At 47.2% G+C, this 71,892-nt stretch overlaps 1 protein-coding gene, 2 long non-coding RNA genes and 2 pseudogenes across 4 annotated transcripts in view; all 5 read left to right on the forward strand.

The window, feature by feature from the left end:
- The window catches only part of LOC146425579 (endogenous retrovirus group K member 9 Gag polyprotein-like), a 1,098-nt gene extending 590 nt beyond the window's left edge, over positions 1 to 508 (forward strand). Inside the window, exon 1 of the mRNA XM_085041483.1 lies at positions 1 to 508. This exon is cut by the window's left edge and continues 590 nt beyond it. Within this exon, the coding sequence (XP_084897609.1) occupies positions 1 to 508 (508 nt within the window).
- Positions 509 to 9,050: 8,542 nt separating this feature from the next.
- LOC146425580 (uncharacterized) lies at positions 9,051 to 10,823 on the forward strand. Its single transcript, XR_014846617.1, has 2 exons — positions 9,051 to 9,602; positions 10,484 to 10,823. It is a non-coding gene; the product is annotated as an uncharacterized LOC146425580 (long non-coding RNA).
- A 5,821-nt stretch (positions 10,824 to 16,644) lies between these two features.
- On the forward strand, positions 16,645 to 39,313 carry LOC146425581 (uncharacterized). Of its 2 annotated transcripts, none has more exons than XR_014846514.1 (3): positions 16,645 to 16,776; positions 17,865 to 17,969; positions 38,935 to 39,313. It is a non-coding gene; the product is annotated as an uncharacterized LOC146425581 (long non-coding RNA). The 2 variants fall into 2 exon arrangements; XR_014846515.1 differs by lacking the exon at positions 38,935 to 39,313 and adding an exon at positions 18,781 to 18,810.
- Positions 39,314 to 52,385: 13,072 nt separating this feature from the next.
- On the forward strand, positions 52,386 to 53,886 carry LOC146425582 (uncharacterized; annotated as a pseudogene).
- Positions 53,887 to 61,204: 7,318 nt separating this feature from the next.
- LOC146425583 (uncharacterized) lies at positions 61,205 to 63,232 on the forward strand (annotated as a pseudogene).
- Positions 63,233 to 71,892: the final 8,660 nt, after the last annotated feature.

The raw sequence follows: 71,892 nt of genomic DNA on the forward strand, positions 1-71,892 counted from the left end.
TGGAACAGTCAGAAATCTTATCATGACCATGCCAGAGAATTGGTCCATAGAGGACCTTTTAGAGAAAGCTTCACAGTTCCTTATAGGCAGTCAAGCTAGGTTAATCAATGCTATTAAGGAGCTGGGGGAGGGATTAAAAGCGCAGGCAGAATCCTCTCAAAATCAAGTCCTAGCCGCACTCACACCCCTACGGCAGCCAAGGCCACCTCCAGCATCTCAAAAAACAAAGCTCCATTGTTTTCGCTGTGGACAGCAAGGGCACTTACGGCAAAACTGTCCTGCTGGAGCAGTGTGGTGTTCTCAGTGCCAGTCTGCGTCACACAGCTCTGCAGCTTGTCGGAGATCCCAGGGAAACGGGAATCGGAGCGCGAAAGGGACTGTGACACAAAAAATTGCACCCGCCCAATTTCAGCCGCCTTGCAACCAACCACTCCAGCCTTCTTACAGCCAGTTACCTGTTAACCAGCCACCGTCGGGAGCCTTGCGATGGACCTGGCAACCGCAGTAGACGTTACCTTGGTGGATACCTCCCCCAAGCGGATACCTACTGGAATTACAGGACTAATTGTAATCAGAGGACAACCTGTTGGTGCACTTTTGATCAGGCGTTCATCTGCAACCATGAAAGGACTGGACATTTTAACTGGATTAATCGATGCTGATTTTCAGGGCACAATTGACATTATGGCTCGGACATTTCATCCACCTATTCATATTCCTGCTGGATCTAAAATTGCTCAAGTCGTCCCTATACCACAGTTACTTCAAAGTCCATCTGATCGGCCTCATCGAGGAACAGGAGGTTTTGGCTCCACAGGCCCTGCGGTTATGCTAACAGTGGATTTGAGGCAACGTCCACAAAAACAGATATCTTGGGAATATTCTGGCCAACAGATACAATTATCAGCACTTTTGGATACTGGAGCTGATGTCACGGTACTGGATGAAAACAAATGGCCTGCTCACTGACCAGCATATGCATCTGGAGCTACTGTTTCTGGTGTAGGAGGTATCACCATGGCTCGTCGGTCACCACATTTAAAAATTACCATCGATGACAAAGTTGTGGACTGTGTGGTACAGTTGTTACCACTTCCCCCAGGAGTAAATGCTTTAGTAGGCCGTGATGTTTTGGCCCAAATAGGAGCCTTACAACCAGGGCTCCCCAATCCCAGCATGCTACCAGATGAATGGTTTCTACTTGTGGACTTAAAGGACTGTTTTTTCACCATTGAACTACATCCAGATGACATGCAGCGTTTTGCTTTTATGCTGCCCTCAATTAACCGTGAGGCACCTGCACAACGTTTTGAATGGACTGTATTACCACAGGGAATGCGGAACTCACCGACACTTTGTCAACTCTATGTGGATGCTGCTCTCAGGCCTCTTCGGATGGCCTGGCCAGAAGTAATCATCTATCACTACATGGATGATATATTACTGGCACAGAGCGCACCTTTTACCGCAGATCAGTTACATACCCTGACTAATCACTTGCGTGCTCAGGGCCTTACAATCGCCCCTGAAAAGGTACAGAACACATCACCATGGCGATATTTGGGATGGACAATAACAGACCATCAGGTTCGTCTTTAAAAACTGCAGATTTACACAAACATCCAAACCCTACATGATGCTCAGAAACTGATGGGTGACTTACAATGGCTTCGTCCTGTCATTGGTATTCCTAATGAACTGTTAAATGTCCTGCGGCCTCTACTGAAAGGCACTGAGCCAGCTACAAAAGTCACCCTCTCTACAGCACAGCAGGCGGCGATCCAGACTATCTCAGAACGTGTTGTACAAAATCATACATCGTGTCGTCTACTTGATGTGCCACTAAATATCACTGTGCTAACTGGCCCTCAATACCTTTTGGGTGCCATCACTCAGCATAAAAAGAAAACGGGGGAAAATACCCCCACCACAAATGAGAATTACAATGTTTTGGTGCTGGAATGGTTAGCACCACCCCTTCAACCACGAAAAATGATTCAGGAAAACATAATTACAATGGCAAATCTTATCAAACGTGGCCGCCAAAGGATAAGGGAGATCCAAGGAACATCGCCAGGGGAAATACAAGTACCACTGAAGCTGGATGACCTGAACTGGTACTTACAAAATTCTATGGATCTTCAGGCAGCGTTGCTGGAAGAGGGAACCCTCATCAGTATCCGACCTCTCCAGCCTTCTACGCTGGCATGGATGTCTAATCACCGATGGCTAATAAAGCCATTGCGGTCATCCTCTCCGCTTTCAGGAGCAGTGACTGTTTATACAGATGCTGGCAAATGCTCCCGTAAAGCTGCTGCGACGTGGATGGAGGAGAAGCAATGGCGACACAAAATTATTCCTGCAACATCGGAGGACTCTTTACAAACCTTGGAACTATCAGCAGTGGTCTGGGTCTTTACCAACTGGATAGACCAACCTGTTAACATCGTCACAGATTCTCTCTATGTCGCAGACATTGCTAACAGAATTGAGGAAGAAATGGTTAAGGATGTACAAAAACGCCGACTAGCGGAACTATTGATGGTGCTTAAATGCACCATTGGCCAAAGGACTGACCCATATGCCGTGTTGCATATAAGAAGTCATCAGTGGTCAGAGGGCCTTGGAGAAGGCAATGCCAGAGCGGACTGATTGGTAGTGGTGGCGGAAGCTCCAGTATCTTCCTTTGAGAGGGCCCGCCATGCACATATGAACTTTCATCAAAATGCAAGGGGTCTCCATAAGGGTTTTGGAATTCCACTGGCAGAAGCCAGGGCCATAGTGCGGGCCTGCCCTATTTGTAGTTTTCATAACCAGGGTGTTGGTTTGGGTATGGGAGTGAACCCCAAGGGGTTACAAGCTAATGAGTTATGGCAGATGGATGTAACACATTTTCCTGAATTCGGTAGATTAAAATATGTCCATGTTTGCATTGACACATACAGCCACATGATATGGGCAACATTACAGCCCGGCGAAAGAGCCCGGGATGTTATAAGGCACCTTACTAGTTGCTTTGCCGTATTGGGCAAACCCAAAGCTATCAAAACAGACAATGGACCAGCTTATTGTAGTGCCTTGGTGAAAAAATACATGCAACTTTGGGATATAAAACATACTACAGGAATTCCTCACTCCCCAACGGGGCAGGCAATGGTAGAACGAGCAAATGCAACAATAAAGGGTTACCCGGCAAAACATAAGGAGGTCTCAGATAGTAGAGAAAGGCTTTCTAAAACCCTGTTTGTACTAAATCATCTGTGTATATTTGGAGATCAGGATTTACCACCTATCTTAATTCATCACAAGGGAGCGGCACAGCCACCGGTACCACGCATGAAGGTCCTATATAAGGACCCCAAAACAGGCATCTGGGAGGGTCCAGTAGAGGTCATATATTCTGGCAGAGGTTATTTTTGTGTATCTTCCTCCACAAGCCCCCTTTGGGTTCCTAGCCGCTGGGTGAAGCCTGCACTTGATCAACCTAGCACGGCTACAGGTGCCCCCGATACCGCCGATCGATGAAACACCACGACTGATCCGGCTTCTACATTGTGCTCTTGATCCTATCTTGCGGCGAGCTGGGGTTCCAGTCGAGCGTTGGCAGACTTTATTAGAATTAGGAGATATTATAAATAGATTAGTCTCTGTACCCCCTTACCTGAATAGATACCCTTGTAGAAATTGTGCTAAGCTGTGGTGTCAGGCATGGTTACTTATTAAGTGTGGTATTTGTAAGAAACGGTGGTGGGTCCATCAAGAAGTGTATAATACTTGTTGTTTGGCTTGCATTAATACACGCATAACTCGAATTGACTTTGCACATAACAGGCTGCAACAAGCTTTAGCCGCATTTACAGGGCTGCCTGATTGGCAAGGTTTGCAATTATTTGAATCTGAAGAGCAAAAAGTTATAGCCTGGTTACGTTGGGAGGCCCAAGATGCAGTGAATTGGGCAACATCAAACTCTGGGTCTCAAATTTTGAGAGCAGTGTGCACCGATCGGGCTTTGGAAAGGATCCCAAAGTATTGGGTTATCAGAGAACATGAATGGGAACGCACTAAAAGGCGTTTTGCTCCTGTGCATACTGTGCATGTTAGGGGTTTGTGTTGGTTTGAAAACAAACCAGTGGGAGATCACAAGTCAAGATTGAAATAAAAAATAAGTGAAATAATACAAGGAAAAAGCACTGACAAAGTCAGATACAACCTAATACCTTGTTAGGGTGGTAGTAGGAGTCCAGCTGAAGTAGTCCAGTTGAAGTGGTGATCCTGTGAAGGTCTAGTCTCCAGCTGAAGATCCAGTGGTAGCTCTCGTCCTCTGGGAACCCAGTAGACAGGGCTAGCTCAGGCAGTTCCAGGGCCAGGTTATATCCAGGTGGGAACACCTGGCTCCTCCCTCCTGGGCAGAGCATCCCACAATGGGATGAGATAAGTCCATGAGTCACACGGTGGGTCCCTGATGGCCCATTGCCTGTCATGTGGGGTGGGTCACGTTGACGGCGCCACTTGAAGTTGTAGGGGTCCGGCGGGGTCCGGCCGCCTCAGTCCCAATGAGCTCCGGGGCTTCGGGAGACCTCGGGGGCCTCACCTGGGCCCAAGCTCTCAGCCCTCCTGGCTGTTCAGCTCTGTCCCAGAGGCGGCTGCGGTCAGCCTCAGTGTTCCCAGGCTCGCTCCTTGGAGCGGCAGGGACCACGCGGCGGAGGCGGGTGCCTGCCGGGCAGGAACGCCGTGGAGTCGCTGGTCGCTTCCCGTGATAAAGAAAGGGCGACGAGCTGAGAGTCAGCAGTGTGCAGTTTATTAAAGGAGAAGCGGCGCGGGGGAGGCACACTGGGGGCTCTCGGGTGGGGCGGTCCACGCAGCTGCCGGGCGCAGAACCCGGCAGGGCTGGGGTCGCGGCCACACCACGCCGAGAGAACAAAGGGAGGGGGTTTTTAGGGGGAAATACGGGGTTTCCCGGGGAGGAACAACAGGGGCGGAGCCAACAGGGCTCCGGGACAACATGAGGGACAAGCGGGGGAGCAAATGAAATATAAGTAGGGAGGGCATTACAAGCAACTCATGGGGGAAGCCCGGCAACAGAACATTCTAGTGAGGGCAAGCAGCGGGGGCGGTGCTAGGGGCGGGGAAGCGGACTTTAAACCAATAAGCTTAGGAAAAACTTTCCAGGGGAGGGAGAGAGCGGTTTACGGCCCGGCCTCCTCCGAGTCCCAGGCGATGGCATCCTCGGCAGCGTCCCCGTGGATTACGCCGACCGCCGGCCTCGGGGACTCGGGATCTGCAGCATCGGGCCGCCGCACCCCCACAACTAAGGTCTCTCCTGGAAGTAGTTCTCCAAAATAGAAGGGGCTTAGAAATTTTACTGGCCCAAGAAGGGGGATTGTGTGTAGCATTAAATGAAGAATGCTGTGTTTATGCTGACCACACAGGGGTAGTGAGAGATGCTATGCCTGAACTCCGTAAAGGATTAGAAAAACGCAAAAGAGAAAAACACCCGGAATTGGTATGAAAGCTGGTTCAATACATCCCCGTGGCTTACAACCTTGTTATCTACCCTAGCGGGACCTCTGGTTGTACTAATATTGACACTTACATTTGGACCATGTATATTCAATCGACTTTTAAGTATAGTTAAGGGAAGATTGGAAGCAGCACACCTAATGCTAGTTAAGGCTAAACTAGAGATAATACCCGATCAGCAAGAATATGATATGGCCGAAGGACTGATCCTTAGCACAGAGGCCTTAAAGCGATTTAGCGAACAAAATAGTATTAAAGAAAGGGGGGATTGTGATAGATAAGGATTGATTCTCTAAATCGCAACAGGAAAACAGGGCCCCCACGGGCCAAAGACCTCCTGCTGGCATAAGCAGAACTTAAGCATCCTGTTTACACAAGGCTTATACAAAACTTGCAAGGTTTAGGAGGAAGGGCAGGCTTCGAACGTGACTACGACCTTTCGGAAGGCAGCGGCGGACCCTCTAGCAACAGCAACAGACTACGCAGACACAGCCTTATCTCCAGCAAATGACATGTAACCCGGAAAAAGGGACTGCATAAAACCTCGGCACACACAAACCTCTGCGCGGTGTGTCTTAGGCAGAGCGAAGGAGCCTGCCTAGCCCGCCCAGCGCTGCTTTGACCTGTATCTGTTTGCTTGAATAAATTACAAAATTACTGAATTGGAATTGTCTCTGATTGACTTATTGAGACCCAATTTATGACACTTTCCACTCACCCCTGGAATAATCAAAGATCTTTTTGACAATTTTCCCCCATTAGGGATAAAATTCAAAGTGGATCGAGAGGCCCCTGTGTCTACCAGGAAACACACCTCCTCTCGATCCGGGCCCACCTTAAAAGTTATCGAGAGCTCCAGGGTGGTGGGTCCCTGGTATGATGGGAGCTCCTGATACCCCTAACTGTCGGAGTGCAACGTGTTAGCTGCGAAGTCCAGCAGCTGCAGAAGCCTTTTGTTATCAGTTAATGTGAGACAATTAAGAGAAGTTAAGCTGAATCTGCCCCTAGCAGGGGCAGAAGACTGAGAGTGAGGCAAGACTGTTTACCTTAATCATGGGTGATTAGCAGGAGGGATTGGGAATGATAAAGGTGATCAGTGACCCCTTAAGAAAGTAAAACATGTAACCCTGGAAACCAAGTTCTTGGAACGGCTAAAGTTATACTTTATAACAGTATAAAAGATGATGTTTTCTGTACAATAAAGGGGACTTTGCATGAACCAGGCTGAGACCCCAAATCAAACGCCGACACCTAACAATCCATCTCCATCATCCTCTGGACTTCCTCCTCCTGAGGATCCAGCTGTTTCTGCGGACATTCCCGTTTCCAGTGTCCCTCGGCCCTGCAGATAGCACACTGTTTCCTTCCCAACCGCTGTTTTGGTCGACTTTCCCCTGCAGAGGAGGGAATGCCTTTGCCACATCCTGGTGGCCGACCCCATCCCCTCTGTCCCTGGGGCCCCTTGGGCCCTGCAGTTTATTCCTCCAGGGCTGTAATAACTCTGCCGTCACCTTTGCCTTTTCCTCATCCCTTCTTACATACACTTGCTGTATCTTTCTAACCAGTTCATCCAGGGGCTTATTCTGCCCTTCCTCTAGCCCCCCTGCTACTGCCTGTGGGTGCTCATTCTCCCACAGCTCAAAACCATTTGTTTCTGGGAGAAACGAAGCCCACTCTTCTGCTGGAATTTAAAAAATTTAATAAGGGACAATAGAGGAAAAAGGCAATAAAGCAAAAGTAACAGCACTGGGTGCGTACCCATAGCCAGAGGCACACACGCTAACAATGGCAACACTCCTCATACCCTTTCTATTGCATCAGCCAAATTACATATTCATAAATGATTATACATATTTAAACAATTCCCTGAACTAGTTTGCATGTTCCAGGAACTTTTTAGCATGGCCCCTCCTCTGATCCACCTTTTCAGAGCATGAGCAGTCGTCTTGTTTGTGGTCTTGAGGGTCGTGTGCCACACCCACAACGGCCCCCTGTTCCGTGGTTTCAGCTGGTAACAGTTGATGATAGTCAAAGTGTCAGTAGCAGGGGTCCCCGTCATGCCCGTTCCTCAAATGTTATCCAAACAAGCAGGCGGTTTAGTTATTTCAGTTATTGCAAGTTAACCACAAGTACTCTAAAACAACATCAGCTATTTCACAACTATGTCTGAGTTATTTCAATTATTGCAAGTGTGATAAATACATAATAATATAGTGCTGGCTTTTCATAGATATTCATTGTGTGTATGGTTTTATTCTTTTTACAGAAGTAGTCTTGTCATAAAGATAGAGGTATATAACCAATGTTTTAATTTCTGTTATGAACTAGATTTCGATATAGTAGTAAAAAACTAACAAAAGTAGTTTAAAAGACTTTCCTTTACTAACCACACTACCTGCTTGACTGGATAACACCCAAAAAGAAGACCTGCCACTGATACCTGACTATCAGCCTATAACCAGATGCAAGGACTATGGACCCAAGCCCAAACTGGGAGACGATAACCAAGACTAGAAGAAACCACAGCCGAAAAAGCGCATGCTCTAAAAAGGCGGGACCAAGGAGGAGCCATGCAAAACAGTTCTTGGAACACGCAAAATAGTTTTGAGAAAAGTTTGAATATGCATGAATGCTTATGAATAGGCATGAGGCTGACGCAATACAAAGAGTATTTAAGACGACTCCCTCAATGGCAGGTGTGCTTCTTGGCTTAGGGCCAAGCACCCAGCGCTGTTTCTTTGCTTTATTGTTTGGTGTCCCCTATTGTCTTTTATTAAACTTTTAAATTTCAACAGGAGAGTGAAGCTTGTTTTTCACAGCAAGTTAGCCACAAAAATAAAATCATCAGCTATTATTTCATAACAAAGCTACTTTGCAAAAGTCAACATTATATTATAATGCACAACACATAGCATCCACTTTAATATCTGCAAAAGCCAACACTATAATATGTGTTTATCACAGTTTCTCCAGTGACCCAAACAAAATCCTTAAAAGAAAATCCTAATTTTCCATGTACAATCCGCATTTCCCATATATTCCTTCCTCCTCCTCCTTGTGCTCACCCTCCTCGCCATACACCGGATACCAGAGCTAGGCCCCGTCCTGCTGCAGTGTCCAAATGCCCCGCCCCGGCACTCCCAGTGGGCACGGGCGGCCGGGGCGTCTCGCAGCCTCATGGAAGACGGGGGGCCACTGCTGCCCCTGCCCGGTGGGGCGACAGCGTCAGGGACCGCCCGGCGCTGAGCCCACAGCTGTCCCACAGCCCTGCCCCGGTGATTTAGGGTAAAATAGAAATTACTAATGTAAAAGAACTAGAAGCTGGATAATAGCAATAATAATATTTTTTAACTGATTTAGAGAGCCAGAGATTGGATAATGATTTACTAAGATATGCCTGCTGCAATCCATTTATTATCCACTTAATGAATTTGTGCCTACCTGGTATCGGGGAGGATGGAGAGAAGAGAGACAAATAATTGAGAGAAACCACCAAGTGTAACCGACCATCCCGCCCTTGGACCCCAGGACCGGTACAAGTTGGCTCTCAGGCTTGGATGTGGACCAAGAACCAAGGGAGCATGCGCAAGGGAACAGGGTGAACAGTTCATCGTGATGAAGAGTATGGATCATGTAGTAATCAATCATTTGGGACCCTTGCCCACAATTAATCTGGGACACTGCGCTTGCGCGGGCATATTTAAATGAACTTTGAACTCATTATAATACGAAGCGGGGATAGATAATGAATATGTATAGGGGCTTTGTCTAACTTTATGCATATGTAATCTGTAACCTAATATAAATGAAGTGAAGTGCTGCTGAGGGTGTGCATGCCTTTGGAGGGGCTACCCCCCATGCACCCCAGCTGGAATAAACACATACCTACTTCATAACTATCTGAGTTGTGGAGTCAATTCCGTGCTTCATTTGGCACCCCAGGTGGACAAGATTTGCCTGGCATCAGGATCGACTGAGGGGCTGACATCCTAGGCGCGCCCCGGGATTTTCCTGGAGGACCTCCGCTCCTTGGCCGCTCACTGTGGGGGCAAACAATGACCACCTTATACAGCGGAGAAACGGTATGTGTTTTGGCTATAGGGAAGCCTGTAAGTCGTATACGCATGGCTAGGGCTGCTGGTAAGACACAGAGAGACGTCCTGTGCACAGTGTTGTCCCTGAGTGGTGAGCTTGCAAGCGACTGGTTAGGGCTGGCTAAGGGAAATCGGCGAAGTAATTCGTTGTCCTTGCTGGCAGGGGGGGATTCGCTGTCCGGTAGAGCGACCGCGAGCGATTCTGGTGGTGAATCAAGTGGATCCCTAAGGAAACTAGTTTGAAAGAGAACTAGTTTGAAGTATTGTTAACACCGGTGTTGTGTATGTGTGTGGGGTGCAGATTAGCCTGCACGAGCAAATGAGAAATTGATTGATGAAGTGTGAGGCAAGTGGTCTAATAGAAGTGAATATTTGGGTATGGTTGTGAATTATTAGCTTTGGTGTATGAGTGTGGGATTTTTTGGAATTTTTGTTGTACTTTGCTGTTGTGGTCGTAAAAGCGCTTGTTCTGTTGTATTAACGTGTTTATTGTTGTGTTAAGGTGAGTGAGTGTATGCAGTTGTTTGAAATTGTTGCGGTAAGTGAATAAAGAGAAGCTTTTACTGCGGCCAGTTAGAGACACTGGTTTTTTTTTCAGTGACTCCATCAAAAGAACATAGCTGTGCCACAGTATGATTAGTGGGTTTGCAGGCTTGCGGAGTTAAGAGATACTATCTGTTATTGACCTGTCAGAGAGTAACTGCGCAGGTTGTAAAGAGAATAAGTTGGTGCATTATAAAAGTTTTGTGTGGACAAAATTACCAAGTTTTTTTTAGCAGTGGAATTTTAGACATAGGAGCATATAAAGAGTGGTTGCCGTTTTATTTCTTTTTTTCTTCTTTCCCCTTCCTCTCTCTCTCTCATACCAGCTTGGCTTTGAGTGAAATTAATGAGATGCTTGTCTGATGCCAAAAAAAAACCTTTCTGTTTTGAATGTAAAAATAATTACTGTAAGATTTGGGCATTGTGTGAGTGTGCTGTGACAGAGTGGTCAGAAGCAGCTGTTATTGCCTTAGTGTGTGGAAAGACTCATTTAGTTTCTGAAACCTGGTTAGTGCAAGAGGAAAATTGGAAAAAAAAAAAAGAGAAAAAAGCAGAAAAAAACCAAAAAAAATCCAGTAAGTCAGTGTGAAAAGAGGTTTGCCTAGAAAAGAGATTGAACCAAGAGAAGGATATAGATAAGATGGGAACTGGGCAAAGCAAAGAAGTTCCTAAAACAACTCCACTTGGCTGTGTTTTAGCACATTAGAAGAAAATTACAGGGAGTAGAAGTATAAAAGATAAAAGAACTCTTATTAAAATTTTAACTTAGTAGTGGCCTTTGTACAGGCTAGATGACAGAATTAGATGGCCTCCACATGGGTTTTTAGAATATAACACACTGTTATAGTTAATGCTGTTTAAAAAAAAAAAAAAAAAAAAAAGAAAATAGAACAACCAGCAAAGAAGATGAGGCCGAGAAGGAGTCATCGCACACATGAAAGAAGACTGAAGAAGACCGGAGAACTCCACCCTAGCAGATCCATTAGTTATACTGAAGCTAGGGGAAAAAGAAAAAGAAATAGAATTTTTGGTGGACACGGGGGCAACATATTCGGTTTTAAATAAAGCTTTAATGCCGGTGGGGGATGATTATATCATGGTTCAAGTGATGCCTTAAATTGCTAGAAAAATTTTAAGACGCAGACACACAGTATGGGATAGGGGTTTTACCTTGGTTTAATAGGATCCCAGATGCGCACCGATGAACAAGCAAGCCCCAAAAGCCAGCAAAAAGCCCAAAAGCCCAAAAGCCCCGACGATATCCCCTGCATACAATTTATGGACAGCCTAGATTAGAATACCTATCTCAAAGTCTCCAATAAGAAGTCTAACAAATGAAGTAATTGCCCCCTTATTAAAATTGCCCCCCCCCAAAAAGATTGCTACTTAGTTTACAAAAAACATGTCTCAGTGATGGGGGCCCTGTTCAAGGTTGTGCGTCATGCTTTTGAGATTGTGGGTTTGTTTTGTCTTCCCAAAGGATTCTGAGCAGGGCAAGGGGTACTGGGGTGATAGACATGTAGGGTTAAGATACAGGGAGTAAAAAGTACAGGAACGGGGAAGGGTAAAAGGTTATATATAAAGGATATATATAAAGAGAGTATAAAAGTAAAATAAAAAATACAAAAACCCATCAGGCATCACAAGGGGCAACTGGTCAATCTGAAAAAGCATATTTTTGCAAACCTTTAAAGTACAAACTGGGAAAGCAATGGGGTATTCACAAGTTTTTGTACATGCCCAGATCTCCAAAAGCCCTTTTGGGCAGAGATCTGTTGGAACAGTTACAAGCAACCATTTCATTCAAAGACGGGGAAATTACTCTGGAGGTAAATGATCAACAATATGTTGAAATACTAAGTTTAATGCTAACAACCACAGAGGCTGAGGGAGAAATTAGTGAAGAAATTATGAATCAAGTATTCCCTGGGGTATGGGCAACAAACGTACCTAGAAGAGCTAAAAATGCACCTCCGATACAAATTAAGTTGAAGGAAGGGAAACAACCAGTCCGAGTTAAACAATACCCCTTAAGAAAGAAGACAAGGAAGGAACTAGCTCAGTGATTGAAAACTTTTTACGGCTAGGACTATTGAGAGAGTGCAAATCTGATTTCAACACCCCCATTTTACCAGTCCACAAACCTGATGGCTCATATCGGGTGGTACAAGATTTAAGGGCAGTAAACAAAATAACTGAGGACCTCTATCCTGTGGTGTCAAATCCCTACACGCTACTAACTGAGCTAACACCTGAACTAACCTGGTTTACTGTTTTAGATTTGAAAGATGCCTTCTTTTGCCTCCCTCTCCATGAGGCCAGCCAGAAAATATTCGCGTTCGAATGGGAAAATCCCAAAAGCGGACGCAAAACTCAGCTCACTTGGATGGTGCTGCCTCAAGGATTTAAGAACAGTCCCACCCTATTCGGGGATCAACTATCAAAAGACCTGGAATCCTGGGAAGACCCCTCTGAAGAAGGGAAAGCTATAGCTTTCCCTTCTTATAGGGGGGTATCGGTACTTGTTGGTATTAACAGATACCTTTTCAGGATGGCCAGAAGCCTTTCCCACTAGAACTGTCAAAGCCCAGGAGGTAATCAAGGTATTGTTACAAGAAATAATACCACGCTTCGGTGTTCCAGCCACAATGTCCTCAGACAGAGGACCACATTTCATTTCAAAGGTGGTACAACAAGTTAGCCATCATTTGGACATAGACTGAGAGCTTCACACCCCATATGTTATTTGTAATTTTGTGAAGATCATTGGGTGTGACTTTTTGTATTTGGCACCAGTTGTATCTCATCAGTTGATAAAATCCAATTACACAATGTATCATGACTTATCATCAACACCTATTGGGATGAACCTTACGCTGGTAAGACAATTGGTAGAGCACCAAGACTTAATTAACATCCTAAAAGGAATTAAAAAAGTGGAAAGAAAATTTTAATAACCATTCACCATGATACAGAGGAAATAAGCAGAGTCTTACAAAGAGCAAGACAGGATGCGGATCACCACTGGTGGGATGTGCTTTTTGGATGGTCACCTACTGCAACTGGTATCCTTAATACATTATGTCACCCCATAATTGTTTTACTAATTTTGGTAGGTATTAGTCTTGTGTTATCTGTTCTATTTGTTTGGAATTGTAGGATGTTAAAGAGGCTATCCATTTTAACTACCTTATCGAATGTACATGGTAAGGCATTGAGGGATACTTATCGCAGAAGCTTGCTAGAAGAAGATTCCACTTACTAGTAAAAGAATTTACTAATCTTATAGAAAAGGGGGGACTGATTTAGGGTAAAATAGAAATTACTAATGTAAAAGAACTAGAAGCTGGATAATAGTAATAATAATATTTTTGAACTGATTTAGAGAGCCAGAGATTGGATAATGATTTACTAAGATATGCCTGCTGCAATCCATTTATTATCCACTTAATGAATTTGTGCCTACCTGGTATCAGGGAGGATGGAGAGAAGAGAGACAAATAATTGAGAGAAACCACCAAGTGTAACTGACCATCCCGCCCTTGGACCCCAGGACCGGTACAAGTTGGCTCTCAGGCTTGGATGTGGACCAAGAACCAAGGGAGCATGCGCAAGGGAACAGGGTGAACAGTTCATCGTGATGAAGAGTATGGATCATGTAGTAATCAATCATTTGGGACCCTTGCCCACAATTAATCTGGGACACTGCGCTTGCGCGGGCATGTTTAAATGAACTTTGAACTCATTATAATACGAAGCGGGGATAGATAATGAATATGTATAGGGGCTTTGTCTAACTTTATGCATATGTAATCTGTAACCTAATATAAACCTAGTGAAGTGCTGCTGAGGGTGTGCATGCCTTTGGAGGGGCTACCCCCCATGCACCCCAGCTGGAATAAACACATACCTACTTCATAACTATCTGAGTTGTGGAGTCAATTCCGTGCTTCACGGGCCCCTCTCCTCCCCACAGGCCCCCAGGCCGTGCTCCCAGTCCTGCCGCTCCTTGCCTTAACCATATTTCTCCACACTCCCCCTTCAACCAATCCTTTCCCAACATACCAACACCATCCCTCCGTCCGCTGTTGCCAAGACCGCTTCTAGACTCCCCTTATTTCCCCCCCGGGCATGGATTGTTGAGACCCTTTCTCGACTTTCCCCTACTGCTGTCCCCCCCCCGGGCGTCCATGTCCTTAATTACCTCTGGGAGAATGTGCAAACCAACTCGATATTCTCCCAAGGGACACTTTGGAGATATTTTGTAATCGTCATCCCTTTTGCTGGGACCCCTTTCCGGCTTTACCTGTGCTACCCTCCAGGGGTGCCCTCTCAGGTTCACCTGTGCTACCCTCCATGGGTGCCCTTTCAGGTTTACTCCCCAAAGTTCCCATTGTACTCACCAATGAGATTTTCAGTGGTCCTTCCCTGTGGACTCTTCACGGAGCCCTCTGGTCCATCACTCGTCTGTCTCCTGGACAGTCTCGGGACCCCAATCAATCGCCCAGTGCCAGCAACCACCAAGGGGAGCTGACAACCAAAACCGGGTGAGGCGCGCCTTTCAGCTCCGCTCGCTGCGCGCCGCCCCCGGACGGTGGAAGGATCTTGGACGAGAGCCCCCATTTTGTCAGGAAAATTAATCCACAAACACCAGAGGTTTATGTCCAAGAAGGAGACAGAGGAGTCCCGTAGCTTTATTCGTAAATAAAGGGAGAGGTCATGGGGCAATTTCCCATGGGGGCTCTCAAATTGCTAGAGGACGCAGCCTCCTTTTTATCCTACTTTCCCGGACGCATTTCCCTCTCTCTTTCCCCATTGGCTGAGGTATTCGAGAGGTACAGACTTCCCAAATCACCTAATACAGACCCCTTTCTAATGTGCATTTCCCCCCCCCCCCTTTTTTCCATTGCGTCTCTGTGCTTTTTCTCTAAATCCAGGGATTTAGCATGGCCTTGGGTGAGCAACAGTCTGTGTCAATTAGTGGAATTCCTACGGAATTTATGGTTCCTCCCATTGCTTCTTTCGCCTATCAGTATCTGGCTTTATCTACCAGCAGGCCCACTGTTTGTTTGCAAAAACATCTCCCTCCCATTCTTTTCATGTTGGAGGCACATGGGATGGAAAGCAGCTTTGTAAAATAGGACAATGTGCCGGATACAAGGGAATCCGAAAGTTAAGAGATAACTTGTCAGAAACTGCTCACCACACAATATATCTACTGACTTAGCATTCATTGTGTTTGCCAAACAAGGACTGTGATGCTCTGGAACTTCCACGCTGCCAAAAAACCCAAATTTGTTGTTCTGGCCTTTGGATGGAGAGAAGGTCAGTGAAAAGGACCTTCTGCAAAGACCCCTCCATAAAACAGAACTACACAGGCGCAAGGATATAAAAATGACTTTTGAACTCATTATAATACAAAGCGGGGATAGGTTATGCATGTGTATAAGCGTATTGGGAAACTCTATGAATTTGTAACATGGAACCACATATATACTGAGCTATACAGGACTGACGGCGCGCGTGTCTTTGGAGGGCTACCTCCCACGTGCCCGGCGCTGCAATAAACATACCGGCTTTACAACTTAAAATGATATAGGTTGTGAAGTTTTGTCTCTTTCTTAAATCATGCCCTTGCTGAGAAGGGGGCCAAGAATATCCTTAGCCTGATATAGAGGAAAGCAGGGTTTATACATGTTACAAGATGGTTGCGTAGATCACGCAAAGTGCTCACTGTCCCCGGGGCTGCAGGGCACCACAGACCACCCTTGGGCAGCTTTGGGGACACTGCCTATTTTTCTAAAAGCCTCCTACCCAACTTAACACAAATCCTACTATCTCGAGCCCTCAAGCCAGCAGCGCCAAATGCACACTTTGTATTGTATTTTCTCCCAGGAGACGTGCAGCTTAGAAATGTCTGCAATGGAAGTGGGGCTTTCAGGGAAAAATGTAGAGCAACTTCTGCTGGTTCTGCGAAATCTCTTGAGCAGTTAAGGCCAGACCTGCCCCGCCGTGGCAAAAGCAGTCATTTGAGTGGAGCGAGCAGCACCAAAAAGGCACAGGCACGTCTGGAGTGGAATTGATGCGGTAACAAATAACAATAGTACTTGTAGCTACTACAGCCTCTTCTGCGACCTCGTAGCCCGCCCTCAGGGCCGCAGCACTACGCGAGGCAGATCCCTCCGCGCCCCGAGGGCACCAGCTCGACGAGGGCGGACCCGCCAAGGAGTCGGGGACAAGCGAAAACGACAGGCGGGACAGCAAATCGAGACGCGGGATCGGCCGGCGGCGATCCGTCGGCCCAATGGGCGTCGCGGAGGGCCTGGCTTAGTGGAGGAAGTGTCGGGGCGGACGCGGGCGTTGTCCTTGGCTGACGGGAGTATCGGGGTGCTGGGCTCTCGCCCTGGTGGCGCCACTACTGTCTTCGGAAAGATCATCGGCAAGGCGTTTCCCTGGTATCGTCAGCGACGAGGACGAGGAGGTAGCCGCGGCTTTGCTCTGTGCGCGGTTCCTCTCCCCTTCTCTCCCTCCTCCCGCGCTCGCGGGCATCTGAGCCGAGGACACCCGGTGCGCGGTGCAAGGGCGCACGGCAGGGCGTGCGGCGGCGCTGCTGCTGAGGGTAGGTGGATGGACGGACGGGGCCTCTCCGGGTGCTGGCGCTCTCTACTGCACCATCCCTAAGCTTGTTCGGTGCCGCGCCCCTACCTCTCCGGCTGCCGCGGCGCGTACTGGGTTGCTGGTGTTGTCTGGACTCGCCTCGGATCCCGCCCCCACCGTGTCGTGTGCGCGCGTAGAGAAGAGCCTCCGACGGTAACTTGGTCTCAGTGTGTCTCGTAATAGCATCGAAGAGGTTTCACAGCTGCGCTGTGCTAGGATTTGGTTCTGAACCTCCAAACCGGATTATTAGGCCAAGGAAGTACAGCTTTCTTTAGTTTTTCTTAAAAAAAAACAAATCTAGAAAGTGGTCATCCTGCAGGCTGCCAAAGCTTTCCGGATCTTGTTTCTGTGGGGAAGTGGGACCGTGATAACAGCATGCTTGCAAGGGTCACGGGTGCTGGTGCTGGGAACGAGAGCGAGCTGCTTAGACCGGGGGGGGGGGTAACAATGAAGCCGTTGCCTACGTGATGTTAACTTTAAGGTAATATCTCGTAAGATGTAGCTATTAAAATGCTGACGGTTAATAATTAGGGATGCCTTCTGCTTTTGAAGGTAGGGATTGCATGCAATGTAGAAGACAGACTCGTCCTATGCACTTGCAGGCTTCCTGTGGTTATGCGTGTGTTCGATACTTGAGCTCCCTGTCGTGTGGGAAACAATGGCCGCTGTTCTCCCACTTCACTAAACTCTTTGCTGATTCAGTTAAGCCATTTGTCTCCTGCCTCTGCGCGGACCACATCCAATAGAACTGCTGAGGAAACAATCAGCCCGATCTAAAACATACTGGAGTTCGCTAATAGCAACTAGTGGCCGGTCTCCTTCCCCCATTGGCTTCCATGCTGAATCCCACTTCTGGAGGGGTCTCAGTAAATATGTTGCATTTTGGGTATAGAAAGCATTAGTATCACGCAAGAAAAATGAATGTTCCAGCTTGTGTCTGAGGTATCTGGTAATCTGCTTCTGTAGGAGTTAAGCGGGGCAGGTGGATTTGCATAAGCTATTACCTTTCTCTGAAGCCGGTTATGTTTTAAACGTTTACTCTTCCTCCAGTGCTGTGCATCCCATGATCTTTCACCCCAAGCTGGGACACTTTTCCTAGTCATGCCTAAGGAGCCAATTAACGGGTGGTCTGAAGCAGGAGATTCTGGTGAATCTGTAAGTACTGTTGGAGCTTTCTGTATGCTGAACTGTACCTGTAGTTAGTTCCTCATGTACTAGACTCTTTCCCATCCCCCCTTTCCTTCTTGACAGGGCACAGTAGTCTACTTTGGGTTTTCTGGCACTATAATCTTTTGCCTCTAGCTTGTAATGGAGTTGAGCTTTTTGACTAAGAGCAGTGATATAAAGCAGTGCTCATCCCTGGGTATGTACTTCTGGTGCAAAATGCAGTGTTGTTTTGGAGTGCAGTCTGGTGCCTATTGTCATGGTTTAGAGAAAGAACTAGTACTACTCGTCTAACATGGGGAAGAGGGCTTGGGCTTTTTGGCAGGTCAGGGGCGAGGAAGGGCAAAGCTTGTTGAGAGGTGCTGGATGTTTTGCTTTTAGCTATGAAAGTCAAGTTCAAAGACTTTGTAAACCCTTGCAACAGGCAGCCTAAAGTTTATTTTCTACCAGGATTGCTTGTGTTGCGTGAAGACACGATGGGGGCTTTAACCCAGACACAAAGTCAGCTTCTGTGGCTGTTTTGTAGCTCGTTGCTGTCTAGCTTAAAAAGAATGTCCTAGCTCTTTTTTGCCCCTATAGTGTGCATAATTGGTCTGTGTAGCTTTGCTTGAAAAGCACCAGTTGTGAGTGGGTGGACAGACATTAATTTGAAGCGCAATGGTTGAATTGCTAGGAATTGGCTAACTGCTTTCTCTGGGTAGTTCTTTGCTCTCGTTCCTTCCCTTCCTGTGCCCTCTCCCCTCTTTGTTCCTTTTTTTTTTTTTTTTTTTACTTATTTATGAGTTTGTACTTCCTTCTCCAGCTTCTTGGGCATGTAATGATTGTTGGCGAGATGTGTGTTGCTCACCTGGGCCTGACCAATGGATTCCGGATGGTTGTGGATGAAGGGCCCGAGGGTGGGCAGTCTGTCTCTCTCATACATCTACCCATTCTGGGTGGCCGTCAGTTGGACTGGCCACCTGGCTAAGGGTTTTGCACCGCAGGAGTTGCCACACGTGTACAAATCGCCACTGAATGGATTTCGTCTGTTGCCCATCAGTTTAGCCGCTGTCGATGTGTCATTCTTTGTGCCGTGTGTCTGTGGAAGGTAAAAGCTTTGAGCAGCAGTTGCACAATAAAGATTTGTCATGGGGATATCATCTCCGGTCTTGCGCGTCTTACTGCGGGGAAGTAGTTCTACAAGTTCAAAGTCTCCCTGGAGTGCAAGTATGTGGAATGTTTCAGCCTGATAACAGCATTCCATAGATAGGTAGTGATTTGACTGTTAATTTGAAGCGAGATGCTGGAAGTGCTTAGCAGTTTCCCATGTCTTATAGGAAGCAACGTCTTAGCTCTTTGGCAATGGTACGCAAACGTACAGAAAGCCCGTACAGGCTGCTGCTAAAACTGTAGAAGATGTTGTATGTGAGGCTACGGGCATGCTGTCCAAGGGTGGTACGGGCATGTTGTCCAAGGGTGGTTTCGGCATGGTGCAATGTGTTGGAAGCGTTCACCTCCTATTGGAGCGCTTTTTTAATGGCTGTGTAATAAGGCCCCATTAATATCCCTTTTCTGGTGAGGAGAGATATGGTAGGAGAAAACAATGGGTCTGACTGGCAGCTGTGGTGCTTCCATAGCACAGTGGAATCTCTCTTTTGTCAATTTGGGTCAGCTGTCCTGGCTCTGTCCCTTCCCAACCTCTTGCCCACTCTTAGCTTATTAGTCGATGGGGGTGGTTGGAGCGACAGCCTCCTCGCCGTGGGAGCAGTGCTCCGCAGTAGCCGAAACACTGGTGTGTTATCAACACCCTTCTAGCTACAACTGCAAAGCAGAGCACTATGTGGGCTGCTAGGGGAGAGTTACCTCCATCACAGCCAGACCCAAACCAAAACTACATTGTAGTGAGACAGCAAACTTCAGCTTGCTTTAACAGCTGTAAAAAAATGGAGATGGGTGTGGAAAAGCTGGGCGGTCCTTCATTGCCCTTGAACCCTATGTTACTGAGGCATGTGAGGTGCCGAATGAAAGGCATCTTCATCTCTTCAACATTCCCAAGCGATTGGGTGAAGTTTGGTGACGCGGGTGTGTAAGTAACCTGAGGACTTCACCTTTATTTAATCATCCCGGGGAGGAGACAGAAATGATTTCCCTGAAGTAGATGGAAACTGCCCTGGTGCAGTGTTTCCTTAGAGAATGATTGAGGTAGGTAGCGTCTATGGTTCTGTCTGTATAAACTCCCTAAGGCATCTATTAGGCCTTCCCACTTCCAGGGGGCAGGGGAGTTTTGGAGATGCTAGGTATTGCTTATACATTCGGAGAGAATGGGTGATTGCCATAGGTTTTAGAAGTCTGTGGCGCCTGGTGGAATTCTCTATCTTGCCTCGCAGGCAAGGTTTCTGATACTTAGCTCCAAACCAGAGAGAGAGAAGGGTTCTGAAACCGACATCCACTGGAGAATTGTAGTATCCTATAGCAGCCCAGGTGGGAAGGGACCTCAAAAGATTATCTGGTCCAGCCTTTTGTGGGAAAGGGAGCTTAGATGAGATTTTCTAGCACCCTGTCCAATTGCATTTTGAAAACCTACAGCAGTGGGGGCTAGTGCAACTTGTGCCCGTTGTCCCTTGTCTTTTCCATGTGCCTCCATGTGAAGAGAGTCTCTGTCCTCTTTGTAGCCTCCTTTAAGTCCTGGAATACTGTGAGGAGGTTCCCCCTGAGCCTAGGCAGGTGCCTAACCTATTGCAACTAATTCCTTTGTCATTGCTAGCCTTCATGCAGCTCCTAGCTGCTTTTAGACGTTCTTCCACAGCTTTCAGATCCCTGCCAAGCCCATTTCTCTTAGAACTTAGGACTTGGACTTATTCCATGTTTCTGTAAGTATTCACGAATATCACTTGCCATCCTGGCACCTACGCCAATGGCGGAGACTGAAATGTTATGGTTTATGGCATTAACATTTTTTATGAAGGAATTTTTTCCGTTAAAACTGTATAACGAAGCTGCACCACAGAAGCCCACCCTGAATGGGCCTCCTGACTTAAACTCTCAACTATGAGTTAAACCGCCTAAGGGATAGAGATAAGAAAATTGACACTATTGTTCAAAGCATCTGGGAAGTAATGGATAAGACTGGAAGAGCATCGGGCTCCGCCCAGCAGCTTCAGGGTGGAGGCCATAGCACCAGGTTTATCTGCTGCCAGGTTTGCACAGACATCCCTCCCCCACCAAAGGCGGGAGGAGGAGAGGTTTTGGGTGTATGGCAAGAAGCTTCTGGTCAGAGGCAGTGAACGCCCATCCTTCGCTACACAAACTGGCCCAGCTGCAGGGCCCCCACCCCAGGAAAGCCACATCTATGGGACATTCACATGAGGGGCAGCTGAGGGGCTGCCATGGTCTATCAAAGGCCCCCCTGAAGGGGTCCCCAGACCGTGCACTAGAGCACTGCATGTGATGCAAAATGATGCAACTGACCCAAAGTCTTGCAAGAGACAGTGTCAAACGTGCCCCCCCCTCAGGGGAGGCTCCTGGGCGTTCCCACCTGGCCCAAACATATTCATCCATTGGATTCTATGCTTTTTGGCAAGGGACCCTCACCACCAAGACAACCAGATGGAGAGGACCGATGAGATGACGTTGCGACCCACGGAGTGATGATATGTTTCTACTTAATCTGTCTCTCTCACTTTCCCTGTCCCCCTCCCACACACCCCTTTTTCCATTTCTTTTTTTTTTTTTCTGTTTCTTTCTATTTGCCTCTTTTACTGTTAAATAAAATATATCAATATTTTTGGCAAAAAACATTTAACCTTGTTTAGTCTTAATCACGTTTTGGGGAATATTTCGAACCTCAGGATTCTATCTGTAATCCACAGAGAGCTCACTTTTCTTCTTTGTGATTAGAGCAGATTGCAACAGTCAAGTAGTGCGAATGGGTGTTTCAGGTCGCTTAAAGAATCACTTGCAAAGGTATCGGCAAAATCAGGTTTAATATAAAAGTGAAAGCACAACATAGTTCTTTGGCAAGGTTTACTCTACTACTTACTAGATAGTGTTTTTCATTGGTAGCTAGAAACCAGTGTTTTGGCTACTGCTGAGCAGTGTTGGCGCAGGATCAGCGCTGTCTCTCCAACATTCCGCCCCCTATCAGTAGGCCGCAGGTTTGCAAGATCCTGGAAGGGGACACAACTAGGCCAGCTGATCCAAATTGGCCAGAGGGATGTTCCGTACCCTATGACGTCAGCTCAGGTATAAAAGCTAAGAAAAGGAGGAGGAAGGAGGTGCATTCATTATTTATGACGACGTTTGCCTTTCCAGGCAACCGCTATATGTGCTGAAGCCCTGCTTTCCTGGAAGTGGCCGGACAGCACTTGCTGATGGGAACTAGAGGATGGAATTATTTTCTTTTTCCTCTTTGCTTGTTAGCATGCAAACTTTCACTTTTGCTTTAGTAAACTGCTTTATTGCAACATGCAAGTTTTTTTCCATCTTATTTTCTCTCCCCTTTCCAGCTGAGAAACGGGAGTGATAGAGCAGCCTGGTGGGCACCTGGCATCCATCCAAGGTCAACCCAACCACAATCTTTTTTTTGCCAAATGTGGGCCGAGACAACGACAGTTTTATATCTTGCATGCCATAGTAATAGTAGTTGTTGAGCAGCAAGCTCCTGTGCAGGACATGGAGTTTGTCAGGTGCACTGCTTATCTCTTTGTTTTGTTGAGTTTGGGAACATGTTAATACAAACAATGGCTCAGTACTTTGCTGTGATATTGATGGCTTTGTTGTGTAGGGGGAGCTATTTTCTGGGGACAATGAGGGAATTCATCTCCCTCTCCCTACCCGGGATTGATGTGGATGGTTTTAGAATGCGGGCTCTTGTGTTCTTTGTTCATCCTTGTGTAAGCTGTTGAATACTATTAACTAATAGTGTTGGCACACTATGGGGTTTGTGGAATCTGGTGCCATCCTGGTGTAAGACAAAACAAACTGTAGGTGAGGAGATACTGAAATGTGTCCTGAAGCGGCTGGTCCCTGGGTGGCAGTGTGTGTGGAAGGATTTGTGCAGGTTCCTAGAGTGCTTATCACGTCCCATTGCCTGGGACTTTACACCTGAACAGGCAATGAACCCTGGCAAACTGGCGCGTCACCTGATAGAAGGGTGCCTTGCCTACCCTGATGAAACCCAGCAGCTTCTCACCCTGTACTGGGGCCTGACCTGAGCCTATCGAGCCACAGTTCAGTACTTTCAGAGGACTGTGGCTGAGGCAGCGACCCTAACTGCGTTTGAGGACACTATGGCTGAGATAGGGACCCAAACAACAACAACTGCAGTAATTGCCCCCCCAGTAGTGACAAAGAAAAGGTGGATAAGGAGAGTCAAGGAGTGAACAGCTAGACTCCTTTTAATAGTCCCATATGGCCAGTGCAAAAGTCTGGTGGAGGGTGGAGTTTAACAGTAGACCATTGTGGCCTGAATGAAGTAACGCCCCCACTGAGTGCTGCTGTACCGGATATGTTAGAGCTCCGATATGAACTGGAGTCAAAGTTCACTTTGCTGCACTTGGCATTGTCAATGCATTTTTCTTTATTCCTCTGGCAGCAGAGTGCAGACCAGAGTTTGCTTTCACGTGGAGGGGTATCCAATACACCTGGAATCAACTGCCCCGGGGGTGGAAACACAGCCCCACCATCTGTCATGGACTGATCCAAAGTGTACTGGAAATGGGTGATGCCCCTGAACATCTACAATACATTGATGACATCATTGTGTGGGGCAATAAGGCAGAAGAAGTGTTTGAGAAGGGAAAAAGAGTAGTTCAGAATGTTCTGAAAGCTGGGTTTGCCATAAAGAAAAGCAAGGTCAAGGGACTTGCACGGGACATCAAGTTCTTGAGCATCAAATGGCACGATGGCCGCCATCATGTGCATATGGATGTGGTTAACAAGGTAGCAACTATGTCTTCACCAGCTAAGAAGAAAGAAACACAGGCTTTTGTAGGCCTTGTGAGGTTCTGGAGAATGCACATTCCAGGTTATAGTCAGTGTATTGGTTTGAAAACAAACCAGTGGGAGATCACAAGTCAAGATTGAAATTAAAAATAAGTGAAATAATTCAAGGAAAAAGCACTGACAAAGTTAGATACAACTTAACACCCTGTTAGGGTGGTGGTAGCAGTTCGACTGAAGTAGTTCAGTTGAAGCGGTGATCCTGTGAAGGTTTAGTCTTTAGCTGAAGATCTAGTGTAGCTCTCGTCTTCTGGGAACCTAGTAGACAGGACTAGCTCAGGCAGTTCTAAGGCTAGGTTATATCCAGGTGGGAACACCTGGCTCTTCTTTCTTGGGCAGAGCATCTCACAATGGGATGAGATAAGTCCATGAGTCACACGGTGGGTCCCTGATGGCTTATTGTCTGTCATGTGGGGTGGGTCATTAGCAAGTGATAATAGCTAACGGATGGCTCATTGCTTGTCATCTGAGTGGGTGATAGCAGCTAATGGCCCACAGCTGGTGGTAATAGAATACTTAACTACATCAATATTGCAACTTAGGACATTATCTACCCCTTATTCTATTACCATCTACACAGTTCTCACTTAAGATAAGGTCTCCTTGTGGGACACAACGGGTTTCTCTATCTGCCTGCATCACTCACCAAGTATAACTAGGTCTTTGGGCAAAAACTACTCTACGGATGGGTTTGCCTTTCCCTGACGTGGGACTAATCTAAACAGTCTTTTCTAAAAAACCTCTTACGTGTACCACAGGGACTTTATCTCTATCCACTGTGTGCAAAGGTTCGGACTCGGCAGGACCGGCTCGATTGATAGAACTCCTTGTGTTAACCATCTAGGTGGCTTTTGCTAAGTTCAGTTCTCAATTTTTGAAGGTTTCTCTGCTAAGTGCTTTTAAAGTTGTCTTAAGTAGTCCGTTGCACCGTTCAACTTTCCCGGCAGCTGGTGCATGATAGGGGATATGGTATATCCATTCAATTCTGTGTTCTCTAGCTCAGGTGCTTATGAGGCTATTCTTGAAATGGGTTCCATTGTTAGACTCGATTCTCTCAGGGGTACTATGTCTCCACAGGACTTGCTTTTCTAGACCTAAGATGGTGTTCTGGGCAGTAGCATGAGGCACAGGGTAGGTTTTTAACCATCCCGTGGTTGCTTCTACTATGGTCAACACGTAGCGCTTTTTTTGGCGGGTTTGGGGAAGTGTGATGTAGTCAACTTGCCATACTTCCCCATACTTGTACTTTGACTATCGTCCACCATACTACAGAGGCTTTACCCGCTTGGCCTGTTTGATTGCAGCGCAAGTCTCACAGCTGTGGATGACCTGTGAGATGTTGTCCATGGTCAAGTCTACTCCTCGGTCACGAGCTTACCTGTATGTTGCATTTCTCTCTTGATGACCAGAGGCATCATGGGTCTAACGAGCTAGAAATAATTCTCCTTTGTGCTGCTAGTTTAGATTTACCTGTGACACTTTCACCTTGGCAGCTCGGTCTACCTGCTCGTTGTTACGATGCTCTTTATTAGCCTGACTCTTAGGTATATGTGCATCTACATGTCGAACTTTCACAGTCAGCTTTTTTGTCCGGGCGGCGATGTTCTGCTAAATCTCAGCGGTTTAGATGGGTTTTCCTCTGCGCTGCCAGTTAGCCTTTTTCTAGCGATCTAACTATCTCCATAGCGCGTTGGCTACTATCTAGGAGTCAGTGTAGAGATAGAGCTTTGGCCATTTTTTTCGTTCGGCAATATCTAAAGCCAGTTGGATGGCTTTAAGCTCTGCGACTTGGTTTGATCTACTTTGTCTCTCGGTAGCCTGTACAGCTTGTCGTGTGGGGCTCTATACTGCAGCTTTCCATTTTCGATCTGCGCTTACAATTCGGCAGGACTCATCGGTGAAGAGGGCATAGCGTCTTTCACTCTCCGGCAGCTCGTTATACGGGGGTGCTTCTTCGGCACGTGCTATTTGCTCCTCTACTTCTTCTGAAGATAATTTATAAGTCTCACCTTCAGGCTAGTTTGTTATGATTTCTAGAATCCTAGGGCGATTTGGGTTTCCAATACGGGCGCGCTGTGTGATGAGGGCAGTTCATTTGCTCCACGTGGCATCAGTGGCATGGTGAGTAGAGGGAATCCTTCTCTTGAACATCTACCCCAGCATTGGCAGTCGGGGTGCAAGGAGAAGTTGTGTTTCTGTGCCGATCACCTCTGAGGCGGCTTGGACTCTTTCGTAAGCTGCTAAGATTTCTTTCTCGGTGGGAGTGTAGTTGACTTCAGACCCTCTGTAACTTCGACTCTAGAATCTTAGTGGTTGACCTCGGGTCTCACCAGGCACTTTCTGCCAAAGGCTCTAGGACAGACTATGGCTCCCGGCTGTAGAGTAAAGCACATTCTTTACCTCTGGTCTTGTTTTGACTGGTCTAAGGGCTACTGCATGAGCGATCTCCTGTTTGATCTGGGTGAAGGTTTGCTGCTGTTCAGGGCCCTAGTGGAAATCATTCTTCTTGTGGGTTATGAGGTAGAGAGGACTCATGATTTGGCTGTACTCAGGGATGTGCATTCTCCAAAAGCCTATGGCGCTTAGGAAAGTTTGCGTCTCCTTTTTGTTGGTTGGTGGAGACATCGCGATGATCTTATTGATGACTTCAGAAGGAATCTGACGCCGTCCGTCTTGCCACTTTACTCTCAGGAACTGGATCTCTTTGGCAGGTCTCTTGACTTTGCTCTTTTTGATGGCGAAACCGGCTTCCAGGAGAATTTTGATGATTTTCTCTCTTTTCTCAAATACTTCTGTTGCTGTGTTCCCCCACACAATGATGTTATCAATATACTGCAGATGTTCTGGAGCCTCACCCTTTTCCAGTGCAGCCTGGATCAGTCCATGGCAGATGGTGGGACTGTGCTTCCAGCCTTGGGGCAGTCGGTTTTATGTGTACTGCACACCTCTTCAGGTGAAAGCAAACTGAGGCCTGCACTCTGCTGCCAGAGGAATGGAGAAAAAGGCATTGGCAATGTCGATGGTTGCATACCACTTTGCTGCCTTGGATTCTAGCTCATACTGAAGTTCCAACATGTTCGGTACAGCAGCACTCAGTGGTGGTGTGACTTCATTCAGGCCACGGTAATCTACCGTCAGTCTCCATTCTTCACTGGACTTACGCACCGGCCATATAGGGCTGTTAAAGGGTGAGTGAGCCTTGCTGACCACCCCTTGGCTCTCTAGATCTCGAATCATCTTATGGATGGGGGCTACAGAGTTTCTGTCAGTGCGGTATTGCCGGCGATGCACTGTTGCTGTAGCAATTGGTACTCGCTGTTCTTCAATTTTTAGTAGTTTTACAGCAGACGGGTTATCTGAGAGACTAGGCGGGCTATTTAGTTGTTTTATGTCTTCTGTCTCTATGGCTGCTATCCCAAAAGCTCAGCGATGTCCCTTCGGGTCTTTGAAATATTCACACTTGAGATAATCTATGCCGAGGATGTATGGGGCGTCTGGACCAGTCACAATGGGGTGTTTCTGCCACTCGTTCTCAGTTAAACTCACTTCAGCTTCCAGTACAGTCAGCTGCTGGGATCCTCCTGTCACCTCAGAAATAGAAATGGATTCGGTCCTCACATACCTGGATGGTATCAGGGTGCACTGAGCGCCGGTGTCAACCAAAGCTGTGTATCTTTGTGGGTCAGACGTGCTAGGCCATCGGATCTACACAGTCCAATAGATCCGATTATCCCTTTCCTCTACCTGGCTAGAGGCAGGGCTCTTCTAATCTTGTTTTTGGTGCACGATGTTCTTCTGTAGATGTGTTCTTGACGTTCCTTTAAGAGGATCAGTCATATTATCATTTCCATTCTGTCGGGGGTTCTGTCTACAAGAGACTGGGGCAGTGTTGTACTTGGATGAGCTTCTTGAGGTGGATGTTTCTGTTTTCAATTCACGTACCCGGGCTGCTAAGGTGGAGGTGGGTTTCCTATCCCACTTCCTCATGTCTTCCCCATGCTCTTGAAGGAAAAACCAGAGGTCACGTCGTGGAGTTTGTTTTCTTTCCCTGACTGGAGTACGTCTGCTCCTGATGGCAGAGACTCGGGTTGGTTTTGGTGTGGCATGGAAAAATCTTTCTGTGAGCTCTTTCCTTAGTTTCTGATGGCTCTCTTCAATCAATTTCCGGACTTGCTCGGCCAGGTTTGTTTCTACTGATGAGACCTGGGTGCGTAGTGGGGCGGTGACAGTGTCTTCATAAATTCTCAGTTTGTTTGCTAACACGCCCACCTGGTCTTTGCCTTCCCTCCACTGCAATGTTGCTAGGTAACGAGAGTATATCTCTGGTCTGAGCCGCGCGAATCTTAGCCACATTTGTGAAGTGCACCGGACATTATCTGGGCTCTTGGGGAATCTCTCGTTGTCTGAAAAAATGATCTCTAGCACGGCCAATTCCCTCAGGCATCGGATACCTTGTTCTATTGTGTTCCATTTCCTTTGGTGCATCTGGAGGTCTTCTTTGCACAGGTATCTGTCCCGTACACTCAGCAGCAATCGCCGCCAGAGGCTGAGAGTTTCCTGGGTTTTCCCAATCCCCTGGTCAATGACCACATCCTGAGACAGGGATCCCAGTTGTCTGGCCTCACTTCCATCCAGAATAGTGTCATTAGCTGCAGCGTCTCAGATACGGAGCAGCTAGGTCAAGATGGACTCATTCGCCTGCCGGGTGAATTCCCTCCGTAGGTCACGCAGCTCCCCCAGGGATAGAGAGCAAGTGATGATCTCCGGCTCTGTCTCTTCTGCTGGGTGAGATGGTCCTGCCGCATCCTCATCAGTCGCTGTGCGGACTGACTTGCTCTTGGATTTCTTTTTCTGGATGGGGGCAACTGCTACTGGCTTTGGCTGTTCTGATTCGGCAATGGTCTGTGTTGAGACATTGACTGCTCCTTTGGTTCTGTTCCTCTTGCCTGCTGACTTGCTTCGTTTCTCTTCTTCAAGAAGACAAAGTATTGTTCTGTTCTTCAGCATGAGGTAAACGGTGCTGGTCAAAGAAAACAGAACTAACAAAAAGATTATGCCATCCCTAGCATCCAGAGAGAACTCAATGTTGTCAAAAATGGCTGTGCCTGACCTGAAAGGCTGGAAGAAACCGCTCTCTCTTCCTAGCCCCAGAGGGTGGGTGCGATTGCTGATGAGATCTCAGACGAAGCAGCTCAGGTTAGGCCAGGCAGACAAAGTCGAGTATATATAAAGAATGGTGTTCATCGCCTCACAGGTAACCATGCCATAGGCATAATAAACCAATAGAGCAATTCTCATGCCATTCCCTGGTCGCAACAGGAGCAATACGACGGGCAGATAGTATCCTATTTGAGGAAAAATATAGAGAGCGAGATACAGTACCTATATAGATAAGCCGAGCATCATGGTGCTAGGATTTCTGAGTTTCCCCAGGTCGTGCCCCACGTTGGGCGCCAAAATATGTATTGGTTTGAAAACAAACCAGTGGGAGATCACAAGTCAAGATTGAAATTAAAAATAAGTGAAATAATACAAGGAAAAAGCACTGACAAAGTCAGATACAACCTAACACCCTGTTAGGGTGGTGGTAGCAGTCCAACTGAAGTAGTTCAGTTGAAGCGGTGATCCTGTGAAGGTTCAGTCTCCAGCTGAAGATCCAGTGTAGCTCTCGTCTTCTGGGAACCCAGTAGACAGGACTAGCTCAGGCAGTTCTAAGGCCAGGTTATATCCAGGTGGGAACACCTGGCTCCTCCCTCCTGGGCAGAGCATCTCACAATGGGATGAGATAAGTCCATGAGTCACACGGTGGGTCCCTGATGGCCCATTGCCTGTCATGCGGGGTGGGTCATTAGCAAGTGATAATAGCTAACGGATGGCCCATTGCTTGTCATCTGAGTGGGTGATAGCAGCTAATGGCCCACAGCTGGTGGTAATAGAATACTTAACTACATCAATATTGCAACTTAGGACAGTCAGCTCGTGAGTCCCCTCTATTGAGTGACCTGGAAGAAGAACCATTTTCAGTGGGGCTTTGAGCAACAACAGGCCTTTGAGCAGATCAAACAGGAAATAGCTTGTGTGGTAGCTCTTGGGCTTGTTTGGACAGGACCAGCCCTGCAAAATATACTCTACCCTGCGGCTAGGTAGCACAGTCTCACTTGGAGCTTCTGGCAAAGAACTTCAAGAGAAACCTGAGGTCCACCATTAGGGATTTGGAGCTGGAGTTATTGAGGATCAGAAAGCCCACTACAATCCAACTGAAAAAGAAATATTAGTTGCATATGGGGGGATTCGTGCATCCTCAGAAGTTCTTGGGAAAGAAGCATGTCTCCTCTTGGCACTGCAATTTCATGTGTTACACTAGATGTTCCAAGGAAGCATCCCTTCAACGCATCATGCAACCGGTGCTCCATGGAGTAAGTGGGTAGGTAGCACTGATCACACAAGGAGTCCAACTGGGGAAAACCAATTGCCCAAGAATCCATGAAAAAAGGCAGAAATTTTGGACAATTTCTTTGAAAGGTGACTTTGTGCTCAAGAAGCACCACCATATAATGAGTTATCAGAAGATGAAAGAGGCTATGCTCTATTTACTGATGGATCCTGCCTCGTAAAAGGAAACCATCAGAGGTGGAAAATTGCTGTGTGGAGTCCCACATGATGAGTCATTGAGGCCGCTGAAGGAGAAGAAAAGTGACCTGTATTCTGTCTCTATACTGACTCCTGGATTGTGGCTAACGCACCATGAAGGTTGCTGCAGCAATGGAGGAAGCCCAATTGGCAATTGTCGGGGGTTGAGTACCTTTGGAATTTCTTCCCATTCCTGTTACTAAGCAACAAATAGTTGGGTGTTTTAGAGCCATCAAGTCTTTTGTAAAAGACAAAAGGTGTGCTTGGGAGGGCACGGTAAGGGAAGAGCCGGCCCTGGGAACGCTCTCTCGTGGTTCGGACGCTGAGGGGAGAGGCTGCTCTTTTGCTGCTCTTCGCCTGGGACCAGAGCGAATCCAACTGTGCCCTGTTTTTTCTCTTCTCCTGGCTGGGTGAGCTTTGATTCAACCTTTCTCCCCACAGGGAAGGGCACGTTTTCCCCCCCCCCAGGCTGCGTTCCCTCGCGGCTGCTGCCGGGAGTGTCCCGCGGCCTCTGCTGCCTGTCCCCGTCCTCTGCCGCACGAGACCGCGGCGTCTGCTGTGACTGCAGAAATCCTCGCTGCCTCGCTGGCCGGGGAGAGAGAGCCGGCACCCGCCCCTGCTGCCCTGCTTTCTCGCTGCTCCGAGCTGTTTCGCTGCCCTGCATGTTTCTCAGCCTGTCCGCCATTGCAGCTGCCGGACGCTGACCTGACCCTGCGCCACAGCACCACCTGCAGTCGCTCGGGAGTCATCGCACCTGCCCTGCCCGGCCGGGAGCTCAACAGCGCCCCTGCTGCTTGCAACCGTGATTACACCACACGGGAGAAGGCTCAGCAGCTCACAAGTTATCTGCTATTGGTTTTCTGGTTCTAGTTGTGGTTGCTATTATTGTTATTGTTTGTTTATAGATACTAGTAAAGAACTGATATTCCTTTTTTTTCCATACCTTTGCCTGAAAGCCCTTGATTTACAAAATTAAATAATTCGGAGGGAGGGAAAAAAATCACATTCTCTGTTCTAAGGGAGGGTTCAACCTCTCTTGGCAGACACCTGTCTTTCAAACCAAGACAGATCTTGGTGCCCAATGTGGGGCACGAGGGCATTGGAAGAAAAAGGAATAACAGTTTCTGTGAGACCTATCTTAGTGTGGTGAAGATGAAAACCTCATTAAGTGGTACTATGCTGAGTATACCCTGGTTTGGTTGGCACATAATTGTGACCACATTTTTCCCATTTGCAGCTCCCTACCTAAACATGGGTCCTATAACTAAGGTTATTGTGGCTGTCATCCATTTTGCACAATGGGCCAATAGGGTGAAGAATTTCTGGATCTTTCAGTTCATTTTAACGGCAGGCACATGGCTACAGTTTTTTGACACCATCAGTACATGTTTTTGGAGTTTGGTAATGGTACCTTTTGTGAGGAGATAACACCAGGAGAAAGTTTTTCTCAACCATTTACTCATTACTTTGGGCCTACCCAACTAATGCTCGAAAGGTTTGGAAACTCTCTAAATGCTTATGATATCATACAGTGGCTGATGCTGCTGTGGCTGATAGGTCTATCCTACTTTGCATTCCGGGATAAGGTGAAAATTCCCTGGGTAACCGTTCTAACAGCTGTGCCAGGGAATAGGGATGCAGCCACAGAGCCCAAGGCTGTCCCAGAGCCTGGAGATACCCCACAGCCTGACCCTGTCCAACAGCCTGCCTCAGAAACAAACCGTCCAGAATGGGTAGGGGTGCTAGTGGAAGAAATACACAGAATACACCAGCTGCTGAAAGAATACATCTCCCTAGCAGGTGTAAAACCCTCTCCTCGCCCCAAAGGGAAAGAGTCTGATGGTGCAGCAGTGGAACCCACAGATGTTACGACCATCCAGGTTCCAGCTGAATCCCAAGAGCAGCCACAGCCAGCAGCAGTTGCCCCTGTGGTACGTACAAAGTATAAGACCAAATCAGTACGCCCAGTTAATGATGATGGGGAGCCATTGCCCTCACAACCAGCAGTAGAATCTGAGCCCATAATCATCACTGAGTCCTTCCACTTTGATACTCTCCGTAATCTGCGAGATGATGTTAAGAGACGGGCGCACGAAGCTTTCCAAACCTGGTTACTTCGGGTTTGGGACCTTATGGGCCCAGGTGTGCAGCTGGATAATAATGAAGCAAGGAATTTGGGACCCTTGGCCCAAGACCCGGCTGTTGACAAAGTGTTCGCAAGGGAGCCAGGGCCCCTTTCTTTCTGGGAGAGGCTTTTAATGGGTGTAAGAGAGAAGTTTGCCAACAGAGCCAGAATGCAGGATCCCCACCGTAAATTGTCCTGGAAGACCATTGAGGAAGGGATCCAACGGCTGAGAGAAGCAGCCATAATGGAGGTGCTCTTTGGGAAGGATGGACAGCACGAAAATGACCCTGATAAGGTCAGGTGCACCGGGCAAATGTTGTGGAGCCTTGCAAGGCAAGGACCAGACCATCATGCCACCTTCCTTGCAACTATTAATGCTGATGGCAATCGAGAGACGGTGGGTTCAATAACTGACAGGCTCAGGTATTATGCAAGTGTAATCAGTGACCCGATGCAGGCTCAGGTCTCTGCTGTGGTTAAAGACCTCAGGGAGGAGATCAAAGAGGAGATGAAGGACCTGAGGGAGGAGATTAGGGACGAGATGAGGAGGATCAATGTGGCACCAGTGAGAGTCACAGGCCCCAATACCAGAGCCCGACGTCTCCCAGCTAGGGAGAGAGGGTACACCCCACGAGCTGAGTTGTGGTTCTTTCTGCATGACCATGGGGAAGACATGAGGAGGTGGGATGGGAAGCCCACTACTGCCCTGGCAGCACGGGTGCGTCAGCTTAAGGAGGGAAACGCTGGCCGAGGGGATTCTGCTAAAGCGAAGGTAGCCTCAGCTTCCCGTGGCCGACCTGCTAGGTACAATAGAAGGGAAGATGATGGGTCAGATCCCCTTGAAGGAACCTCTGGAATGTATGACCAGGAAGGGAATGATAACCAGTGCTAGAGGGGCCCTGCCTCTAGCCAGGTAGAGGTACGGGAAAACCGTGTTTTTTGGACTGTGTGGATTCGATGGCCTGGCGCATCAGAGCCACAAAAATATGAAGCACTAGTTGATACAGGTGCGCAGTGTACCCTAATGCTATCGGGACTTGCGGGAGCAGAATCTATTTCTATTGCTGGTGTGACGGGGGGATCACAGCAGTTGACCCTGGTTGAAGCCGAGGTGAGCCTGACTGGGAAGGAGTGGCAAAAACATCCCATTGTGACTGGTCCAGAGGCTCCATGTATTCTAGGCATAGACTTCCTCCGTAACGGCTATTTCAAAGACCCGAAAGGACTCAAGTGGGCTTTTGGAATAGCTGCTGTCGAGGCAGAGGGCGTGAGGCAATTGAACACCTTGCCTGGACTATCAGAGAACCCTTCTGCAGTCGGACTTTTGAAGGTGGAGGACCAAAAAGTACCAATTGCCACCTTGACAGTGCACCGCCGGCAATACAGGACTAATCGAGATGCTGTGGTTCCCATCCACAAGATGATCCGTGAGCTGGAGAGCCAAGGGGTGGTCAGCAAGGCCCACTCATCCTTTAACAGCCCCATCTGGCCTGTGCGCAAATCTGACGGAGAATGGAGATTGACTGTGGACTATCGTGCCTTGAATGAGGTGACTCCACCTCTGAGTGCTGCTGTGCCAGACATGCTGGAGCTCCAGTATGAGCTAGAGTCCAAGGCAGCAAAGTGGTATGCCACTATTGACATTGCAAATGCATTTTTCTCCATTCCTCTGGCAGCAGAGTGCAGACCTCAGTTTGCTTTCACCTGGAGGGGCGTGCAGTACACGTGGAACCGACTGCCCCAGGGGTGGAAGCACAGTCCCACCATCTGCCATGGACTGATCCAGGCTGCTCTGGAAAAGGGTGAGGCCCCGGAACATCTGCAGTACATCGACGACATCATTGTGTGGGGGAGCACAGCGGAAGAAGTGTTTGAGAAAGGAGAGAAAATCATCCAAATTCTCCTGGAAGCCGGCTTCGCCATCAAGAAGAGCAAAGTCAAGGGACCTGCCCAAGAGATCCAGTTCCTAGGAGTGAAGTGGCAAGACGGCCGACGTCAGATTCCTTCTGAGGTCATCAATAAGATCACAGCGATGTCCCCGCCAACCAACAAGAAGGAGACGCAAGCCTTCCTAGGCGCCATAGGTTTCTGGAGGATGCATATCCCCGAGTACAGCCAGATTGTGAGCCCTCTCTACCTGGTGACACGCAAGAAGAATGATTTCCACTGGGGCCCTGAACAGCAACAAGCCTTCGCTCAGATCAAGCAGGAGATCGCTCATGCAGTAGCCCTTGGCCCAGTCAGGACAGGACCAGAAGTGAAGAATGTGCTCTACTCTGCGGCCGGGAGCCATGGTCTGTCCTGGAGCCTTTGGCAGAAGGTGCCTGGCGAGACTCGAGGACGACCACTGGGATTCTGGAGCCGAAGTTACAGAGGGTCCGAAGCCAACTACACTCCCACCGAGAAGGAAATTCTAGCAGCCTATGAAGGTGTCCAAGCCGCCTCAGAGGTAATTGGTACGGAAGCACAATTTCTCCTTGCACCCCGACTGCCAGTGCTGGGGTGGATGTTCAAGGGAAAGGTTCCCTCAACCCACCATGCCACCAATGCCACGTGGAGCAAATGGATTGCTCTCATTACACAGCGCGCCCGTATTGGAAACCCGAATCGCCCTGGGATCTTAGAAATAATTACAAATTGGCCCGAAGATGAAGACTTTGGCCTCACGGATGAAGAGGAGCAGGAATAAGTGTCTCGCGCAGAGGAAGCTCCACCTTACAACCAACTGCCACAAGATGAAACACACTACGCTCTGTTCACTGATGGTTCCTGTCATATTGTGGGGGCAAATAGGAAGTGGAAAGCAGCCGTATGGAGCCCCACACGACGGGTTGCAGAGGCTAAAGAAGGAGAGGGGGGATCGAGTCAACTTGCTGAACTCAAAGCCGTTCAGCTGGCCCTGGACATTGCTGAAAGAGAGAAGTGGCCAAAGCTTTGCCTCTACACTGATTCATGGATGGTAGCCAATGCTCTATGGGGTTGGTTGGAAAGGTGGAAAAAAGCCAGCTGGCAGCGTAGAGGAAGACCAATCTGGGCTGCTAATGAGTGGCGGGACATTGCCACTAGGGTGGAGAAGCTACCTGTGAAAGTCCGTCATGTAGATGCCCATGTCCCCAAGAGCCGAGCTAATGAAGAACACCGAAACAATGAACAGGTGGATAAGGCTGCAAAGATAAAAGTGTCACAAATAGATTTGGATTGGCAACACAAGGGGGAGCTGTTCCTAGCTCGATGGGCCCATGATGCCTCTGGCCATCAGGCCAGAGATGCCACCTACAAGTGGGCACGAGACCGAGGGGTGGATCTAACCATGGACTGTATCTCCCAGGTAATCCATAACTGTGAGACGTGTGCTGCCATCAAGCAAGCCAAGCAGGTGAAACCCCTGTGGTATGGTGGAAGGTGGTCTAAATATAAGTATGGAGAGGCCTGGCAGATTGATTACATCACACTGCCTCAAACCCGCCATGGCAAGCGCTACGTGCTCACAATGGTAGAAGCCACCACTGGGTGGCTGGAAACCTACCCTGTGCCTCACGCCACTGCCCGTAACACCATCCTGGGCCTTGAAAACCACGTCCTGTGGAGGCATGGTACCCCTGGGAGAATTGAGTCAGACAACGGGACTCATTTTAAAAATAGCCTCATAAACACCTGGGCTAGGGAACATGGCATTGAGTGGGTGTACCACATTCCTTATCATGCACCTGCTGCTGGCAAAGTGGAGCGATGCAATGGTCTGCTAAAAACCACCTTGAAAGCTTTAGGCGGGGGGACTTTTAAAGGTTGGGAGCAGCATTTAGCCAAGGCCACCTGGCTAGTTAACACCCGAGGTTCCACCAACCAAGCTGGCCCTGCCCAATCTGAACCCCTGCAAACAGCAGACGGGGATAAAGTTCCAGTGATACACATGAGAGGCATGCTAGGGAAAACTGTTTGGATTAATTCCGCCTCAAGCCAAGACAAACCCACCCGTGGGGTTGTTTTCGCTCAGGGACCAGGGTGTACCTGGTGGGTGATGCAAAAGAATGGAGAGACACAAAGCATACCTCAGGGAGACCTTAGTTGGGGTTGAATTGCCCATAACACTCTGCCTGTATCCATATCTGTATGTGTATATGTATATAATTAGAGTAATGCATGTGTATATATAATTTAAATGTTTAGGCTCAATGTAACATGTTGGAATGGGAAAAAATTTGGGGTGGATTATGTCGGGGGTTGAGTACCTTTGGAATTTCTTCCCATTCCTGTTACTAAGCAACAAATAGTTAGATGTTTAGAGCGATCAAGTCTTTTGTAAAAGACAAAAGCTGGGCTTTGGGCAGGGCAGGGTAAGGGTAGAGCCAGCCCTTGGAACTGGCTCTCGTGGTTCGGACGCTGAGAGGAGAGGCTGCTCTTTTTCTGCCCTTTGCCTTGGACCAGAGCAGATCCAGCTGTGCCCTGTTTTTTTCTCTTCTCCTGGCTGGGTGAGCTTTGATTCAACCTTTCTCCCCACGGGGAAGGGCACGTTTTCCCCCCCCCCAGGCTGCGTTCCCTCGTGGCTGCTGCCGGGAGAGTCCCGCGGCCCCTGCTGCCTGCCCCTGCCCTCTGCCGCACGAGACCGCGGCGTCTGCTGTGACTGCAGAAATCCTCGCTGCCTCGCTGGCCGGGGAGAGAGAGCCGGCACCCGCCCCTGCTGCCCTGCTTTCTCGCTGCTTCGAGCTGTTTCGCTGCCCTGCGTGTTTCTCAGCCTGTCCGCCATTGCAGCTGCCGGACGCTGACCTGACCCTGCGCCACAGCACCACCTGCAGTCGCTCGGGAGTCATCGCACCTGCCCTGCCCGGCCGGGAGCTCAACAGCGCCCCTGCTGCTTGCAACTGTGATTACACCACACGGGAGAAGGCTCAGCAGCTCACAAGTTATCTGCTATTGGTTTTCTGGTCCTAGTTGTGGTTGCTATTATTGTTATTGTTTGTTTATAGATACTAGTAAAGAACTGATATTCCTTTTTTTTCCATACCTTTGCCTGAAAGCCCTTGATTTACAAAATTAAATAATTCGGAGGGAGGGAAAAAAATCACATTCTCTGTTCTAAGGGAGGGTTCAACCTCTCTTGGCAGACACCTGTCTTTCAAACCAAGACAGCAATTCAGGGATAAACCCATCTGGGCTGCTGCATTTTGGCAGAACATTGCTGCACAGGTCGAAAACATGGCTCTGAAGGAACATCATGTAGATTCTTACATGCCCAAAAGCCATGTCACAGAGGGACATCACAACAATGAACAGGTAGATAAGGCTGCCAAAATTAGAATAGCTCATGTAGACTTAGACTGGGAGCCAAAGTGTGAACTAATTACAGCCCGATGTGCCCATGAAACATCAGGACATCTAGGTAGAGATGCAACCTACAGATGGGCCTGTGATCGAGGGGTGGACATGACCATGGAGGCTATCCCACAGGTCGCCCATGAATGTGAAACGTGCTGCAATCAAGTGAGCCACACAAGTAAAATCTCCTTGGAATAGATGGCCAAACTGGGTTTTTAGTATGTTGAGGCCTGGCAAATTGACTATATTGGACCACTGTCATGAACACACCAATGGAATAGCTACATACTCATCATGGTTGAGGCAACTACTGGTTGGCTGGGAACATACTCTGAAACATGTGCTATTGCTCAAAACACCATCTTAGTCCTTGTGAGAGTCAATTTGTGGCAACATGGTACCCCAGACAGAATGGAATCAGACAATGAGTCTCATTTTTGAGAGAGCTTCATAAACTCTTGGGCAAAGAAACATGCATTGAGTGGATATATCACATCCCCTATCACCCACAAGCCTCTGGAAAGATTGAGAGGTATGATGGACTGCTGAAGACTATGTCAAGAGGGTCAGGCAATGCGGCATGGAAGCATTGGGATGCCAAATTTGCAGAAGCCACTTGGTGGGTTAACACAGAGGATCTGCTAACCGCTCTGGTCCTGCCCGAACAAAACCACTACATAGTGCTGTGGGAGGAGATAAGGTCCCTGTACTACACACAGGGAAGTGGCTGGAGTTGATGTGGATTTCTCCTCCCATGGGAAAAGGCAAACCCATTTGTGGGATTGTCTTTGCTCAAGGCGCTGGGTGTACTTGATGGGTAATTCAGAAGGATGGGGAGACCTGATGTGTGCCTCAAGGAGATTTGTCCTTGGGGAAAAAAATAATCTGTGTGTAAATTGTATGTTGCAGGAAGTAAAGCAGCAGGAGTGGCATGAACTGACGATGAGTGGATTTTGCGTGGAGTGAGGAGAGCGCAACGATGACCCAGGCAGGGCCGGTGTCGGTTCCGAACAATCGAGTGTGCTGCTTCTCCTGTCCTGAGGAGCCATCGTGATGGAATGGAGCCCAAGTTGCAGCCTGTTTTTGAACATCTGGAGGGGTGGAGGAAGCCCATGAATTGGGAAATAAATATATTATCTGTGAAAGGACAGGGGACAGTAGTTAATGCAAATGTATGCATCTATGTGTTGGGTGTAAAGATGGTTTAAGGATGTAGCTTAAGTTGTAAGTGTTGTTAAGAATGGATTTCAGTAATGACAAATAAATACAATTGAATAATTAGAAGATAGATATAGATCTCTGTATATAATTCTGTGGGATCTGAGTATGATGCAAATGGTATGGAGGAAGGGGTGGAGATTGTATTGCGTGCAGCTGAGATGGAGTTCATTTTCCCCATAGCAGCCCTCACTGTGCCATGCTTTGCATTGGTTGCTAGAAAGGTGTTGATAACACACGAGTGTTTTGCCTACTGCTGAGCAGTGTTGGCACAGCATCAGTGCTGTCTCTCCAACATTCTGCCCCCCATCAGTAGGCTGGGGGTGGGCAAGATCCTGGGAGGGGACACAACTATGCCCACTGACCCAAATTGGCCAGAGGGATATTCCATACCATATGACTTCAGCTCAGATATAAAAGCTAAGTAAAGGAGGGGGAAGGGGGCACATTCGTTATTTATAACATTTGATTTTTAGAAATGGGAACTGGAGGATAGAATTATTTTCGTTTTCTTCTTTACTTGTTCATGTGCAAACTTTCACTTTTGCTTTAGTAAACTGCCTTATCTCCACTTCTGAGTTGTTTTCCATCTTATTTTCTCTTTTCTCTCTCCTGTCCAGCTGAGAACGGGAAGTGCTAGAGTGGCTCTGTGGGTACCTGGCATCCAACCAAGGTCAACCCACCACAGATGCTTTTGATGCTGTTCAGGTATTGCAGGAGAAGAGTCAGAGATCACTTGGATAGATCTGATCTAGCAGTTAGTTTATTGAGTTCCAGTTGGTAAATTTATATACGTAAAATTTTTAATAAGTACATATGGGTTTGTGGTAAATAGCCAGCTATTTACTACACTTAATATCAGTATGGGATACAAAGTTTATCGCATAAGCTTACTATGCTTATGAAAAACACGTCACTTAGCACCCCGCCCCATGGATGTCTGGTGTCAGGTAAGGGATCTCTCAGCCTCAAGGGGTAACCTTGAGAGGTGTCCCTACTCGAGGGGAGATCACTGCTGCACAGCCAGCTACTATGGAGAGGGAGCTCAACGGACCCTGATGGCTGCACACATTGATAGTGTCAAGTGGTTGACTCGCGGTCAGATTTTCTGCTGTGCTCATGCAGTTTTGGCCTCTTATCAGCCCAGCCTCCAGGCAAACCGGTTTGTTGGCTTTGGTGCTGGTTTCTCGCCAATAGCCTCACACAGTAGGATTACCTTTCGATAATCCTACTTGTTGATCATCTGCCTAGACCAAAGTTCAGATAGTTCAAACAGGAGGAGCGAATCCATTACACCAGGTTTCCCCTAGCAATGACCCCAGAGCTCTGGGGGTGGTAGTCAAGGGTATGTTGGCCCAGGGGTTATTGTCTTCAGTCCTGACGCTGAAGGGAAATGGCGGGAGGAAGAGGGCTGCGGAACTGGTGCTGGCAACAGGGTTTTGGTTTCTATGAGCATGGGACCCTGTTTGTGCATCAGCATCTGCTTGGGAGAGAGGGGCTTCACCTCACTAAGCAGGGCAAAGATATTTTTGGCAGTAGGATAGCTGACCTCATTAGGAGGGCTTTAAACTAACAGTGAGGGTGCAAGGAGGGAGAGGGAGAGAATAACCAGCAGCCCTGTGCGGGAGTGACCGACAGGGTCAATGATCATGAAGCTGGGTGAGAGTTCCAGTACCTGGAAATCCCCCTTAGGAACCCAAAGGCAGCGGTGGATGTCATAGCTGCAAGCATGCCCAGAAGAACGATCTCCTTGGACAAGTAACTGTTACAAGAGGAGCTTGACAGGCAGCACAGTATCTGGGAACACAGACAGGAGATCGATGCGTGTTATTGTACGCTGTCCCAGGCTGAGAGACGGCCTGCCTTCAGGCTGCGTAAGAGGAAGGAAGCTGGAAGCCACTGTGCAGCTGGAAAGCTAACAATGTAATCGCTCTAGCAGAAATGTGGTGGGATGTAGCGTATGAAATGAGAACCACTTGCTGTGTGCAACATGAATTCTGCCTTTATTACAAAGCCAAATAGTAGATATACTTTTCAGCGTGAGAAGTTGTCTCTTAGTTGTTTTCTCAGTCTTTCACAATTCCTCAATACATCTGTCAGCTTTGACAGCTTGTCATTCTTCTCAGGGGAGAGGAGGAAGCCTGCTATCTGCTTCAAATCCTGTGCTGATCAATACCCTTCTGCATCCTGTTTTTCTGTTAGTGGGATTCCGGGGGCCTCTTCCTCTGCAACTCCACAGGGGGAAGACTCAATTTACTAGAGCTCTGCAATCAGTGGCTATATAGTGGTCAGAAGAAAGAAGAGGCAGAGTTTGCCCTCTATGTAAACATAAAATAAGAGGGATTGACTGCACAGAGTTGTCTTTGAAAAACAGTGATGAACAGGTTGAGAGCTTACGGGTGAAATTTAGAGGCCAAGCTGTTGCATTAAGAGTAAGAAATTTGGCCGAAAATAAAGTCCCTTGCATTCCTGCTGATCCTCAGAGATCAGACGGGTGGGGTGCAGTTAGGCTTAATTTCCGATTACAACCAATAAGTCTGGTTGTGTTCTCTTAGAATCTTCGTGAGCACATATTCACCAATAGTGCGGTTTTTTGAAGCTACAGAAATACAGATTTGGAACTGCCATTGGGAAATTCACTAGCTATGATAGAGCTCCAATAACATCGTGCTAACCCAGGTACTGGTAATAATAACAATTGTATGCAGAAGCTTCCCAAGAAGGTGTCCCTGCTTGGAAGGAGGGAGAGGAGAGCAGCCCGTTCACTGTCTCTGAGGTCTAATGGGAATTCCTCCTAACTAGGTGAAATTTCTGCCCTCCTTATATACAGCCCAATCATCTCTTCCTTACGTATAGCATGATCTAAGCCAAGACCTTAGTAATGTAGTCATATATGTGTGCATTTTTTGGCCATGGTGTCCTTCAGAGTTCCAGTCATATGACTTTGTTTCATTCTGTACCTTTCGTCAGAGACAAAAGATGACTATCTTACCTGCCCAGGAACTCCTCCTTCAGCCTCATCGTCCTTTCTTGACGTCAGCTATGCGGATCTCCATCCATAAAGATAACGTATAGCATACATGGTGTAGGCCATAGAAAGTACGCCTTAGCCCTTGCCTGGCTCTGTGGTCATCATCCCACACAAGTTAAAGCAGACTTTGTGGTTGCTGTCTACTATAGGCTGCTCGATCAAGAGGAGGTCGATACGAGAAATCAGCCAAGAGAGGCAGGAGCCCAGCGTGGCTGAGTAACGGCCTTCTCTTCTGGCCGAGCTGAAGCGCAAGGACAAAATGCATGGGTAATGGAAGCAGGAACACACATTCTGGGAAGAATCTCAAGATGCCACCCGGGTCTGTAGGGATGGGATCAAGAAAGCTAAGGCACAGCTGGAGCTGAATTTGGCAAGGGATGTGAAGAATCATAAGATGGGATTCCAGAGGTGCATTGGTCAGAAAAGGAAGACTAAATAATGTGTAACCCCACTCCTCCCTCGCTGATAAATAAGCCAGGAGGTCTAGTGACAAGTAACATGGAGAAGGCTGTGGTACTCTGTGATTTATTTTCCTCCATTTTCACTGCCACTGCTCCCACATCTCTCAAGACCCTGAACCTCAAGGCAGAGAATTGGAGAACAGAGTCCCTCCCATTGTAGGAAACTATCTGTTTTAAGACCACCTGAGGAACCTGTAGATACACAAGTCCTGCACCTGGGGGGGAACTACCCCGTGCACAGGTATATGTTTGTCAGGAAAATTAATCCACAAACACCAGAGGTTTATGTACAAGAAGGAGACGGAGGAGTCCCGTAGCTTTATTCTTAAATAAAGGGAGAGGTCATGGGGCAATTTCCCATGGGGGCTCTCAAATTGCTAGAGGACGCAGCCTCCTTTTTATCCTAATTTCCCGGACGCATTTCCCTCTCTCTTTCCCCATTGGCTGAGGTACTCAAGAAGTACAGACTCTCCGAATCGCCTAATACAGACCCCTTTCTAATGTGCATTCCCCCCTCCCCCTTTTTTTTTCTTTGTGTCCCTGTTCTTTTTCTCTAAGTCCAGGGATTTAACGCGGCCTTGGATGAGCAACAGTCTGTGTCAATTAGTGGAATTCCTACGGAATTTATGGTTCCTCCCATTGCTTCTTTCGCCTATCAGTATCTGGCTTTGTCTACCAGAAGGCCCACTGTTTGTTTGCAAAGACATCTCCCTCTCATTCCTTTCAATGCCTCCTCTTCTTCTCAGTAATTGTCTTTACAAACCTTAGTTACCATTGACTTAATTTTCTCTTCCCGGGTCTTTTTTATTTCGCAATTATTTGCAGTGACATTATTTTCTGTCTTTTTGTAGCCATTTCTGGATCAGTAGGCATGGCTACTACCTGCATCCCCTTGATCACATGCCAAATGAGCTGCACTAGGCAAGGTATTATGCATGGTAAAAAGATTAGAGTTGCTATAGCACATAAGAGGAAAAAGAGCATTTGTTTAACCCATAGTCCACCAGGTAACCACGAAAACGTCCCATTCCCATCCTTTCCACGTTTGGACTGGTACATGAGCTAACTTTCTTATTGCCTTTGTTATTTGTTTCACCACTTTTCCATTGTCATCTATTTGCAAACAGCAGTTTGAGTAATTTAATTTTCCACACACTCCCCCTTCTTCTGCTAATAGATAATCCACTACCATCCAATGTCGGAATATTGCATTCCTCATCTGAGTGGATTGGTTAGCAAGAAGGTCAAGAGCTGTAGCTGTCTGGTTGGTTATTATTTCAAAGACAGCTTGTAACCTAATTATTCGATTCAAATTATAAACGGGTTCTCTGGCACCTGATATGAATTTGTTTAAATTCCAAGTGGCTGGTCCATAGTGTTGTATGATTCGCCCTGGTGGCCATTCATCCTTTCCCCATTTTTGGGTGCTCCCTCCAGCCAAGGATGCATCAACTGCATACTTTTTCTAAATACATGCATTGGGGTGATGTTATGATAATCCTGTATTCCCTATCGTTTGCTTGTATGCTCAGAAATGTGGTCCTGTAGCTTTAACTGCGTTCAGCAGCTGGGAGAAGCGCGGATTGTTTTGAAACTCTTCCCCAGGCTGCTCTGCTGGGGAACAAGGGGGAATAAAGGACATTCCTTCGGCTGGCTGCTGCTGCTGCTGCTGCTGCTGTCGGGGCTGCTAGCTTTCTTCCCTGGGATTGCTTCTTCGTCATCTCCTTTGGACCCTTTCTTTTGATTTATTTTCTCGCCCGGAAAACCCGAGGAGCCCCCGGAGGATGGCAGATGAGAATCCTCCAGGGAGCTACCAGAGCAACTCCGCCCAGCTCTCCCCCTCCAGGACCCCCGGAGAGGGGAAACTACGTCTGAGGAAAAGGACACTAAAGTTTACCAGCTGTTTACTCAGGTTTAATAACTCCTTTTCCCCTGTTTTCCTCTTTCCCTGTGCCTTGCAAGGCACTCTGCGTGTTCTGTTAAATAAGTTTTTTTCACTTTCATCTAAGAAATTCTGTTGTGGTGGGGGAGGGGGTGCCAGAGCCCTTGGCTTTTCGGGGAGGCGTTTGTTCGGAGCACTTTCCACCTAGAAAAATTTGTCTCTAATCCGGGAAAATATCTGGCACCCAACTTAAAGGGGCTTAACAAACTTGGTGCCCACCTTTGTGGGGCTAGAGAAAGTGAAAAAAGAAGAAAACCTTAATAATTACATTCTGGTTTTAAATGCTTTGTATTGGATTACAGCAATCAGTAGTCACCATGTTGTTTGATGGGATGTTGTTTGATGTGATACTGTCTGTCTGGCACGTCGGCCTGTTTCCCTACTAACATGTAGGGGCAATTTTATCCCTAATGTATCATTTTCACAGATCAGGGACATGACTCCGGCTTGTTATAGTAATGTGCGTGATATTGATGATCTATAAAAAAGTATTGGAAACTGTTAAAAATGTATATGCTCTGTTGCTTTCCTCTCCTAGTTTTAGTAGCTTGTTTTGGGGTGTGGAAAGCTGGCTTCTAGAGAAGGGACACGCAGATGTAGATAGATTGCTTCTTAACAAGCCGCTTCTTAACAATAGCCATATTCAGCCAACTATTAATTAGATACCTTCGTCCAATCAGCGATCTAAGGTCACCACGACTTTCTGCAACATAGGAGTCGTGGGGGCCGTCTAGAATGCGTTAATTGGTAACAGATATGCAGAAATCAGGCACTATAGGTAAACATAGATACATGTTAAGGCAAGTAGCCAAACTTAGGGCGTGGAAGTATATAACCAATAGTATTGTATGATTACAGAATATGCATGAGTTAGTTAACTACACTATAAATTGTATGCTGTAAATCAATAAACTGAAGCTTGTGGTAAATTCATATTGGATTGTCAAGCCTCCGTTTCTCGGCAAATGGTGACCCCCGACGTGATACGAACAAGGGTCCTGCTCCCCGTCTGGCTGGACCTGTTGGGGAACAGCGTGGCCACGGCCGAAAATCCAGGCATCTGGCTCCGAAACACCCCGGAGGGTCAAAGCAGTGAGCGCACGTACAGGACGACCGTTATCAGGGCGGGATCTGGACACTGCCGGACTTGTGAGGTGAAAATCTCGCACCAGAGAGGAAAAGTGGCCGGAAGATCTCAGAGGGTGAAAAAAGTGAGTGCGCCATGGAGAGACAAGCCACTTTTGATGTGTTTTATTGCTTTTTAGAAAAGTGGGGGATAAAGGTTAAGGATATAAAGAGTGATTTAATGGCGTTGACAGCATGGGGGTTGGCTAAAGGTTGTTTTATTGACCCTAACAGCATTTTTGATCGTGATGAATGGCAGAAAGTGGGGGATAAGTTGAGGGATGCTATTCTTGAAGATGATAAGGCTGGGAAAAAACTAGGCAAAGTGTGGAAGATAGTTACTAATGCCCTGGATCAGTATCACGCAGAACAGAGGGCGGCTAGGGCTGCTTCTGAGCGGCTGAGTCCACCTCCCCCGTCTACCTCAGGGCAAGGTAACGAGCGATTGTGGTCACTGCCACCTTTAACAAACACAGTGCATATTCCCCCCTCCCATCCGTTAACGGAGGCGTCTGCCCCGATACGCGGCGGGGGAGGAGCGGCGCCGCATCCATTCGCCCCTCTGGCGTCTGCCCCGGTATGCGGCGGGGGAGGGGCGGCGCCGCATCCGTCCGCCCCTCCGGCTCCTGACCATGAGCAGCGCTCCGCTCTGATATCTCAGAACTCGGTTTTACAGTCACCCAGTTTGGGGAGCCCCGAACTTCCGCCTACTGGGGGTCTGGCCAGTCCCGGTGGTGCCGGTTTGGGGGCTGCGTGTCAGCTTGAAATTTATTGGAGGCGATTTACCTCACAGGCGGGTCAGGAGGGTGACGTGGAAGCTGCGACTGAGATGTTGGGGGCGTTGCCAGTAATTTACAGCCAAGAGCGGGGAGGGCTCGCTGCTTCTATTTTAACCCTAAACTGGAAAATCTTATTTCAGTTGCGAGCTACCGTGAGTGAATTCGGAATTCAGGGAGAGCCTACTAGAGAAATGCTAGATTATATCTGGGGATCAGGACTTCTGCTCCCCAACGATATCAAGGGCATTGCACAATTAATACTTACTCAACATCAGTCTCTGCTATTTAATGCTCATTGGCAGGCATGCTGCCAGGAGTCGGTGGCTGTGCAGCGCGCACCAGGTGACCCGCTGCATGGAGTCACTCTAAATGAATTGATGGGGTTAGGTCCTTATCTAAGAAGTGAGGATCAGGCACTCTTGGGACCAAACAAGATTAGAGAGTCTATGGATTTAGCTCGGAATGCTCTGGATAAAATAAAAGCCCCCGGAGGCGTCCCGTCATATATGTCCATCAAGCAGGGGTGGGATGAGCCACTGGGGTCTTTTATAGATAAGATAGCTGCAGCGGTGAAAACAGCAGGAATGGCAGAATGCATGCAAGGGACTATGTTAAAGCAGTGTGTATTGCAAAATGGAAATGGGACAGTCAGAAATCTTATCATGATCATGCCAGAGAATTGGTCCATAGAGGACCTTTCAGAGAAAGCTTCACAGTTCCTTATAGACAGTCAGGCTATGTTGATCAATGCTATTAAGGAGCTGGGGGAGGGATTAAAAGCGCAGGCAGAATGCTCTCAAAATCAAGTCCTCGGCGCACTCACACCCCTCCGGCAGCCAAGGCTACTTCCAGCATCTCAAAAAACAAAGCTCCATTGTTTTCGCTGTGGACAGCCAGGGCACTTACGGCAAAACTGCCCTGCTGGAGCAGTGTGGTGTTCTCAGTGCCAGTCTGCGTCACACAGCTCTGCAGCTTGTCGGAGATCCCAGGGAAACGGGAATCGGAGCGCGAAAGGGACTGTGACACAAATAGTAGCACCTGTCCAACAGGACCAATTGTAATCAGAGGACAGCATATGGGTGCTCTTTTGATCGGGCGTTCATCTGCAACCATGAAAGGACTGGACATTTTAACTGGATTAATCGATGCTGATTTTCAGGGTACAATTGACATTATGGCTCGGACATTTCATCCACCTATTCATATTCCTGCTGGATCTAAAATTGCTCAAGTGATCCCTATACCACAGTTGATTCAAAGTCCATCTGATCGGCCTCATCGAGGAACAGGAGGTTTTGGCTCCACAGGCCCTGCAGTTATGCTAACAGTGGATTTGAAGCAACGTCCACAAAAACGGATATCTTTGGAATATTCTGGCTATCGGATACAATTATCAGCACTTTTGGATACTGGAGCTGATGTCACGGTATTGGATGAAAACAAATGGCCTGCTCACTGGCCAGCATATGCATCTGGAGCTACTGTTTCTGGTGTAGGAGGTATCACCATGGCTCGTCGGTCACCACGTTTAAAAATTACCATCGATGACAAAGTTGTGGACTGTGTGGTACAGTTGTTACCACTTCCCCCAGGAGTAAATGCTTTAGTAGGCCATGATGTTTTGGCCCAAATGGGAGTTGTATTAACATCAGAATCGCATTTCTAGAGGGGGCCATTGCATGGGCTTTCCCCATCCGTCTCACCTGGATTACAAATGAACCTATATGGATGGAGCAATGGCCTCTGAAAAAGGAAAGTCTGGAACAAGCACACTCCTTGATACAAGAACAATTCCAACAGGGACACTTGCGTTTATCTACTAGCCCATGGAATACTCCAATTTTTGTTATAAAGAAAAAATCTGGAAAATATAGACTGCTCCATGATCTGCGTGCTGTAAATGAACAGATGCAACCTATGGGAACTTTACAACCAGGGCTCCCCAATCCCAGCATGCTACCAGATGAATGGTTTCTACTTCTTGTGGACTTAAAGGACTGTTTTTTCACCATTGGACTACATCCAGATGACATGCAGCGTTTTGCTTTTACGCTGCCCTCAATTAACCGTGAGGCACCTGCACAGCATTTTGAATGGACTGTATTACCACAGGGAATGCGGAACTCACCGACACTTTGTCAACTCTATGTGGATGCTGCTCTCAAGCCTCTCCGGACGGCCTGGCCAGAAGTAATCATCTATCACTACATGGATGATATATTACTGGCACAGAGCGCACCTTTTACTGCAGATCAGTTACATACCCTGACTAATCACTTGTGTGCTCAGGGCCTTACAATCGCCCCTGAAAAGGTACAGAACACATCACCATGGCGATATTTGGGATGGACGATAACAGACCATCAGGTTCGTCCTCAAAAACTGCAAATTCACACAAACATCCAAACCCTACATGATGCTCAGAAACTGATGGGTGACTTACAATGGCTTCGTCCTGTCATTGGTATTCCTAATGAACTGTTGAATGTTCTGCGGCCTCTACTGAAAGGCACTGAGCCAGCTACAAAAGTCACCCTCTCTACAGCACAGCAAGCGGCGATCCAGACTATCTCAGAACGTGTTGTACAAAATCATACATCGCGTCGTCTACTTGATGTGCCACTAAATATCACTGTGCTAACTGGCCCTCAATACCTTTTGGGTGCCATCACTCAGCATAAAAAGAAAACGGGGGAAAATACCCCCACCACAAATGAGGATTACAATGTTTTGGTGCTGGAATGGTTAGCACCACCCCTTCAACCACGAAAAACGATTCAGGAAAACATAATTACAATGGCAAATCTTATCAAACGTGGCCGCCAAAGGATAAGGGAGATCCAAGGAACATCGCCAGGGGAAATGCAAGTACCACTGAAGCTGGATGACCTGAACTGGTACTTACAAAATTCTATGGATCTTCAGGCAGCGTTGCTGGAAGAGGGAACCCTCATCAGTATCCGACCTCTCCAGCCTTCTACGCTGGCATGGATGTCTAATCACCGATGGCTAATAAAGCCATTGCGGTCATCCTCTCCGCTTTCAGGAGCAGTGACTGTTTATACAGATGCTGGCAAACGCTCCCGTAAAGCTGCTGCGACGTGGATGGAGGAGAAGCAATGGCGACACAAAATTATTCCTGCAACATCGGAGGACTCTTTACAAACCTTGGAACTATCAGCAGTGGTCTGGGTCTTTACCAACTGGATAGACCAACCTGTTAACATCGTCACAGATTCTCTCTATGTCGCAGACATTGCTAACAGAATTGAGGAAGAAATGGTTAAGGATGTACAAAAACGCCGACTAGCGGAACTATTGATGGTGCTTCAATGCACCATTGGCCAAAGGACTGACCCATATGCCGTGTTGCATATAAGAAGTCATCAGTGGTCAGAGGGCCTTGGAGAAGGCAATGCCAGAGCGGACCGATTGGTAGCGGTGGCGGAAGCTCCAGTATCTTCCTTTGAGAGGGCCCGCCACGCACATATGAACTTTCATCAAAATGCAAGGGGTCTCCATAAGGGTTTTGGAATTCCACTGGCAGAAGCCAGGGCCATAGTGCGGGCCTGCCCTATTTGTAGTTTTCATAACCAGGGTGTTGGTTTGGGTATGGGAGTGAACCCCAAGGGGTTACAAGCTAATGAGTTATGGCAGATGGATGTAACACATTTCCCTGAATTCGGTAGATTAAAATATGTCCATGTTTGCATTGACACATACAGCCACATGATATGGGCAACATTACAGCCCGGCGAAAGAGCCCGGGATGTTATAAGGCACCTTGCTAGTTGCTTTGCCGTATTGGGCAAACCCAAAGCTATCAAAACAGACAATGGACCAGCTTATTGTAGTGCCTTGGTGAAAAAATACATGCAACTTTGGGATATAAAACATACTACAGGAATTCCTCACTCCCCAACGGGGCAGGCAATGGTAGAACGAGCAAATGCAACAATAAAGGGTTACCTGGCAAAACATAAGGAGGTCTCAGATAGTAGAGAAAGGCTTTCTAAAACCCTGTTTGTGCTAAATCATCTGTGTATATTTGGAGATCAGGATTTACCACCTATCTTAATTCATCACAAGGGAGTGGCACAGCCACCGGTACCACGCATGAAGGTCCTATATAAGGACCCCAAAACAGGCATCTGGGAGGGTCCAGTAGAGGTCATATATTCTGGCAGAGGTTATTTTTGTGTATCTTCCTCCACAGGCCCCCTTTGGGTTCCTAGCTGCTGGGTGAAGCCTGCACTTGATCAACCTGGCACGGCTACAAGTGCCCCCGATACCGCCGATCGATGAAACACCACGACTGATTCGGCTTCTACATTGTGCTCTTGATCCTATCTTGCGGCGAGCTGGGGTTCCAGTCGAGCGTTGGCAGACTTTATTAGAATTAAGAGATATTATAAATAGATTAGGCTCTGTACCCCCTTACCTGAATAGATACCCTTGTAGAAATTGTGCTAAGCTGTGGTGTCAGGCATGGTTACTTATTAAGTGTGGTATTTGTAAGAAACAGTGGTGGGTCCATCAAGAAGTGTATAATATTGTTGTTTGGCTTGCATTAATACACGCATAACTCAATTGACTTTGCACATAACAGGCTGCAACAAGCTTTAGCCGCATTTACAGGGCTGCCTGATTGGCAAGGTTTGCAATTATTTGAATCTGAAGAGCAAAAAGTTATAGCCTGGTTACGTTGGGAGGCCCAAGATGCAGTAAATTGGGCAACATCAAACTTTGGATCTCTTGGGGAGCCGAGCTCTTAATGCAAGTGGCAATGAAACAGGCTGCATAACTTTTGGTAGCCCCATAGTGATTCCTAACAGCACCTGGTTGACTCCCCATACGGCAGAATATGCTAACATCTCTGCCCAATGTGGTCCACATGGAAGTTATGGCTGGGGCAGTGGTTATATACAAATTTGGGCCAATAAAAGTGCCCTTGCCCTTCCACCAGGTGTATTTCTCATTTGTGGAGACCGTGCATGGCAGGGAGTTCCGAAAGGTGCTTATGGGGGACCATGTTATTTGGGCAAACTCACTTTACTTGCCATGAATAAAACCACTGCAGCCAATTTAATGCGGTCCAGAAAGAGACGCAGTCTTACTTTGATGTAAACTGCAATGATGAAGTAGGCCTATGGAATAAACCGTCTCGGGTTTTTGATGGCCTATTCGGAATTCCATGGGGTGACTGGGGTATAACAGGATGGCTTCGCTATATCTTGCAAGTAGGATTAGTGATTTTACTTGTCCTTGTTGGCATAGCTGTTATTCTACCTTGTGCTTTGCGATGTTTGAAAAGATCATTATCACAGACAGTGAATCAGCTTTGGCTCGCACAAACGCGTAAAGAAAACAGGGGAATTGTGGAAAGCTGGCTTCTAGAGAAGGGACACGCAGATGTAGATAGATTGCTTCTTAACAAGCCGCTTCTTAACAATAGCCATATTCAGCCAACTATTAATTAGATACCTTCGTCCAATCAGCGATCTAAGGTCACCACGACTTTCTGCAACATAGGAGTCGTGGGGGCCGTCTAGAATGCGTTAATTGGTAACAGATATGCAGAAATCAGGCACTATAGGTAAACATAGATACATGTTAAGGCAAGTAGCCAAACTTAGGGCGTGGAAGTATATAACCAATAGTATTGTATGATTACAGAATATGCATGAGTTAGTTAACTACACTATAAATTGTATGCTGTAAATCAATAAACTGAAGCTTGTGGTAAATTCATATTGGATTGTCAAGCCTCCGTTTCTCGGCATTGGGGTTTTGTTAGCAATATTACCCAACCTGCTAGAGAAGTAGAGGATGAAGCTTCCTGGCTCCTCACCTATTTCTTTCCCTGTAAATCTGGTATAGCACCTTTTGAAAATGTTCAGTTTCCCGTGGACGTTAAAGAGACCATTAACCTAGTAGTACAGGTGTTTTACCTGGCAACTTCCATATATATGGTGTTCTGCTTTTCCAGAATGAGGGCTGAGAGGCCAAGAGGGGCTGAGCAGGAGCAGACACCTGCCCCAGATGCAGGAAAATTTGAATGGTGTGGAGTATGGGAGGACATAGGTAAAACTTTAAAGAAATTCTCTGACCCAATAGATTGGGAGTTTCCCCCTGGACAAATCCCGAGACCAGCTGAGGTGAGGAAGTATCTCAAAGAGAAATGCAGAGACAACTGCAGTGCAATATGTTGGGCCCTGGCATATGCTTATCGTACATTGCCAAATGCTATAGAACAAAAAGACAAGAAGCCTAAGCCAGTGGCAGTTGCTCCTGTTACAAGAAGCAGGAAAACCCAAGTCAAGACTGATCGCCCAGGTGACGGCAGGGAGGGATCCTCAAAGTCAGCAACTGAGTCAGAGATCATTGTCGAATCCACGACTGTGAGAGACCTTCGCGGCCTAAGAAAAGATTATGTCCAACGAGATAATGAATCTATAATTAGTTAGTTAGTCTGTCTTTAGGATGCTACAGGTGACGTTACACTTCTAGACAGTAACGGGGCAAGGCATTTGGGAACCGTGTCACGTGACCCATATATCAACCGAATGGCACGGGATGGGCTGACTCTGACAGCCTCTGGAGGCAAGTTTTCAAAGGTGCGAGGGAAAGATACCTATGCCCCGAAGATGTCTATATACAACAAACTCTGTGGAAGACCATAGAACAAGGGATTCAACACTTGAGAGAAGCGGCAGTGGTAGAGATTGTCTTCCCAGAGGACATAGCAAACCCAGCCCTGCTTGTGGATCCAGATGTGGAAGAATGTACACCTGTGATGTGGCAGAAACTCGTATGACTTGGGCCACCAGAATACGCTTCTGCTTTAGCAATGATGAAGCAAGATAACGGGCATGAGACCGTGAGACCGTGCTTGATATGGCAAGGAAGCTCCAAACGTATGCAAATGCTGTGCATGGTCCAACGAATGCAAGAATCTCAGCTATGGAAACACGTCTGCTGAAACTAGAAGATAAAATAGAGGAGAATCATGAGAAACTCAGTAAGGAGAGTAAAGAGGGCCTTCTCCAAATCTCGGCAATACAGGTCAGAAGTTCTGTTACCAGACGCAGACGTTCCCCAGCTATTTGGAGCGGGTAGACCCCTCGACATGAGTTGTAGTATTTCCTGTATGAAAGTGGAGAAAACATAAGGAGGTTGGATGGACAACCCACCGCTGTTCTGGCATGACGAGTGCATGAATTGAAGGAGGGCAAGACTCAGGGAGGGAACTCCACCAGAAGGAGTGTAGCTCTACTCAATATGTCTGATTCCCTTGAAGGAACCTCTAATACGCATGCCCACCAGGGTTAGAGGGGCCCTGCCTCTAGCCAGATAGAGGCCAAAAAACCCGTGGTTTTTGGACTGTGTGGATTCGATGGCCTGGCACATCAGAGCCACAAGAATACGAAGCTTTAGTTGACACTGGTGGGCAGTGCACGATAATTCCATCGCGACGTGTGGGGACAGAACCTGTTTCTATTGCCAGCGTGACAAGAGGATCACAAGACTTGACCCTGGTGAAAGCTGAAGTGAGCCCGACTGGAAAAGAGTGGAAAAAATATTCCATTGTGACTGGCCCAGAGGCCCCATGTATTCTAGGCATAGACTTCCTCCGAAATGCATATTTCAAAGACCCAAAGGGACTCAAGTGGGCATTTGGGATAGCTGCTGTGGAGACAGAGGGCATTACGCAATTGAACGCCTTGCCTGGACTATCAGAGAACCCATCTGCAGTAGGACTCCTGAAAGGGGTAGAGCAACAAGTACCGATTGCAATCTTGATTGCGGACCGCCGACAGTACTGGACAAATCGAGATGCTGTAATTCCCATTCACAAGTTGATCCGTGAACTAAAGAGCCAAGGGGTGGTCAGCAAGACCCATTCATCCTTCAACAGCCCCATTTAGCCTGTGCGTAAATCTGAAGGAGAATGGAGATTGACTGTGGACTATCGTGCCTTGAATGAGGTGACTCCACCTCTGAGCACTGCTGTGCCAGACAGGTTGGAGCTCCAGTATGAGCTGAAGACCAAGGCAACAAAGTGGTATGCCACTATTGACATCGCAAATGCATTTTTCTTCATTCCTCTGGCTGCAGAGTGCAGGCCTCAGTTTGCCTTCACCTAGAGGGGCATGCAATATACCTAGAACCGACTGCCCCAGGGGTGGAAACACAGTCCCACCATTTGCCTTGGACTGATCCAAAATGCGCTGGAAAAGGGTGGGGCTCCAGAACATCTGAAGTACATCCATGAAATCATTGCGTGGAGAAACACAGCAGAAGAAGTAATGGAGAAAAGAGAGAAAATCATCCAGATTCTCCTAGAAGCCAGCTTCACCATTAAAAAAAGCAAAGTCAAGGGACCAGCCAAAGAGATCGAGTTCCTGGGGGTGAAGCGGCAAGATGGACGGCATCAGATTCCCACTGAAGTCATCAATAAAATCACCGCAACGTCTCCACCAACCAACAAGGAGACACAAGCTTTCCTGGGAGCCATAGGCTTTTGGAGAATGCATATTCCTGAGTACAGCCAAATTGTGAACCCACTCTACCTGGTTACCTGTAAGAAAAATGATTTCCCCTGGGGCCCTGAACAGCAGCAAGTTTTCACCCAAATCAAGGAGGAGATTGCTCATGCAGTAGCCCTTGGCCCAGTCAAGATGGGACCGGAAGTAAAGAATGTGCTCTACTCTGCAGCTGGGAGCCATGGTTTGTCCTGGAGCCTTTGGCAGAAGGTGCCTGGTGAGACTCAGAGTCGTCCAGTGGAATTCTGGAGCCGAAGCTACAGAGGGTCCGAAGCCAACTACACCCCAACAGAGAAAGAAATCCTGGCAGCTTACGAAGGAGTCCAAGCTGCCTCAGAGGTAATCAGCACGGAAGCACAACTCCTCCTGGCACCCCGATTACCAGTGCTGGGGGGTGGATGTTCAAAGCAGAAGTTCCCTCTACTCACCATGCCACCAATGGCACATGGAGCAAATGGATTGCCCTCATCACACAGCGCACCCGTATGGGAAATCTGAATCGCCCTGAGATTTTGGAAATAATTACAAATTGGCCTGAAGGTGAAAATTTTTGTCTAATTGATGAAGAGGAGCAGGAACAGGTGACTCGTGCAGAGAAAGCTCCACCCTACAACCAACTGCCACAAGATGAAACACGCTACACTCTTTTCACTAATGGTTCCTGTCGACTTGTAGGGACAAAACGAAAATGAAAAGCAGCCGTATGGAGCCTGTCCTAGGTCACAATAGAGATGTATTTAAGGATTCTATTACCACCAGCTGTGGGCCATTAGCTGTTATCTCCTGCTATGACTCACCCCTGGTAACAGACAATGGCCCATCAAGAAGCCACCACATGACTCATGGACTTATCTCATCCTATTGTGAGATGCTCCACCCAGGAGGGAGGAGCCAAGCATTCCCACCGGGATATTACCTGGCCTTGGAACTGCATAAGTTAGCCCTGTCTACTGGGTTCCCAGAGGACAAGAGCTACCACTGGACCTTCAGGTGGAGACCAGACTTTCCATAGGATCACCGCTTGAATTGAACTACTTCAGTTGGACTGCTACCACCACCCTAACAGGGTGTCAGGTTGTATCTGACTTTTTCAGTGCTTTTCCTTGTATTATTTCACTTATTTTAATTTTTTTTCCTGTTAAATTTTAATCCTGATTTGCGATCTCCCATTGGTTTGTTTTCAAACTAATACAGAGCCCCACACAACGGGTCGCAGAAGCTACTGAAGGAGAAGGTAGATCAAGTCAACTCGCTGAGCTCAAAGCCGTTCAGTTAGCCTTAGACTAAGAAAGAGAAAGGTGGCCAAAGCTCTATCTCTACACTGATTCATGGATGGTAGCCAATGCTCTGTGGAGTTGGCTGGAAAAGTGGAAAAAGGCCAACTGGCAGCATAGGTGTTGGAGGTTGGGGAAGTTGGAATTCTACTCCATCCTGTTACTAGGAGACAAATGGCTGGGTGCTCAGAGCTATTAAATCTTTTGTAAGAGACAAAGACTCTGGGCTGGGTGTGGTGTGGAGAGGAAGCCTTCTCGGCCGGACGGGCACTCGTTCGTGGTCGGACACCTGGAGGAAAGCAACTGCTTTTAGCTTCTGGCTGCGACCACGGGAGATCCAACTGTGCTCTGCTTTTCTCTTCCTGGCTGGGTGAGCTTTGATTCAACCTCTTTCCCCACCGGGAGTGCACGTTTTCCCTGCTGTGTATTTTTTCACAGCAGCTGCAGGGGAGTCCGGCTTTCCCTGCCGCACACCCCATTTTCGCCACGTGAGACCGCGGCATCTGCTGTGACTGCAGAGTCCCTGCTACCTCGCTGGCTAGCCCGGGAGAGCCAGCCCCTGCCCCCTGCTGCCCTGCTTTTGCTGCTCCGAGCTGCCTGCCTGCTTCTCAGCCTGCCTGCTATTACCAGCTGGGTGAGGCCGACCTGACCCTGTGCCTCAGCGCCACCTGCAGCCACTCGGGAGTCATCGCACCTGCCCTGCCCGGCTGGGAGCTCAACAGCGCCCCTGCTGCTTTCAACCGTAATTACACCACGCGGGAAAGTGCTCAGCAGCTCAAAAGACACCGGCTACCGGTTTTCTGGTTCTGTTTGTTGTTGTTATTCTTGTTTTTATTCTTGTTATTGCTTGTTTACTCTGCTATAGATACTAGTAAAGAACTGTTATTTTTTTCCCCATACGTCTGCCTGAAAGCCCTTGATTTCAAAATTAAAATAATTCAGAGAGAAGGAAGGTCACATTCTCTGTTCTAAGGGAGGGTTGCACCTCTCTTAGCAGGCACCTGTCTTTCAAACCAAGACAGTCGGAAAAAATCAATTTGGGCTGCTGAAGAGTGGAAAGACATCGCTGCCCGGGCAGAGAAACTACCTGTGAAGGTCCGACATGTAGATGCCCATGTCCCCAAAAGCCGAGCTAATGAACAGCACCGAAACAATGAACAGGTAGATCAGGCTGCAAAGATAAAAGTGTCCCAGGTAAACTTGGATTGGCAACATAAGAAAGACTTGTTCCTAGCTCGATGGGCCCATGATGCCTCAGGCCATCAGGGTAGAGATGCCACCTATAAGTGGGCACAAAACCAAAGAGTAGGTTTGACCATGGACTGTATCTCCCAGGTTATCCATAACTGTGAGACGTGTGCTGAGATCAAACAGGCCAAGTGGATGAAACCCCTATGGTATGGAGGAAGGTGGTCCAAATACAAGTATAGTGAGGCCTAGCAGTTTGACTACATCACAGTGCCTCAAGCCCACCATGGCAAGTGCTATGTGCTCACAATGGTAGAAGCCACCACTGGGTTGCTGGAGACCTACCCTGTGCCTCATGCTACTGCCCGTAACACCATCCTGGGCCTTGAAAACCAAGTCCTGTAGAAGCATGGTACCCCTGAGAGAATTGAGTCAGACAATGGGACTCATTTTAAAAATAGCCTCATAAACACCTGGGCTGGGGAACATAGCATCGAGTGGGTGTATCATATCCCTTATCATGCACCAGCCACTGGCAAAGTAGAACGGTACAATGGACTGTTAAAAACCATCTTGAAGGCACTAGCTGGGGGGACTTTCAAAAACTGAAAGTGGCATTTAGCAAAAGCCACCTGGTTAGTTAACACCCGAGGCCCCATCAACCGAACAAGCCGTGACCAATCTGAACCCTTGCATACAGTGGACGGAGACAAGGTCCCAGCTGTACATGCGAGAGGCTTGTTACAAAAGACTGTCTGGATTAATTCTGCATCACATAAAGACAAACCCATCCGTGGGGTTGTCTTTGCTCAGGGACCAGGTAGTACTTGGTGGGTAATGCAGGAAGATGGAGAAACACAATGTATCCCTCAGAGAGATTTAATTTTGGGGGAGGGCCACGTGTAATGTTGAAATGCCTACGTACCACTGCTTGCTGAATGACACTGCCGCTATTTTTATATAGCTATATGTATATATGTATATGTGTGTGTTTAAAGTTGAAAAATATTAGAGTGGACTTTAAGCCAAGGATATGGAATAAGGGGTGGAATGTCATGGGGTGATGTTATGATAATCCTGTATTCCCTATCATTTGCTCGTATGCTCAGAAATGTGGTCCTGTAGCTTTAACTGCATTCAGCAGCTGGGAGAAGCACGGGTTGTTTTGAAACTCTTCCCCAAGCTTCTCCACTGGGGAGCAAGGGGGAGGAAAGGACATTCCTTTGGCTGGCTGCTGCTGCTGCTGTCGGGGCTGCTAGCTTTCTGCCCTGGGATTGCTTCTTCGTCGTCTCCTTTGGACCCTTTCTTTTGATTTATTTTCTCGCACGGAAAACCCGAGGAGCTCCCAGAGGATGGCAGATGAGAATCCTCCAGGGAGCTACCAGAGCAACTCCGCCCAGCTCTCCCCCTCCAGGACCCCCGGAGAGGGGAAACTACATCTGAGGAAAAGGACACTAAAGTTTACCAGCTGTTTACTCGGGTTTAATAACTCCTTTTCCCCCTGTTTTCCCCTTCCCCTGTGCCTTGCAAGGCACTCTGCGTGTTCTGATAAATAAATTGGGGTTTTTTTCACTTTCATCTAAGAAATTATGTTGTGGTGGGGGAGTGGAGGTTTCCAGAAGCACTTGGCTTTTCGGGGAGGCGTTTGTTCGGAGCACTTTCCACCTAGAGATATTATAACTTGATTCCTAATTATTTCCCTGAACTTGTGGTAGCAAAAAGAACAGTGGTCTAATATACCCTACATAACATATCCCTGACCAGTTTGGGGGTAACCGGCTGTCTTGGATTGATGTTATGATAATCCTTTATCCCCTATCGTTGGCTTTTATGCTCAAGAAAAATGTAGTCCTGTCGCTTTAACTACGTTCAGCCACAGAGAGAAACGTGGGTTGTTTTGAAAACTTTTTCCCCAAGCCTCGCTGCGGGGGAGGATTCTTCGCTCGGCAGAGACTGTGTGCTGGATGGCGGTCGGAGTGAGCTCTGTTCCAGTTCTTTTTTTTTTTTCCTTTTTTTCTTTTTTTTTTTTTTTCTTCATTTGGACCCCTTTTCTTTGATCTGCTTTGTTGCCCGAAGACCCAAGAGAGCCAGAGGACAGCAGAGCTCTCGGGGAGCTCCACCCGGCCCCGGGGGGGGGCGAGGAGGAGAGGGGCTGCGTCTGAAGAAAAGGACTTTTTAATCAAGTTGAATAACTCCTTTTCACCTTGGTTTCCCTTTCCCCTGTGCCTTGCAGGGCACGCTGCATGGTTTTGTTAAATAAATAGTTTTTTCTTCACTTCCATCTAAGAAATTCTGTTGTGGGTGGGGGAGGGGGTGTCGGGGCCCTTCGCTCTCGGAGGAGAGAGAGTTTTATCATTAATCCGGGACAATATTTGGTGCCCAACCAAGGGGGCCTTGATTACTTGTTCTACACCTTTTGTGGGGTTAGAGAAAATGAAGAAAAAACCCCTAATAATTACATTCTGGTTTTAAACGCTTTGTATTGAATTAGAGCCATCAGTAGTCAGTATGCTGTTTGATGGGAGGTTGTTTGATGTAATACTGTCTGTTTGGCACATAGGTTTGTTTCCCTACCAACAGGTAGGGGCAATCTTGTCCCTAATGTATAATTTCCACCAGTCAGGGACACGACTTCGGCTTGTTATAGTAGTGTGCGTGATACTGACGATCTGTAAGAAGGTATGTGTGGCAGGACAAACACCCCCCCCCCCTTCTCTCTCTCCCTGATTGCTGGCCGGAGATCGATGGCTCAGATTAAGTCAATAGCTTTATCCGGACTATCAATGCTGGCATCTGGAACTCAGAGTGAGACACTGAGAGAATGTGAAGAATTTTCAAGTGACCACAAATACACACTCTTTTCCCTATAAAACACTACAAAAATCTCAGCAAAAGTAGAAGCTTTCTACATGGACATTGGAGCGTGAAGTAAAGCCTTCTCCCCTGAGCTTGGACGGAGGCTCTGTGGTTACTTCCCCGAGGGATTAAAAGAGGATCTGGTGCATCCCCAGCTCCAAAAATTGGATTTGGTAAGAAGCATTAAGTTTCCTAAATTGTATTCTTCTTTGCTAGCTACAATAATATTAATAGGTACCTTCTTCATTTTTAGCGCTGTATTGTTTTTAATCTCCCTATTTTGGGCAACATATATATATGTTTGTTTTAGCTATGAATAGCTTTTCATGTTTTGTGTAGTAAAATTTGTCTAGTTCTTTGTTCCGTTCTCACCTGTGTCTAATAAACCATAATCTATTTTACATTAGACATAAATCGGCTGTCTTTATAAGAACTTATGAGTGAGACTGGGTTTTGACGGTGCTGGTCACTGAATAGGTTTGGTCACTAGTTGCCATAGGCCTAGGCAACTGGTAAAATCTATATACCCTCTGTTTCCATTCGTTACAGTATGAGAAACAGTTAAAGATGTACATGCTCTGTTACTTTCCTCCTCTAGTTTTAGTAACCTGTTTTGGAGTTTTGTTAGTAATATTACCCAGCCTGCTAGAGAAGTAGAGGGTGAAGCTTCCTGGCTCCTCACCCATCTCTTTCCCTTTAAATCTGGTATATCATCTTTTGAGAATACTCAGTTTCCCCTGGATGTTAAAGAAACCATTAACTTGGTAGTACAGGTGCTTTACCTGGTAGGTTCCATGTATATGATGTTCAGTTTTACCAGAATGAGGGCTGAGAAGTCCAGAGGGGCTGAGCAGGAGCAGGCACCTAATCCAGATGTGAAGAAATTTGAATGGTGTGGAGTATGGGAGGACATAGGTAAAACTTTAAAGAAATTCTCTGACCCAATAGATTGGGAATTTCCCCCTGGACAAATCCCGAGACCAGCTGAGGTGAGGAAGTATCTCAAAGAGAAATGCAGTGACAACTGTAGTGCAATATGTTGGGCCCTGGCATATGCTTATCGTACATTGTCAAATGCTATAGAACAAAAAGACAAGAAGCCTAAGCCAGTGGCAGTTGCTCCTGTTACGAGAAGCAGGAAAGCCCAAGTCAAGACTGATCACTCAGATGACAGTGGGGAGGGATCCTCAAGGTCAGCAACTGAGTCAGAGGTCATTGTTGAATCCATGAATGTAAGAGACCTTCACAGCCTAAGAAAAGATTATGTCCAACAAGATGATGAATCTGTAATTAGTTGGTTAATCCGTCTTTGAGATGCCGCAGGTGATGTTACACTTCCAGATCCTACTGAGGCAAGGCATTTAGGGACTGTGTCATGTGACCCAGATATCAACCAAACTATACGAGATGGGCCTGACTGCTGCAATCTCTGGAGACGAGCTATCGGAGCCGCGAGAGGAAGATACCTACATCCCGACGATCTCTATTCGCAATAAACCCAGTGGGGAAACATAGAACAAGAGATTCAACTCTTGAGAGAAATGGCGGTGGTAGAAATTGTCTTCTCAGGGGACATAGCAAACCCGGATCCGATTATGGACCCAGATAAGATAGAATGTACACCTGTGATGTGGCGGAAACGCCTAAAGCTTGGGCCATCAGAGTATGCTTCTGCTTTAGCCATTATGAAGCAAGATGATGGGCATGAAACCGTGTGTGATATGACAAGAAAGCTCCGAGCATATGCAGATGTCGTGCATAGCCCAATGAATGCAAGAATCTCAGCTGTGGAAACAAATCTGCAGAAACTAGAAAATAAGATAGAGGAGAATCATGAGAAACTCAGTAAAGAGATTATAGACAGCCTTCTCCAAATTTCGGGAGTACAAATCAGAGGTTCTGTTACCCCACGCAGACGCTCCCCAGCAATAAGAACTAGATATATCCCTCGATGTAAGTTGTGGTATTTCCTGTGTGACAGTGGAGAAAACATGAACAGGTGGGATGGACAACCCACTACTGTCCCGGCACAATGAGTGAGTGAATTGAAGGAGGGCAAGACTCAGAGAGGGAACTCCACCAGAAGGGAAGTAGCTCCAGTCAACGTGTCTGATCCCCTTGAAGGAACCTCTAACATGAATGCCCACCATGGTCAGAGGGGCCCTGCCTCTAGCCAGGTAGAGGCCAGGGAAAACCGTATTTTTTGGACAGTGTGGATTCGATGGCCTGGCGCATCAGAGCCACAAGAATACGAGGCTTTAGTTGACACTGGTGCACAAGGCACGATAATCCCATCACGACATGTGGGGACAGAACCTGTTTCTATTTCCGGCGTGACAGGAGGATCACAAGACTTGACCCTGGTGAAAGCTGAGGTGAGCTTGACTGGAAGAGAGTGGAAAGAACATTCCATTGTGACTGGCCCAGAGACCCCATATATTTTGGGTATAGACTTCCTCCGAAATGCATATTTCAAAGACCCAAAGGGACTCAAGTGGGCATTTGGGATAGCTGCTGTGGAGACAGAGGGCATTAAGCAATTGAACACCCTGCCTGGACTGTCAGAGAACCCATCTGCAGGAGCACTCCTGAAAGGGGTAGAGCAACAAGTACCGATTGCAACCTTGATTGTGCACCGCCGACAGTACTGGACACTACGTGATGCCGTGATTCCCATTCACAAACTAATCTGTGAGCTGGAGAGCCAAGGGGTGGTCAGCAGGACCCATTCATCCTTTAACAGTCCCATCTGGCCTGTGTGAAAATCTGATGGAGAATGGAGATTGACTGTGGACTATCGTGCCTTGAATGAGGTGACTCCACCTCTGAGTGCTGCCGTGCCAGACATGCTGGAGCTCCAGTATGAGGTAGAGTCCAAAGCAGCAAAGTGGTATGCCACTATTGACATTGCAAATGCATTTTTCTCCATTCCTCTGGCTGCAGAGTGCAGACCTCAGTTTGCTTTCACCTGGAAGGGCGTGCAGTACATGTGGAACCTACTGCTCAAGGGGTGGAAACACAGACCCACCATTTGTCATGGACTGATCCAGGCTGCATTGGAAAAGGGTGGGACTCCAGAACATTTGCAATACATTGACGACATCATTGTGTGGGGGGACACAGCAGAAGAAGTATTTGAGAAAGGAAAGGAAATCATCCAGATTCTCCGGGAAGGCGGTTTCGCCGTAAAGAAGAGCCAAGTCAAGGGGCCTTCCAAAGAGATCCAGTTCCTAGGAGTGAAGTGTCAAGATGGATGGTATCAGATTCCTACTGAGGTTATCAATAAAATCACCGCAATATCTCCACCAACCAACAAGAAAGAGACGCAAGCTTTCCTGGGAGCTATAGGCTTTTGGAGAATGCACATTCCTGAGTATAGCCAAATTGTGAGCCCTCTCTACCTGGTTACCCGTAAGAAAAATGATTTCCACTGGGGCCCTGAACAACAGCGAGCTTTAACCCAGATCAAGCAGAAGACTGCTCATGCAGTAGCCCTTGGCCCAGTCAGGACAGGGCCAGAAGTAAAGAATGTGCTTTACTCTGCAGCTGGGAGCCATGGCCTGTCCTGGAGCCTTTAGCAGAAGGTGTCTGGTGAGACTCAGGGTCGTCCATTGGGATTCTGGAGCCGAAGTTACAGAGGGTCTGAAGCCAACTACACCCCAACAGAGAAAGAAATCTTGGCAGCATACCAAGGAGTCCGAGCTGCCTCAGGGGTAATTGGCACAGAAGCACAACTCCTCCTGGCACCTCGACTACCGGTGCTGGGGTGGATGTTTAAAGCAGAGGTTCCCTCTACTCACCATGCCGCCAATGGCACATGGAGCAAATGGATTGCCCTTATCACACAGCGTGCCCATATGGGAAATCTGAATTGCCCTGGGATTTTGGAAATAATTACAAATTGGCCTGAAAGTGAAGATTTTAGTCTGATTGAGGAAGAGGAGCTGGAACAGGTGACTCATGCGGAGGAAGCTCCACCATACAACCAACTGCCAGCAGACGAAAAACACTATGCTCTTTTCACTGATGGTTCCTGTCGTCTTGTAGGGACAAAACGAAAATGGAAAGCAGCTGTGTGGAGCCCCACATGACGGGTTGCAGAAGCTAGGGAAGAAGAGGGTGGATCGAGTCAATTCGCTGAGCTCAAAGCTGTTCGGTTAGCCCTGGACATGGCTGAAAGAGAGAAGTGGCCAAAGCTCTACCTCTATACTGATTCATGGATGGTAGCCAATGCTCTATGGGGTTGGCTGGAAAAGTGGAAGAAGGCTGGTTGGCAGCATAGGAGAAAAGCAATTTGGGCTGCTGAAGAGTGGAAAGACATCGCTAGCCAGGCAGAGAGACTACCTGTGAAAGTCCGCCATGTAGATGCCCATGTCCCCAAGAGTCGAGACAGTGAAGAACACCGAAACAATGAACAGGTAGATCAGGCTGCACAGATAAAGGTGTCCCAGGTTGACTTGGATAGGCAGCATAAGGGAGATTTATTCCTAGCTCGATGGGCCCATGATGCCTCAGGCCATCAGGGCAGAGATGCCACCTATAAGTGGGCACGAGACCGAGGGATGGATCTAACCATGGACTGCATTTCTCAAGTTATCCATGACTGTGAAACATGTGCTGCCATCAAGCAAGCCAAGCAGGTGAAACCCCTGTGGTATGGAGGAAGGTGGTAAAAATACAAGTATGGAGAGGCCTGGCAGATTGATTACATCACACTGCCTCAGACCCGCCATGGCAAGCGCTATGTGCTCACAATGGTAGAAGCCACCACTGGGTGGCTGGAGACCTACCCTGTGCCTCATGCCACTGCTCGTAACACCATCCTGGGCCTTGAAAACCAAGTCCTGTGGAGGCATGGTACTCCTGAGAGAATTGAGTCAGATAACGGAACTCATTTTAAAAATGGCCTCATAAACAACTGGGCTAGAGACCATGGCATTGAGTGGGTGTACCACATTCCTTATCATGCACCTGCTGCTGACAAAGTGGAACGGTATAATGGACTGTTAAAAACCACCCTAAAGGCACCGTGTAGGGGAACTTATAAGAATTGGGAGCGACATTTAGCAGAGGCCACCTGGTTAGTCAATACCCGAGGCTCCATCAACCGAGCAGGTCCTGCCCAATCTGAGCTTCTACATACAGTGGATGGAGACAAGGTTCCAGCAGTACATGCCAGAGGCTTAGTAGGGAAAACTGTCTGGATTGACTCTGCCTCACATAAAGACAAACCCATCCGTGGGGTTGTCTTTGCTCAGGGACCAGGGTGTACTTGGTGGATAATGCAGGAAGATGGAGAAACATGATGTGTCCCTCAGGGAGGTTTAATTTTGGGTGAGGGCCGCATGTAAGGTTGGGATGGCAACATATCACCGTTTGCTGAATGACATTACTTGTACATAGTTATATGTATATATGTATATATGTATGCGTATGTTTAGAGTTGGAAGATGTTAGGGTGGGCTTTAAGCCAACGCTATGGAATAAGGGGTGGAATGTCTTGGAATGATGTTATGATAATCCTTTATTCCCTATGGTTGGCTTATATGCTAAAAAAAATGTGGTCCTGTCACTTTGACTACGTTCAGCCACAGAGAGAAACGCGGGTTGTTTTAAAAACTTTTCCCCATGGCTGGCTGCAGGGGGAGCGAGGACGAGGAAGGGAGGATTCTTTTTCGCTCGGCAGAGACTGTGCACTGGGACGGCTGTTTGGAGTGGGCTCTGTTCCAGTTTTTTTTCTTTCTTCTTTTTTTCATTTTTGTGATAAATACATGTCATAATGTTGGCTTTTCACAAATATTACAATGGATACTATGTGTATTGTTTTAATTCTTTTCTTATAGAGGTAGCCTGGTTGTGAAAAATTGCTGTGTAATGATGACTAAGGTCTTTCTTTCTAGTACTAGCTAAGTTTAATAGTAGTAAAATGGCTGTTATAGTTTTATTAGAATGCTTGAACTGTCTGCTTGAACTGGATAACATCCCACAAATGGACCCTGCCTCTGACATTCCAACTATCGGCACCTGTCACCTGCAGGAACTACAATCTGGGAATGATAACAGAATCAATGAAAGACGACTGTGCATGCTCTGAGGAGGCGGATCAGTTCCCAGAACATGCAAAATAGTTTGGAGAAAAATATGAATATGTATAACTGTTTATGAATATGCATTAGGCTGAAGAGTATGTAAAGGGTGTCTCTGTCCATACCAGGTGTGCTTTTTTTGGCTGAATGCCAAAGCACCCAGCGCTGACCTTTTGCTTTTATCTGTCCCCTATTGTCTTTTATTAAACCTTTTTAATCCTAACAGGAGAGTGAACCTTGTTTTTCACAATTGGGGGCTCGTCCGGGAGCGACACCTCACCTCCGAGACCCTGGGAGACTCTGAGCGGGGGAGGGTACCCCCGCCGAGTTCGACGGCCCGCTCTGTTTCTTCCAGCGGGAACCGGCAGGTAGCAGGTTGGAATCCCGTGAACAAGAAGGGACGAATAAAAGCAAAAGAAAGAGGGAAGGCTCCATAAAAAGCCACGGCAGGGAAGCCCCACAAATTTTTCGTGCACGAAGATTCTGACAGAAAACACGGATTGTGAGTATTTTCTGGGAAGGGGCGGATACTGGGGATTGACTGTGTGTGTGTGTGAGACGCAAGCTGGCTACCAGACTTGCGAAGCGAGTGAGGGGGTCTCTGATACTGTGGTTCCGCTGTTTCGCAAGAAACACGGCCAGGAAGGAGACGAAGCGTAAGGAAAAAGGAGTGAAAGATCCCCCGGGGGTAACTGGGACGGGGTCCCAGGGAAGGGGTTGGACCCCTAGGAAAAAAAAGGAGCCAGGAATTTCCTAGTAAAAGTTTACTAGGAGGGTAATTGGGACAGGGTCCCAGGGAAGGGGTTGGACCCCTAGGAAAAAAAAAGGAGCCAGGAATTTCCTAGTAAAGTTTACTAGGAGGGCTAACTGGGAAGGGGTCCCAGGGAGGGGTTGGACTCCTAGGAACAGGAACCCGGAGTTTCCTGGTAGAAATCTACTGGGAGACAGGGGACGAGAGTAAAAGTCCCCAAATTCCAAGTAAGGGAAAAATTGCCAGATTGAGGGTAAAACCCACACAAAGACTAGAGAAAAAAGTACTCTGGACGGGAAGTGTGGGATAGCAGACCCAAGAGAATCTGGGACTGAAGGACCATATTTGAGAGTTTACCATTTTATTTAAAACACAGAATTTGTGAGGAATCAGTTAAAAAGTAAAAATTGCTTTATTATTGTATTGTTGTGAGTGAAAATGAACGATATAAGAAAATAAAGGTGGGAGAATGTGAATGAATGGAAAAACGTGATTAATTTAAACTCTGGTATTTGAAAGGAGGTGGATATAATATACAGGAAAGGGGGGTTTTTGTGCTATAAAGGAGGTAGAGGCATGGGTGAGAACAAAGAAAGGGGCCAGGGAGGGAAAGGAAAAATGGGACAAAAAGGAAGTAAAATAGGTTCAGGAAAAAAGGGAGAAAGGAAAGATTGGGATCCCCCGGAGTCACCCCCACCACTGTTTGTGCAGGGTGCGGCAGGCGCTGCTCTGCCTCCAGCAGCCAGACATGCCGGAGTCCCGCCGGGTTTAAATGCCGTGGCTCCCGGGCACGCGGCGACCCCGCTTCAGCCGGGTGCCCTGCTCTATGCCCCCGATCCTACTGCATCCACGCTGGGGGCCCTCGTAATGGACCCGGGCCGGCCCAGCTCTAGCCGGCACTCCTGCCCACATGGCTACAAGAGGAGTAAAACTTACTTCCGCCCCGCTGTAGTTCCGTTTCCGCCGGCTGCCCTATCCACTTCTGGCCCCAACTCTACGACCCTGGAGGACTCAGCTGCCTCTTCCGCTTTTGCCCTGACTGGTAGCCCCGAATTTCAATAACGGGACATCGTATCAGAATACTAGAAGAAACTCAGTCAGGACTCAAAGGCAGCTTGATAATCCCTCCCCTGCCACTACTCCGAAACAAGGGAAAAGGGTCCCTCTCCTCTAAGGTTATGGGGATTGAAGAGCAGAAAGGGAGGGGTCACGAAATTAATTTATTCCCCTTATGAAAAGTCCCCATGAGGGGGAGTACAAGGGGGCATAGGTTTCGTAAATGCCCCTCTGACCTCCGAGGACAGAAATTTCAAGAAGGAAATTAAAGGGTTATTAAAGGATCCCATAAGTGTAGCTGAGACATTAGATCAATTTTTAAGCCCCAATATTTATACTTGGGAAGAGATATAATGAGTATTATATTTTCCCAAGAAGAGAGGCAGATGATTAGAGCTGCTGGAATGAGAATTTGGGAAAAGAAATAATGTACAAGTGAGACTCTGAGCTTTTTGCCCCCTTCCACCAGCACAGGCGCCTGTCTGTAGCCTCCAGGGCTGAAGGCTGAACTCTTAATTCAAATTCAAATTGTAGGTAACAGCTCTGGCCTGATGGCTTATCAGCTAAGCATGCATTTGAAACCAGCACAGAAACCGCTGAATCATCCCATGGAGGACTGTCACCTTGGAGGAGGCTTTGGGGGTCTCCAAAGACCACCAGGATATACGGAGCATGCGTGGTGCACATGCTAATGATATTAATGACTTCTGAGAAATGATTTGTATAACCACTCCTATCCTGAAGAATGTAATTAATATTCATGATTTTACCTATAACTCTGTGTCTTTGGGGTACTGAGGTGTGTGTGTTTAGTGGAAACAATCCCCACACATCCGGTGCACCGAATAAAGCAAATACCCACTTCTCTGACTTGGTCTCTGAAGTGTCTCTGAGCTCGATTGGGGCGAATCACAAGGTCCCCCAGGAGACCAGAAGATGCCAATAGCACCTCCTAACTGGAATCACAACGAGGAGGCAGGGAGGGGGCATATAATTGATTATCGTAATTTAATAATCAAAGGGATAAGTAAAGGCAACCAAAAGCTAAATCCTGAGAGGATTGCAGGGATTTCATCCCTCCCCCCTCCTTCTTCAAAGAAGGAAGTAAGAAGATTACTTGGATTATTGGGATACTGATTCGCCCCAATCGAGCTCAGAGACACTTCAGAGACCAAGTCAGAGAAGTGGGTATTTGCTTTATTCGGTGCACCGGATGTGTGGGGATTGTTTCCACCAAACACACACACACCTCAGTACCCCAAAGACACAGAGTTATAGGTAAAATCATGAATATTAATTACATTCTTCAGGATAGGAGTGGTTATACAAATCATTTCACGGAAGTCATTAATATCATTAGCATGTGCACAACGCATGCTCCGTATGTCCTGGTGGTCTTTGGAGACCCCCAAAGCCTCCTCCAAGGTGACAGTCCTTCATGGGATGATTCAGCGGTTTCTGTGCTGGTTTCAAATGCATGCTTAGCTGATAAGCCATCAGGCCAGAGCTGTTACCTACAATTTGAATTTGAATTAAGAGTTCAGCCTTCAGCCCTGGCGGCCACAGACAGGCGCCTGTGCTGGTGGAAGGGGGCAAAAAGCTCAGAGTCTCAATTCCCCCCTTTTCTTTTGTAATTTGTAATTCTTTACAAATCTTGTATGCTATGAAAGTAAATACCTTTCTTTATTTCATATCTAAGTTTATACTTTTGCTATTGGATATAAACATTACAGTTCTAAGTACATAATATTATATAACAATAACTACTATTGCAGACAGTAAATAACAATGCAATAACACAAAAAACTATTACATACATTTGTTTAAGTTAGGATTAACATAATTGCAACAGCTTGTATTTATAACTGTACATACTCTTTCTCTTTTGGCATACAGCAAATCTATAGTTAATTGTAAGATGCTCTTTATCTTGATTTGCTGTGCTTTTATGGCATTTGCAGTGGCACTCATTATGGCCTCTACAATGGTAGAAAGGTTCTTCTTTAGTTTACTTACTTCAGGCCAGGGTATAAACTACCTGGCAAAACTGAAAATTGGTGGGTTTATATATTCGGAGTAAGCTTTGTTAGTTGAGGAACAACACTAATGTGGAGAGATATTGGTTGAGCAGTTATTTTGAAGAAAAAGAAGAAAGACAGAATCTACAGAAATTCTAAGAGGAATGTTAATTCTTTTGGCTTTCTTAGGCCTTCCATCCCCTAGCAGGTTTCTTTGGAGTCAGGGATGGGGAGATTGGAGCACTGTCCTCTGCTGTGTCTATGACTCGCCCCACTATAGGGCTGAGCTTGGAGCTCTGTGCAGCACTGCCTCTGCTGTGTCTATGACTGGACCTCACTGCAGGGCTGGGATGCTCTGGGGGTGAGGTAAGGAGCAGTTCACTGTCTCACCAGGGCAAGGCCTGACCTGTCCCTTTCTCACACACCATACACACAGGCATTTTGAAGTGTTGCAGAGACATTAAATTTTTCAGTTTTGGCAGCTCACATCATGGCTCTAGACAGTGATCAGGACCACTGATAGCTTTTCTTGCTTGTAAAATGGGGTACTTTTCTTCTTCACCTTGGCAGAATTTCTAGCAAACAGAGCAGAAAGGAAAGAGGAAAGCATAAAGGATAACTGACTAAGGTTCTCATGCTGTTAGTTTTTGCTTGTAATCCATTAGGCTATCTTTTCTCACCTTTTCAGTCTTTTGTTTTACTCTCTGTAAATCTAGATTATCTTTCAATTTACAGAAAAAATATGCTCACAAATATTAGCCACTCACAAAATCAACAGATGTTCAGGATCTTTTATACAATTTTGCAAGCTTTTTCTAGGACTTTAAATGTGCTACTGAAGAATGGCACTTTTCACTGCTATTTTAAATTAACTTTTAAATTGCAGAGCCCAAAGCCTGGCAGATTGGTCTATGACTTTTAGCGATTTTTCAAAGGTAGTATTTTCTTTTGTGGGGCTTAGCATTCTTAAACACTGGACAAACAAATATGCATTAAATAGCAACAGTTATAAATACTTAGTAGAATAGCCAGCCATCTTTTTGAAACCTTTTCATTTTAAAAATGAAATTATTTTGTTATTGTTATATATCAATTTCACAAATTTAGATTCAAGCTCACATAGCTTTCTCCTTTTTTTTTTTTTTTTTCCTGGCTTACTTACCCCTTTGCATCTGAAGCTATACTTGCTATTACAATTATTACAAGGTTTTGCTAGGATAGCTGACTGTGGATAACACTGTTCTGGTAATATAAAAAACAAAACCATTTAATGTGTTTCATTTTGGTGTTGCATCTTTTAACCAATTTACTGTATATTATATTGTTTAATATTGTTCTTTTGTGTCTTTTTTATCTGGAGTTTCACACTGGAGAGGAGTCTCTGGCTGTAGATCTCACAGCCGTGAGGGAAGTTAGCAGTTCTTTTGCTTCTGTGGCTTGAGTGGTTCCTCGTCTTACACAGCTTTTTGTCTGATGAGGACACACTGAAAGATGTTAAAACAAACTTGCACAGTGATAACACATGTTAGAGTGGGA

The sequence above is a fragment of the Lichenostomus cassidix genome, chromosome W (genome assembly GCF_008360975.1).
Source record: "Lichenostomus cassidix isolate B80296 chromosome W, HeHo_3.0, whole genome shotgun sequence".
NCBI lineage: Eukaryota > Metazoa > Chordata > Aves > Passeriformes > Meliphagidae > Lichenostomus > Lichenostomus cassidix.